Here is a 72,089-nt window from a genome sequence, read left to right on the forward strand (position 1 = left end):
AGGAGATTTAGGTTTAAGTATCTTCTAAATCAGTAGATCTGACATCCAACTGATTATATTCAGGTCAGTACATCAATATATCTAACCAGCCTAATCGGTATGGGTGAACTCGAGTCAACAAGTAACCTAGTATGAAACTGAATCTCCCAAGATGGCTAGATAAGTTAAGATTTGTGGGGATCCCTCTATTGTTTTCCTTAGACATCAATCAAAATTAATCAGATTAGATAATGAAACTAATTAAATAATCACCATCTAAATACTTGCCTTAGACACCAAATTGATTAATTAGAATCAATCAGGTTAACCTATTGAAATGAATCCGAACCACTGAGTCAAATTTGATCTTGAGTCAATCAAGTCACATCAAAATATGAATCGATGCAACCAACTATAATTAAACTTGACTTTGAACCTCTTTGATCTAATCCTAATCAACCATTGATTGGTTCAATCAACTGCTCAAAATCGACAATGGGTTCTAGTCTGATCTAATCAATTTGACCCTAATTGTAATTTGATCATTAGACCTAATTTGTTCAATCCATACCCACATGCAACAACATAATTTCAGTTTCAAAAATAATTTTTAGATTATGTTTCATTACATGCATTAATCGCTTATAATCTTGAAACTATTTCAGATCTAAACCTAATGTCATATATCAAATATATGTAGTTTCAGATCTAAATTAAAATATGTATCACATATACATCAAATTTCAGATCTAAAATTAAAATTACACATATCAAATATATGTAAAATCAGATCTAAAATAATGATTAAAATATTTTAAAAATAATTTTTTAAAAATCGATTTGCATCAAACTAGGATAATCTTTTCAATATAGGGGGTAAACCCTATACCAGGACAACTTTATACCAGTTTGATGTAAACTTTTAATCATTCTAATTTCAGATCTAAACTTAAATAAGATATATCATATATGTAAATTTTTAGATTTAAAAAATTAATTTAATTACTTTGAAAATAATTTTCAAAATCGATCAATCTTATGCTAGGACAATTTTTACAATATAGGGGGTAAATCCTATACTAGGATAATCTTATACCAGCATATGATCAATTTTAAATTACTAAAACTTTCAGATCTAAGATAAAAATTAGATCATATATGTCTTTAAAAATCTAGCTCTGATACCACTGTTAGAAAGTCAGATAAGCAGCATACGTAGATTTCAAAAATCTTTATAACTGTAGTGAAAAAATGATCTGATGAAATCTTTTAACCCCACATGCATCAAATCATATTTAATCCTACCCAAGTCCAGGAGAAAAGATATACATATAATTTGAAAATAAAAGTAAGTATGAGATCAAATCTCAATATCTTAGTGCGGATAGAAATTCATCCCAATCGATGATCACAGATTCGTAGGTTCTCGAGCCGCATACGTGTTCCACCTCTACAGATATCCACCGAGATCAATCTCGAATCGATCTTCTCATAATAGATCATTCTTCTTCAAATAGGATCTCAGCCTTTAGAATCTTAATCAATATTTTGATCTAGACTGTGAAATCAACTCCTTGATCTGCAGTCTTTTCTCTTCGTTCCTTGCTTTGGATGAAGACTCTTCAACTCTTGGCATGTAGAAAGGTGGGAGCCCAACCTTTGGGCATGGAAAAAAGAAGAAGGAGAAGGGGAGGCATGGAGAAGGAGAGAGGATGTTTTGGTTTCACAAAATTCTACTAACTCCAAATCCTAAGAGACCTTCTCTTTAAAAAGACTCTATCTTGACCCAAAATAGAAATTCAATTAATTTAAAAAAGTACATTCTTATCTCATAAGAAACTTTATCTTTTTAATCTAATTTTTTTCAATAAAATCAAACTTAATTGATATGTTATCATCCTCTTTTGGCAAGTACATGGGGCACCCCAGTCAGATAAGGTAATTTGAGTGGGCGCCTTATGTCATAAAGGGCAGGTAGATGGGGCGCCAAGTGGGGTTTCTTGGCACATAAGAGGGGGTGTGGCCTTTTTCTCTCTCTCCTCCATGCTATGCTATAAGAGGGGGTGGGCTCCTCTTGCATTATTCATGGGATTGGCACCCCATGATCTTGCTAAAAAGGGAGGTAGGCACCACTCTTCTTTCCATCTATTCTACATACCACTTAGAAATAATTAGGAGTAATGTAGAGATAATGAGGAGATAATTTATACCAACTCATTGACATAATCTAATCTTCTTGGGCTCACAATTAGGAGCCCAATTAAACTCAAATAGATTTAGGTTAGGTTCAAGGCTATAGACTTGATCCAATCAAAGTTTCGAGAAGAATTAGGTTTAACCATATGCTAGTATGGTTCTATTAAACCCAATAGGATTTCAATAAATCCTAACCTAATTAAAACTTTATAAGCTTAATTAGCAAATTCAATATTAAATCTCTTAATATGTGATCCCATAGGTTCTATTCTATTTAGTAGTATATTGTGATCTCTATCACAATATCATCAAAACTCTTTTGGATGAATTTAAATATTTTCAATTCTATTCTTCAAGGGTCATCGATCATCAAGACGACGCCCAATGAGTCTCACAATCTACCAGTGACACCTAGCAGTATGTAGTGGCAACATAGTAGAATGAAAGTATGAATCTCTAGGTGCAGTTATCGTATAATTCAGTCCTTCTATTATGAGTTTCGACTTGACTGAGGTCATAGAGAACTCGTCATACCTCATTGTCAGTCATATGCTAGATTGGCTCGATTCGAGTTCATTTGTGAATCTCGTAAAAATTTTTTTAGTATGCACACTTGCTTTAGCCAAAAATTTTCTGAACTCAGTCTCGCAAATCGTATAGAACTTCTCTTTTTCTACCAAGATCGATAGATTTCTTTTAGGTGTATCCTACTCCAAACAGCGAATCTGAACCTACTGAAGCCAGCATACACAAGTAAGGATCCGAATTGTTAGGAACTAAAAAAATATACAGTCAAACTCAGTAGTATCGATGTGAATAGCCAATGACACTGCAGGTCAAAGGACTACTCACACCACTACAGCATTGAGAAGACCACTGACGAGTGAGTAGACATCTATGTGGTTCTCATGTTGGTCATGCTCAGTGTAAGTTGTTCTCTAACAACCATCCGCATCCTCATTCCAGTATCCCTACACTACAGATCTAAGACTCATCTGCCCATAAAGGAGGTAAACCGTGCACTGATCTCGAATGGATTGATCTCTATCCTCTGTGACGATCTTTTGTTCGGGAGTATTTAAAAATTAATCACTAATTAATGTATATCTCAAATTCTCAACACTTTGAGAATATACAAAAATCATCTTTGTTAATTCGTAGGACAAATCATGGACACATAAAAATGATTGGAATAAAAAAACTCTTTATTGATAATAAAAATATTACAAGTACAAATTTAAATCTTGAAATTACATAATGTATCAGTCAACAATTAATTTTTAGGGCATAAATCTAATAGAAAGAAGATAAAATGAAAAGAAAAAGAAGTGAAAAGAAAACAAAAAAAAATCAATCTACGTAGAAAAAGGTCTAATCTTTCTATTTTTTCTATTTTTTCTTAGTTTTTTTGAACTTTTCCTTTGTGTTCTCCTGATTTCTCCTTTGTTTTTTTCGTCCTCAGGTATCTCAATCGGCTAGGAGGCTCGGAAGCTAAGAAACCCCTCCCATCTCCCTCAAGTACCCTCCGTTTCTATGGATCTCCAAAAAAAAAGAATGAAATGAAAAAAAAAATAAAAAAGAAAAGAAAAAAATTGATCAATCCACATTAGGAAAAGATCTTACCTTTTGATTTTTTTTTCAGCTTTTGCTTTATTTTCATTGATTTTTCTTTGTTTTTCCCCTAATTTTCCCTATGGTTTTCCATCCTCAAGAGTCCCAATCGGATGGGAGGTTTGGAGCAGCTGATATAAAAGTTTTGACTTTGGGTTAGGGTTTTATGTTTTATATATAAATGGATTTGGGTTGCGGGTATCCGAGGGTTAAATTTCAAATCCATCCCAAACTCAAATGAATTTTAATTTTAAATCTCAAATCCATCCCAAATCCTATTAGAGTATACTAAACAGATCCTATTAAAGTTTGGGATGGGTCAGGTACTCGAAAAAATCCATCTGACCGTCATCTCTATGTCATCCTATTATTATGATACCATATTTTTTTCTATAACATCCTGTTGATTATTATGATGTTCTGTTTATTATCTATGATATCCTGATCAAACACGAACAAAATGGAGTAAAAGGAGGAATAGAGTATTTCGATCCAAAAAAAATTGAATTCAATCGAATGAAGCAACTCATCATCTGGCATTTATGTTGATATCCCATCCATTAGTTTCCTAGATTGGGAGATAAGCGACAATCTTGGTTTTCGTCATAGCACCGTGTCCAAACTCGTTGAGAGAGAGAAAGACCCACAGTATATGGCATTTTGATGGAGGACCATCGAACCTGGGGTTACTCATGCTTGCCTTGCCATCTTTGCAGAGATTTGACAGAGGCTTCGAATTGAATATTCTCCCATGGGAATTGGGGCATTATAGTCACGTCCAGAGAAGATAGATACGCCAAATCACTCCTCTCCAACTCCAATCTTGTTTTAGAAAAAAAAAAAAAAAAAGGAAGAAGCTAGAGTAAGCAATTTTAGTAATTATCACGCTTCCGACCCGAAATTGTGAATCGAGGGTCATGACAACCGCCGCATACTCATAGAAAACTTTTTCCATAAGCATGCAAGGTATCTTATCAAACTATTCTAAAACAACAGCGAAATAATTAGACAATAATTCAAAATTCAAAGCATAACGATCTAAATTTCTTCTTTAATATCTTAATAAATTCAACAATGATTCATAGGTCTTATACCAAATTCAATAAGACTTTCAACCTAAAATAAAAGTATAAGGATTCTGCTTCTGATCACTCTTCTATTCATATCTTGTATCATCTTAATTCCTCAACATTTGTAAAAACAGTAAAATAGAAGGTAATGAACTAGACAGCCTAATAAGCAATGATCACTTCTCAACAGATTTCATCAGGCATTTAAATAAATAATCATTTATAGAAAATAAGCATATAGAGTTCATCAATTCGAAATCAATTTTCAATTATGCAATATAATTCATGTCAAATTTATTTTTTTTTCGAAAAATCAAGTTTCTTTCGAGATTTCAATTTCTTTCGTTCTTAAATTCTTTTCGTCAACCATGAGCTATGACCATATTTTTCCTGTGGCAGGGTCATAATCCCGCGTATCTGCTTGCGGTAGGCTGTGAATCATCTGGCAGTCATGTCCTTTGGAACCGCTGGTCTCTCTGGCGGTTTGTCGCTGGTCTCTCTGGCGACATGTCGCTGGTCTCGCTGGCAACATAAACCCTCAAGACAATCAATTGCCAATATATATGCCCCCATTGGCAGGGTCCTTTACATAGTCAGGTTGTCAATTCATCATGTTTCTTATATCATAATTCTTCATAAATCATATTTTATATTCTAATTTCGATAATAAAACATATAATCATGTAGTATCGAAATCAAATAATATAATGCATCATGAAATCAATATGTTCAAACATGCTTCATCATAACATTTCAAATAAGATATTTTCATAACAAAATACCATTCATCCAATTCATGCATCATTTCACAAATCATGTCAGAAAAATACATTATAATTTGCCGATAAATCTAGAAAAAGTGAAACATTACTGACCTCGAACGCATTCCAATAAATTCACATAATTCTATAAATTTTCTTTCAAAAATTCTGTTCGTAGATCATATCGCGATATCCCATGATCAAACATCCACAATCCTATACAGAATCAATTTCAATAATTAGAAAGAATACGAATACCATATTTCAACAGTTTAGATTGGGTCCGATCATCTAATTTCATCTAATCAAAATCTAATTAGGACCTAAACGATCCAAAGTTTGACTATCAGATCAAATCAGATTCGAAGTGATAGGACCGAAGTTTCTTCATCGATTTCATAAAATCAAGTAGAGAGAAAAAATTAGAGGAGAGAGAATTCATGAGGTACAATTTGAATTGATCAGGTGACACAATCCAACATTACGATTGATCCAATATCTCGATTGGTGAAATCAACGTGATCAAATCAAGTCATGGTTAGATCGGAATCATGGATGATCAAATCTAAAGATTCATGGTCTGATCAAGATGGGTGCCAGTACACTGTCTGACAACCATGGATCAGGGTTCTTCATTAGAATCAGATCAAGACTATTAAAAGAAATTTCTTCATTCACTAACCTTTTTAGAGAGAGAATCAATCAAGAGAGAGAATATTTTAGAGAGAGAAAATTCTAGAGATAGAAAATTTTAGAGAGAGAAAACTCATCTTGAATTCTTCAGACAATATGATTCAACAAATTCGATCAATCGGATCAAATCATGCTGAAATTATCATGTGGACAATTCAATAAAATCATAAGAAATAAAATCTAAAAATACTTAATCTGATCAAAGTGGATGTCGGTGTACCGTCCGACGATCACAGATCAAAAATCCATCACGATGATCATTTAAATTCATCATCATTCTTCTCAAAATTCTAAAAATCTTAGGAGAGAGAAATAATCTAGAGGAAAGATTCTAGAGAGAGAAAGTAGAGAGAGAAAGTCCAATTCTAGAGAGAGAAAATACTAGTTGAGGCTGAAGGGAGAGAGGAAAGAGAGAGAAACTCTTTTTCTCATATTTTATTATTTATCTCATTATTTTTTAATTAATTTTATTTTTCTCTTTCTTCTTTTCTTTCTTTCTCTCTTTTCTTTTTTCTTTTTCTTCACGGAAGAGAGAGGAGAGAAAATCCTATTTATTATTATTATATTATTATTATTTTATTTTTCTTCTTCTCTTTCTTTTTTTTTTCTTTTTCTTTTTTCTTTTTTTTTTTCTTTTTCTTTTCTTTTTCTTTTCTTTTCCTTCTTCTTCTTTCTTCTTTCCCGTGGGTTTCTTTTGGGCTGAAACAGGAGACCTTGAGGTCCCCTTGTTGGCTGGCCGGCCGGTGGCGCAGCCGGCGTGGGGCGGCCGTCGGTAGGAGGAGGGTGACTCGCCGATAAGAAGAGGGCCAAATCGGTGGTCGGCGGTGACCACCGGCACCGGTAATCCAAGAAAAATGGTAAAAAAATGAAGGTTACTTCCGCAACAAAATCCGGCAACTCCGGTCGCCGGCGAGTGTGTACATCGGCACGAGAAGGAAGAGGGAGAAGAGAGGAAGGGGAGGAGGCTTACCTCCATCGCCGGCGAAGCTTTTCCGATGAGAAATTGGACGACACAGGGACGGTTTTCCGTGAAATTTTTCCGGCGATTGCCGTCGTTTGAGCTTAGGATTTTCGGTGGAAAGGAGAGAGGAGGGATCTCCTCCTTAAATAGGACCGGAGGGAACTTGTTTCCGACTCCGATTAGGAGCTGGTGAACGGAGGAAGAAGACTCCCTTTAGGAGTTCTTCTCCTCTGTTTTTCTTTTTTTTTTTTGTTTTGTTTTGGGCTTTGGCTGATTGTTGCATGGGCCAGGCCAGGCCATGACATTCTTTCCTTCTAAAAGAAATTTCATCCTCAAAATTTTTCTTGCTTGAGTCTTCATAGTTTCTTACTTGAATCTCATCCACAAATATTTTAATATTCTAATTCTTGATATAAATTCATTCTTAAATTATTCCATAAGGAAAAAGTAAATACATCAAATATTGATCTAAAATGGAACCATCCATTTTCTTATTTATCAAGATCAATATCTCAAAGATTTTCAATATTTCAAGATTTCGAAATTATGATCTCATTTTCTGTAAAAATTAATATTCAATATCTCATGACTCAAATTAAAATCAAATCTATCTCTTGTAGGTAGAAGAAAATCAATGTCTCTATTTTTGCATAAGAACTTCATTCATCATCATTCATTTATTTATTTCAAAATATTAGTCACTTTTAATTTCAACCCATCATAAGATAGGAAAAATATACTTTTTATGAATCATATGATGACATCCTAATCAATCAAAATTCAAAAATATTTTTTCTTATTCGTACTTTCAAAGGTTAAAGATTTATCATTTCAATCTCATTCTCGAACTTTTGATATTTTATTTCTTGATGCAACTTCATCATTAAGTCATTTTATAAAGATTGAATCAATATCACTATTTCTAGTCATCGAAATTTTCTTACTCAAATCCTCAAACTCTTAAATATTCTAATTCTTGAAGTAAATTTTATCATTAAGTCATTCCATAATAAAATCAATAACTCAAAAATTGATCTAAATCAAAACTATATTTTTCTTATAATCAAAATCAATGTCTCTATTCTAAGTAAGTATATCAATTTTCTTTATCTAAACATTAACAACTCTTAATTAATCAATTCATTATCAAATTAAATTATAAATAACTCCAATCCATCTTTTGTAGAACAATCGTCAATATCAATAGATAACCTCAATCTTTTCCATTTAGTCAGAGAAATAATAATGATCAAAAGAGTTCTAACTTCAAATTTTATTATACCCTGGAGATAAATATTTGAGTATAATAATCTAAGATCGAAATCATCATTCGATAAACAATCTCAAATTCTTCCTAGTAATTAGAGAATTATAAAATTTAATTCTAGGATAGAAAAAATTTATCTCTAAATATTTTAAATCTAAAATCAAAAATCAAAGGTCCACTCATCCTAGAATTAGGATGCTAATTATTTTTATAGCATAGTAGGTGGAAGCTCTACTTTTGAAAATCATATTAGATATATCCAAAAATAATTTAAAATTTTAAAATATTATTCTTTCTAATATCAATAAATTTTTTGTATCAAACCACATCATCTATCATTATTCTTTAACTCAAAGGGTCAACATTCTTGACTTACTCAAAGTAGTTCAGATTACCATGCTTCCGCTGTGCATTCTGATCTAACAATCAAAATTTTTTAGGTTCATCAAAAAAAATTTGATCAAATTATTTCTTTATCCTAAAATTTTAAATTTCAATTGAAATCAAATATTAACTTTCGATTCTCATTCATACCTTTACTGGTGTACAATAATCTTGATTAACCCTTGAGTCCAATATCATATTTAAACCATCATATAGATTTACTATAATCAATATTAATCAAATTTCAATTCTCATATCAATTCAATTTGATAATTTTCAAATCAAAAATTCTTATAAGTCAAATTAACGAGAAAATCCTTCGATACTCCACCAAATTTGGACATAATCAGAATATATAAGAATTTTAAATTATTATTTTTTATTTTTTTTTCTAAAATTTCTATCATCAGGATCTTCAATATCTATTAAATATCCTTTCATAACAATCATACAAGCTTCAAAAAAAATCAAATATCCATTTAACAGTAGATTCAATTAGGGACCTCGTTAACAAAAGCAAAGGAAACTCCATATCAATTCTTAAATCCAAAATTTCTAAATTGTAAATTCACATGGGTCCCTTAATCTGAAATAAATATAAATCAGATCTTTTGTCTTAATCTAAAGATATCAATTTTTCATTAACAACCTCAACAATAATATTAGAAAATTTCTTAATCAACTTAGATACGAAATCTTTAAATTAAAATTTCACACACATCATGTAGTCTCCAAGAGACATAATAAGATCCATTATTTAGATCTAAGGATGATGATTAAAGCTTTCAATACAATGAATATTCTACAACCTCATAATCAATTTCATCAATAAGAAATAGGTTTCTTTGCAATATCCTTAAATATGCATTCATCCTAATATGCCACTTTATATATAATCCACATACCAAATTCAATTTCGATAAATATTCCATTCAAGCATCATAAAAAAAAACATTCTTAGCCCATTTTGGAATAACATTTTATTATCAAATCTTTATCTTGCCAATAATAGTCAACTTCTCAACTAGAAGTAATATCATAGTATTATTCTCACATCGAATTTGAACTTACGATTCACTTGAATAACCATAATGCACAATAAAATTTTATGTCAATCCTTTTGTGATTACTTTCGATCAAGATCTAACTAATCATATCATGATCTACAGATTATCCATCATATTTCAAACTCCATATGTCATAATCTCTTACGATCCTTTTATACATAATCTCAATGTTTAACCAAAATTTTTAAATATTTCTCTCACTACAATCATCAAAGATCTACACTATAATGTCCCTGGTGTCTATCCACTAACACCCATTCTATATCTGATTTTATGTTTCATAATTCATCCACTTATGCCTTGATACCACTTTAATTGTCATGCCTCCGACCCGAGATTGTGAATCGAGGGTCATGGCAACCACCGCATACTCATAGAAAACTTTTTCCATAAGCATGCAAGGCATCTTATCAAACTATTCTAAAACAACAGCAAAATAATTAGACAATAATTCAAAATCCAAAGCATAACGATCTAAATTTCTTCTTTAATATCTTAATAAATTCAACAATGATTCATAGGTCTTACACCAAATTCAATAAGACTTTCAACCTAAAATAAAAGTATAAGGATTCTGCTTCTGATCACTCTTCCATTCATATCTTGTATCATCTTAATTCCTCAACATCTGTAAAAACAGTAAAATAGAAGGTAATGAGCTAGACAGCCCAGTAAGCAATGATCACTTCTCAACAGATTTCATCAGGCATTTAAGTAAATAATTATTTATAGAAAATAAGTATATAGAGTTCATCAATTCGAAATCAATTTTCAATTATGCAATATAATTCATGCCAAATTCATTTCTTTTTCGAAAAATCAAGTTTCTTTCGAGATTTCAATTTCTTTCGTTCTTAAATTCTTTTCGTCAACCATGAGCTATGACCACATTTTTCCTGTGGCAGGGTCATAATCTCGCGTATCTGCTTGCGGTAGGCTGCGAATCATCTGGCAGCCATGTCCTTTGGAACCGCTGGTCTCTCTGACGGTTTGTCGCTGGTCTCTCTGGCGACATGTCGCTGGTCTCGCTGGCGACATAAACCCTCAAGACAATCAATTGCCAATGTATATGCCCCCATTGGCAGGGTCCTTTACATAGTCAGGTTGTCAATTCATCATATTTCTTATATCATAATTCTTCATAAATCATATTTCATATTCTAATTTCGATAATAAAACATATAATCATGTAGTATCGAAATCAAGTAATATAATGCATCATGAAATCAATATGTTCAAACATGCTTCATCATAACATTTCAAATAAGATATTTTCATAACAAAATACCATTCATCCAATTCATGCATCGTTTCACAAATCATGTCAGAAAAATACATTATAATTTATCGATAAATCAAGAAAAAGTGAAACATTACTGACCTCGAATGCATTCCAATAAATCCACATAATTCTATAAATTTTCTTCCAAAAATTCTGTTCGTAGATCATATCGCGATATCCCATGATCAAACATCCACAATCCTATACAGAATCAATTTCAATAATTAGAAAGAATGCGAATACTATATTTCAACGGTTTAGATTGGGTCTGATCATCTAATTTCATCTAATCAAAATCTAATTAGGACCTAAACGATCCAAAGTTTGACTATCAGATCAAATCGGATTCGAAGTGATAGGACCGAGGTTTCTTCATCGATTTCATAAAATCAAGTAGAGAGAGAAAATCAGAGGAGAGAGAATTCATGAGGTACAATTCGAATTGATCAGGTGACACAATCCAACATTACGATTGATCCAATATCTCGATTGGTGAAATCAACGTGATCAAATCAAGTCATGGCTAGATCGAAATCATGGATGATCAAATCTAAAGATTCATGGTCTGATCAAGATGGGTGCCAGTACACTGTCTGACAACCATGGATCAGGATTCTTCATTAGAATCAGATCAAGACTATTAAAAAAAATTTCTTCATTCACTAATCTTTTTAGAGAGAGAATCAATCAAGAGAGAAAATATTTTAGAGAGAGAAAATTCTAGAGAGAGAAAACTCATTTTGAATTCTTCAGACAATATAATTCAACAAATTCGATCAATCGGATCAAATCATGCTGAAATTATCATGTGGACAATTCAATAAAATCATAGAAATAAAATCTAAAAATATCTGATCTGATCAAAGTGGATGTCGGTGTACGGTCCGACGATCACAGATCAAAAATCCATCACGATGATCATTTAAATTCATCATCATTCTTCTCAAAATTCTAAAAATCTTAGGAGAGAGAAATAATCTAGAGGAAGGATTCTAGAGAGAGAAAGTAGAGAGAGAAAGTCTAATTCTAGAGAGAGAAAATACTAGTTGAGGTTAAAGGGAGAGAGGGAAGAGAGAGAAACTCTATTTCTCATATTTTATTATTTATCTCATTATTTATTAATTAATTTTATTTTTCTCTTTCTTCTTTTCTTTCTTTCTCTCTTTTTTTTTTCTTTTTCTTCACGGAAGAGAGAGGAGAGAAAATCCTATTTATTATTATTATATTATTATTATTTTATTTTTCTTCTTATTTTTTTTTCTTTTTTTTTCTTTTTCTTTTTTCTTTTCTTTTTCTTTTTCTTTTCTTTTCCTTCTTTTTCTTTTCTTTTTCTTTTCTTTTCTTTCTTCTTCTTCTTTCTTCTTTCCCGTGGGTTTCTTTTGGGCTGAAATAGGAGACCTTGAGGTCCCATCGTTGGCTGGCCGGCCGACGGCGCAGCCGGCATGGGACGGCCGTCGGCAGGAGGGGGGTGACTCGCTGATAAGAAGAGGGCCAACCGGTGGTCGGCGGTGACCACCGGCACCGGTAATCCAAGAAAAACGGTAAAAAAATGAAGGTTACTTCCGCAACAAAATCTGGCGACTCCGGTCACCGGCGAACGTGCACATCGGCACGGAAAGGAAGAGGGAGAAGAGAGGAAGGGGAGGAGGCTTACCTCCGTCGCCGGTGAAGCTTTTCCGGCGAGAAATTGGACGGCACAGGGACGGTCTTCCGCGGGATTTTTTTGGCAATTGCCACCGTTTGAGCTTAGAATTTTCGGTGGAAAGGAGAGAGGAGGGATCTCCTCCTTAAATAGGGTCGGAGGGAACTTGTTTCCGACTCCGATTAGGAGCCGGTGAACGGAGAAAGAAGACTCCTTTCGGGAGTTCTTCTCCTCTATTTTTTTTTTTTTTATTTTATTTTGAGCTTTGGCTGATTGTTGCATGGATCAGACCAAGCCATGGCAGTAATACGAGAGAAAAGAATATTTCTCATATGAATATGTGAGTATATTAAATCAGTCTTTCGCATTTGGACACACCATATTACTCTTTCCTCCCGTTGTCCTAAATAGAAACGCCCGTTGAACTTCATAAAGCGGACCATAAATAGGAAAGACAAGGCATGGTGGCAATGTTTATGATTATGGTACTTCACTTCCAGGGCTGGCAAGCTTTTTGGCAAAAGTTTGTAGTTAGAGATCATGTCAGTCTCGCAGTGAGTGATGATATATAACTCTTAATGGCCATTTAAAGAGGACGCACCGTAAAATCGCGAGACCTGGAACTCCAATTATATGGTACGAATGTTTTATCTAATTAATTTTTTAAAAAAATTATTTATAAAAATAATTTAATTTTTAATTTATTTATTAAAATAATATAAATAATATAAAATATCATTCAAAATGATGTTTTATGATGGTCACGTCATCATCCTATTCTATCCATTTTTCATATGGATGGACAAAAAAAAAATTAAAATCGTCAAACCAAATGGCATTTTTTAAAACATCATTTGAAATGGCGTTTTCGAAAATGCCATTGCAAATGCAAATGACGTAATGCAAATGACGTTTTCGAAAATACCATTTGATTTGGTATTTTAAAAAATACTATTTAATTTAGTGATTTTAATTTTTTTTTAAAAAAAATAAAAAAATAAAAATTATAATTTTAAATTTTTTAAAAAATAAAAATTATAATTTTGATTAAAATAAAAATCATCATTTCAAATTAGTATCCCCATTTCAAATTATCTTTTTAAAAAAATATCTAAAAAATAATATAAAAAAATTAAAAATATCATAAAAAAATTAAAAAAAATAAAAATTATAATTTTAAATTTAAAAAAAATAAAAATTTTAATTTTAATTCAAATAAAAATCATCATTTCAAATTACAATCCCCTTTTCAAATTAAATTTTTTAAAAAAATATCATAAAAAAGAAAAAAATGAGAAAAAAATAAAAAAATAAAAATTATAATTTTAAATTTAAAAAAATAAATATTTTAATTTTAATTCAAATAAAAAATATCATTTTAAATTATTTTCCTCATTTAAAATTAATTTTTTTATAAAAATATCCCAAAAAAATCATTAAAAATTAAAAAAATAAAAAATATCATAAAAAAGAAAAAATGAGAAAGAAATGAGAAAAAAATAAAAATTATAATTTTGAATTTAAAAAAATAAAATTCTAATTTTAATTCAAATAAAAAATATCATTTCAAATTACTAAATTGATTTAAAATTAATTTTTTTAAAAATATTCCAAATAAAAGAAAAAATACCTAAAAAAATTCCAAAAAGGGTAAAAATAGGAAAAAATTATAATTATAATTTTAAATTATAAAAAAAATTAAAATTTTAATTTGAATTTCAAAAAAAATAAAAAAATAAAAAATACCATAAAAAAAGTAAATAAAAGGGAAAAAATAGAAAAAAAATAAAAATTATAATTATAAATTAAAAAAAATTAACTTTAATTCAAATAAAAATTATCATTTCAAATTACTATCCTCATTTTAAATTAATTTTTTTTATTAAAAAATCACATAAAAATAACTAAAAAAATTAAAAATATCATAAAAAATAAAAAATTGAAATAAAAATGTCAAAGAGAATGGTATTTTTGAAATTGCCATTCCTTTTGGCATTTTTGTAGGTTGAGACCCAAAAAAAAAAACCCTCCCTCTTCTCCGCGTCTTCCTTCTCCTCTCTGACGGCACGGCGGTGAGCTCCTGACGGCGGTCAGCTCCCTCTTCTCTCTTTCCTCTTCCTCTCTCTCTCCCTCTTCCTCTCTCTCTCCCTCTTTTTCCTTGGCCCACCGACGACAGACGGCCGGCGGCGAGCTCGCACGCCCCCCCATGTGGTTGGTCCGTCGGTGGGCCGGCGGTGGCCAGCCCACCCCTCCCCTTCCCTTGGCCGCCCACCCTGTTTCTTTCCTCTTCCTCTCTCTCTCTCTCCCTCTTCCTTTCCTCTTCCTCTCTCTCTCCCTCTTTTTCCTTGGCCCGCCGGCGACAGACGACCGACGGTGGGCCCACGCGCCCCCCCATGTGGTTGGTCCGTCGGTGGGCCGGCGGCGGCCACCCTGCCCCTCCCCTTCCCTTGGCTGACCACCCTCTCTCTTTCCTCTTCCTCTCTCTCTCTCCCTCTTCCTTCCCTCTTCCTCTCTCTCTCTCCATCTTTTTCCTTGGCCCATCGGTGACAGCCGGCCGACGGCAGTCCCGCGCGCCCCCCCCTCCCCTTCCCTTGGCCGGCCACCCCGCCCCATCCCCACCCGCGGCGGCCCCTCCCCAACGGTGGCCCCACGGCGGCGGCCCCGCGGCGCCCGTCTATTTCGATTTTTTTATTTTTTATTTTTATCTCATTATTTTTTTATCTCATTAAATTCGAATTTATTTTAAAATTCAATTCAATCTTAATTTAAAAATTTTAAAATATATTACATTTCATGAAAACGTAGATCTGTTAGTTGACCAATGTAGGATATTCTACGATATCCGTATAAAATTTATATTTTATTATATATTTTTGTACGGATACCATAAAATATATGCATTGGTCAATTGATTGTCCAGTTTGGACAGTTTGAGAATTGTATTTAATTCTATAGGTAATTATATTATTCGAACGATATGCAGAGGGTTCGAGAGAAATTTCGGATAGTATTTTCCTTTAGTTCTCCTCACACATTTTTAATCGTGTGGAGAGAACTAAGGAAAAATACTGTCGAAATTTTTTTCGGTCTCTGTTGTGTATCATTTGATTAATGTAATTAACCTATAGAATTAATACAATTCCCGAATGGGATAGGATCTATCTGTGCCTATTTGTTGATGATATGATGCATTTATCATGTAAATCTTTTGAAACGATAAAATAACTAGTAATACTAAATTTTTTGATTTTGATTTTGTCATAGATTTCTATGAGAAAATGGTCAGTACTCGAGTTCGTGTACTATTTTATTATGATGGCATGATACAGAATGACGAAATTGATGTGCAGTACAGTCATCCTGCAAACCAGATAATTAGAGTATCTTTATCATTATCACGTCAAGAATTATTAGACCATTTATACAGCAGTATTCTTGTAGACAAAGAAAAATATGAAATAAAATTAAAATGAAAATCTCCTAATCTGTCGGGATAGTTAATGCAGAGTAAGTATATCTTAGTTTCAATTGATGACGATGAAGATATCGAAGAAATGCTGATCTTTCTTTTGAAATATTCAGAATATCGATTTTTAAAATTATATATTGAAAAGGAAGATGTACCGAGCTTTGGATACTATAGTCGGCTTTTGACTCAAGCGGACAATATTGTTGGGCCTTCCTCACCTTTCGTAACTCTTATGATGCAAACCGATAGTGTTGAGGCCATATTTGCAGAACAATATTCTACTACTGTCGGCCCTAGTTGTCCAATTATTCAGAGTCCTATGGTGACTTCTCCTGTGTCTTCTGCTATGGTGACTTCTCCTTTGCTAGAAGTAGTGGTAAGTGCGAGAGACGACACTCATATAGGGAATGATGACTGGGTAGTCGGTGGAATAAATTCTGATAATCTAGGCTTTGAGTCAGATGAAAGCGAAGATGAAGACTATTGGATGGATGAGGACAGTAGCAGTAATGATGATGATGGTGAAGAGGAGAATGATAATGAAGATGTTCAGCCTAATATTAATGTGGGAGAACCTCAACCTCATTTGCACGAACCCCCACAATATAGATACACATACTCTAATGTGTCTTAGAACATTAGGAAAGAAAAAGTTATGCTAAAAGGGCTATAGAAATTATAACGTAAATAATAATAATATATCAGATAATTTAATTATATTTTTTAAAATATCTAAAAATAAGCTAAATCGGACAAGTCGGTGGGGAGCCATCAAAGTTCAAATCGATTTTTCGATATAGGAGATGAATCAGACCTGTTGGGTATAAAATAACCCCAGCCGAAGTCCGTAAGAGGCCGACCCTCCCAGGACCCTTCCGGCTTCCGATCTTATGCGGTGTCTTTCTGAACTCCCCTGACCGTCTGAGCTTCCACAGTACCATTCGGACTCCCCCAAGCAGTCTACCTTCCACAGTATCCTCCAGATTCTTCCAACGGACGAACTCCTATCGTGCCATCCGGACTTCTCCAATAATGAGCTCCTTCATTCATCTATCGGACCACTCCAAATGCTCTCTGGGCTTCACTATCAGCCAATTTTCTACAGTGATCGACTGCTTTTTGAATCTCTTTCAGACTTCCTCCTGTCACGATCGACTATACTCCGAGCTTCTTTCGGACTTCGTCAATGTCCGAGCTTCTCCAGCAGCAGGACTTCTACAGTAGTCCGACCCCATCCAAATTTCTGCGGTGGTCGACCGCTTTTCGAATTTCATCCAAGCTCCTACAAGAATCGGACTCCATCCGAACTTCTACAGCGGTTGGATTCCAGACAAACTTCTACAACGGACGGACTCCAGCAGCCGGATTTCTACTCCGAACTCCTATTGGAAGCAGACACCATCCGAGCTTCTACAATAAGCGGTCTCCATCCGGATGTCTATGGCAACTGGTCTCCATCCGAACTTCTATAGTAAGCGACTTTCTTCCGGACTCCGTTCGAACTTCTATAGCGGTTGGATTTCGGACGAACTTCTACAACAGATGGGCTCCAGCAACCAGATTTCTACAGTGACCGACTGTCTCCGGTGTCTTCCATACCTCTCCAGCCATCAACCTTCAACAGCGCCAGTCGATCTTCCACGGTGTCCTCCAGACTCCTCCAGCGGATGACTTCCGTCTACAGCATCGACGTCTAAGGTACCCAACAATAGTTAACCCGCCAGCAACCTCAGAAACATCCGAGCTTCTCTTAGATTGCTGAGACAGAGAGCTATTCCGCTCCACCATGCATCCCAATCGAGCTTCAGCCGTCCGGCCCGAACTCTCTGGCAAGTCGCGACAACGGACACCACTCTACTCTCAGTAACAAACTCCACGTGGCCCCATCACTCTCTAGCAAGTCGCGACAATGGACACCACTCCACTCACGGTAACAAACTCCACGTGGCCCCATCACTCTCTGGCAAGTCGCGACAACGGACACCACTACTCTCTGTAATAAACTCCACGTGGCCTTGAACGGCCCACTATCAGGTAGTTACGGACGTCGCTGTCAATCGGTTACGCTCTCCCGTCTATAAAAGAGACCCCCAGATACGTTCTTCTCTAAGCTCAAAACTCTATCTCGAAACTCTGCTAAAATTTCATTTGAGTACTCTATTTCTGTTGAAGCAGAGTACTGACTTGAGCGTCGGAGGGTTTTGCCGGAGCACCTCCAACTCCGGTTTAGACTTTCCTTGCAGGTCCTGATGGTGGTTTTTATTTTTTTTAATTTTTTGAATTCAAATTAAAATTTTAATTTCTTTTAAAATTTAAATTTTTAATTTTAATTTTATATCATTTTCACCATTTTTTTTTGTTTTTATGGTATTTTTTTAGGTAGTTTTTTCTTTTGTTTGGAATATTTTTTAAAAAAATTAATTTGAAATGAGGAAAGTAATTTGAAATGATGTTTTTTATATGAATTAAAATTTAAAATTTTATTTTTTTAAATTTTAAATTTTTATTTTTATTATTTTTCTATTTTCTTTATTTTTTATTTTTTATGATATTTTTTTATTTCTTTAATTTTTTTAAGATATATTTTTTTGAGATATTTTTTTAAAAAAATTAATTAATTTGAAATGAAGAAAGTAATTTGAAATGATATTTTTTATTTGAATTAAAATTAAAATTTTTATTTTTTTTAATTTAAAATTATAATTTTTATTTTTTCTCATTTCTTTCTTATTTTTTCTTTTTTATGGTATTTTTTATTTTTTTAATTTTTTAAGATTTTTTGAGATATTTTTTTTAAAAATTTAATTTTAAATGGAGAAAATAATTTGAAATGATGTTTTTATTTGAATTAAAATTAAATTTTTACTTTTTAAAATTTAAAATTTAAAATTATAATTTTTATTTTTTTCTCATTTTTTTTCTTCTTTTATGATATTTTTTTTAAAAAAATAATTTGAAAAAGAGATTGTAATTTGAAATGATGATTTTTATTTGAATTAAAATTAAAATTTTTATTTTTTTTAAATTTATAATTATATTTTTTATTTTTTTTAATTTTTTATGATATTTTTTATTTACATGAATTTTTTTTAGATATTTTTTTAAAAAGATAATTTGAAATAGGGATACTAATTTGAAATAATGATTTTTATTTTAATCAAAATTATAATTTTTATTTTTTAAAAAATTTAAAATTATAATTTTTATTTTTTTATTTTGTTTACTATTTTTTTTGAAAAAAAATTAAAATCATCAAATTAAATAATATTTTTGAAAATGTCATTTGAAATGTTTTCAATAACATCATTTCAAATGGTATTTTAAAAAATATCATTTGATTTAATAATTTTATTTTATTTTTTTTCGTCTATCTGAAAAATAGATAGAATAGGATGATAATGTGGCCATTATAAAACGTAATTTTGAATGACGTATTATACTGTTTGTATTATTTTAATAAATAAATTTAAAATTAAATTATTTTTATAAATAATTATTTTTTAAATTAATTAGGTAAAGTACTGGAGTATTTCGTCGAACAGAATACGTGCTTCGTAATTCAACCATGTTTCGCATCCCACTCTGCATAAATATTTTATATGGGATTTCGCGTTACTCCAAGTACGTGGAACTCAAGTTATGCCGTTCACGTAACTCATGGATTGCTATGCGGTTTTCCTTCCGCATATATACTTTATGCGGCACAACAATCTGCATAGATATTTTATGCGGCAACCATCAGCATGCTGCATTAGGATATTTTACACAAACAACAATCCCATAGATATTTTATGCTGCATTTCATCGGCGTAAATATTTTTGTGTGTGATATGTCTGCATATTTGTTTTATGCGGTAAGTCTGATCCGCATAGATGATGTTCTTTATGGTGTTCGTCCGCATGGATATTTTATGCCATCATTGCCCTGCATAGAGTTTTTATGAAGACACTGTGCGTATAGAATTTTTTATGTGTGCTTTTGTATGCATAAATGTTTTATGCGAGTTTTCATCTCATTAATTTTTATGTGGTTTGACGTCCACATAGCTGTGTTATGTATTTTCTTCTCGATAAATATGCATGTTATCCCTATAAAAATTTTATGTGGATAAAATATTTAAGAAAATTACAAAAATATCTCTTGAAGTTTGCCTATTTATACTTCTCTAAGAAATGAAAAAAATGTCCAGAAGGATCAAAACTTCAAAATTTTTAGAATGTGATCCAACCATCTATCTCCGTTAAAAAATATTATCATGTAAGGTTTATCTCACAACAAAACTTTTATAAAACCCAAGAATTGCTATTCCATTTTTATGAGGTATTCTTCTTTTGGAACAAATTGAATGGAACAAGAAAGAGAATCATGTGAATAAAGTGCTTTGAGATCTATACAAGCAGATGAATGAGAAAGGATGAAGCACTTTGAGATCTGTATGGATGGCAAATGACAAAGGATGGAGTGCTTTAAAATATTTGGAAGCAGATGAACAATAAAGGATGACACGCTTTGAGATCTATATAAGTTGATGGATGATGAAGGAGTATTTTATGATTTGTGCAGGTGGATTGATGATATAGGATAGAGAGCTTTGACATTTGTGTAAATGGATGATAGAAAATGGAGTGCTTTAAGATCTATAAAAATATGGTAGAAGATGGAGTGCTTTGAGATCTGTGCAGATTGATGAATAATAGAGGACAAAGTACTTTAAGATTTGCATAGATGAATGAATGATAGAGAATAGAATATTTTAAGATCTGTGAAAGTAGATGGATGATAAAAAATGGAGCACATTGAGATCTGTTATAGTGTAGGAAAGATATCTTTAGTCTCATATCGGTTATGAGTCAAAAGAAAATATGGTTTATATGGATTGAAATCTTCTCTCCCACATGAGGTACTTTTTAAAAGACAAAATCGTGAGATCCCATGTGATAGCATCAGAGGCCAAAGTAGATAATACTTCATATATGCGAGTGCAGAAGCATAAGCCAACCATCCGAGCTATCCGATCTTTTGATCCATGACTGCAATATGGGCGTCGTCTATGAGAATACCTCCTATCCACACATGCTTCCTCTTGACTGGGGGGCTGTGTTGTGGTGTGGGTAGGACATTTTTAGTCCCACATTGATTATGAGTTAAGAGGTAGTATGGCTTATATAGATTGAAACATTCTCTCCTACGTGAGACATCTTTTAAAGTAAAAAATTATGAGACCCTGTGCGACAGCGTCAGAGACCAAAGCGGACAATACCTTGCGTATGTGAGTGCAGAAAAATAAGCCAACTATGCAAGCTATCTGACCTCTAGACCCATAACCATAATATTGGCATCGTCTGTGGGAGTACACCTCTTGTCCACACATACTTCCTCTTGACTGGAAGGCTGTGTTGTGGTATGGAAAGGACATCTTTAGTTCCATATCGGTTATGAGTCAAGAGTATAATTTATATGGATTTGAACCTTCTCTCCCACGTGAGATGCCTTTTAAAGGACAAAATCATGAGGTCCCGTGCAATAGCGCCAGAGGCTAAAGTAGATAACACCTCACGTATGCAAGTGCAGAGGCATAAGCCAACCATTCGAGCTATCCGACCGCTTGACCTATGACCGCAACAAGATCTATACAAACAATGGATGGTAGACGATAAGTATTTTGAAAGCTTTGTAAACATATGGATGATAGAGAATTGAGTGCTTTGAGATTTGTGCAGTTGGATAGATAACAGAGGAGTACTTTGAGATCAGTGAAGGTTAATGAACGATAAAAAATAGAGTATTTTAAGATCTATGTAAGTAGATAAATGATAAAGAATGGAACAAAGGTCGCATTAAGATCACAATTTACTATGCTCGGATGAGGAGGGCAAGGGGTAAAAGGCAAAATCAATCTTGCTTGCACAACGAAAAGAGTCATTGATTTATCTTTCCATCGAATTATATTAGCTAAAGATGTGTGATCATGAGCTCATGATAAAGCTTCAATCAATTCCTACTAATATCCACTTCAAGAAATTAAGAACATAAATCCATTAGGAAATGGAATGAGGGGTTTGTATGATCACTTCGACGGACTGATGAGGATTTGTACAGCAACTTGTCCATCTATCTATTCGCTTTGGGAGGAGCACTATGTTGACTATTACTTTAGGTTGATTCTAAATCGAATGTTGATTCTCCGGGGAAATAGTATCTTATCTAAATTTCGTACCAGCTAATCAACATTTGCCATATATACCTAGGAGAAAAGAAAGTTGCATGAAGTAACATATATAAATGTAACCGTAGAAACATCTAAACTAAAAAAAAAAAAAAGGTTGCAATAATCAACAAAATTTAGATAAGTTGGTACGAAATTTAAAATTCGCCTCGTTCTTGGGTAAACAAAAATTTAATATATTAGGATGGTTGACCCACTTATTAAGGAACTACTTCAAGTGTCTAGAAAAAAATAAAAATAAACTTAACTCAGATTTTATATATATGATATATAAAATCTGACGTGCCAAGTTTACGAGTCCTGTCCGTTACGAGTCCACCAGAGACACCTTATCCTTCCGCTCCGGGGAGGCGCCTTGGAACTTAACGTTCTGTTCGACGAAATGCCACATTCCGTAACATTAAAAGAGCACTCGATCCGACTCCGCAAACTGCCTTACTTGGCCTCTACGCTTCCATTTCCACCCTCCTTCTGACGCGGACAGCAAACCCCCCTCTCATCCTAAGCGTGATGGACATCTCATACGGCGGCGCCACCACCTCCCCACCTCCACTCCCCGCCACCGCCTCCACCTCGAACCTCCTCAACACCGCCGCTGCCACCGTCTTCATCTGCATGTAAGCCATCTCCCTGCCAAGGCACGTCCTCGGCCCCGCATGGAACACCGGGAACCTCGCCATCTCCACCCCCACAAACTCCCCCTTCCCATCCAACCACCGCTCCGGCACAAACTCGCAACAGTCCTTCCCCCACACTCTCTCATCCCTCGCCATCGCATACGCCGAGTAGTCCGCAAACCACCCGGCCTTCACTCTCGTCCCATCCGGTAGCACGTCATCGGCCGCCGCCACCCTCGAGTCGATCGGCACTGGTGGGTACAGTCTGAGAGCCTCCGTGATCGCTGCATGGAGGTAGTGCATTCCCTTGATCTCATCATACCCCAATTCATCTCCTTCCTCTCCATCCACCAGCTGAGATATCTCCTCATAAATTCTTTTCTCACATCGTGGATTCACAGCTAGCAGCCAGAAGAACCAGGTCAGCCCTGCCGACGTGGAGTCTTTGCCGGCGAGAACAAAGCTAATCACTATATCCCTCAGAAACCTCCTCTTCTCCTTTTTGTCTTTAAACATCGTGCTCAGTTCGCTATCATCTTCTTCGATGGCCGACATGAACCTCGAGAGCAAATCTTGCTTCTCGACTTCTTGTTCCTCTTTCAAGGCAGTGATCTTCATGGCGTAGTCATCTATTAATTTGATGGCATCACGGAGCCTCCTTTCAGAGCCGATATTGAGGAATTTCTTCAGCTTCCAGACCCACGGCACGGGGGAGAGGAGTCGTGCCGACGAGATCTCGACGGCTTCATCGAAAGCCAGGAAGAATGAGTCGTGGTGATGAGGTCGATGCCGAGAGTTATCGTGGTGGAGGGAGGAAGGATCGGTTCCAAAAGCGACGGTGCAGAGGTTGTCGAAGGAGAAGCGGCGAAGCGCATCCTGGAGGTCGAGAGGCTCGCCGGTGTCTGCGGCGGCGGAGAGGAGGGGGAGGAGGCGGCTGCGAAGCTGGGAGCGAACCACGTGGGTGATGAAGGACTTGAGAGAGCGAGAAGTGAACTCGCGGCTGGCGGTCTTGCGCTGGGGAGCCCAGAGGTGGCCTTCGGCGTTGAAGATGCCGTCGCCGAGGAGGTCGAAGAGGGCGGTGCGGGTGCGGTCGCCTTTGATGTAATTGGAGAAGTTGGAGCGGAGGAGGTGGTCGACGACGAGGGGGTTGGCGGTGCCGACACCGCGAGAGAGGCCGAGCGGGCCGCGGACCTCGACGGTGGCGGTGGGGGAGGTGGAGAGGAGGTCGGAGACCCAGTCGAGGAAGCGGTGGCGGTTGCGGAGGAAGGGGACGAGGTTGCCGAGGAGGGGGTGGGGGAAGGGGCAGTGGTTGGGGGATTTGGTGGGTGGGCGGAGGAGGAGGTAAAGGATGAAGGTGGTGAGGATGGAGATGGAGAGAGTTAGGTAGGTGAGAGTGGTGGCTTCCATGAATCCTTTGCTTCCAACTCTTTTTTCTTTCTTCGTTTTTTCTATTATGAATGGTGGTAATCACATGGAGAAAGATCGCTCTAGCGATAACCACTTATTTATGTTTGAGAAGGATTGCTTACGTTGTTGACGTCAACTGCGACTGCCATGTCCAACGATTTTTTTTTTTTTCCTTCAATTTTCTTCTGTCATCTCCTTTCATTTGATCCGTTTAGACGCGATCGCTGCATGTGGGAAAGAATAAACGACTGGGATTCGTCGCCAAACTAAAAGTTATATTCTATTTGGGACGTTTCTCTTGTGTTGCTTTTGATAAATACGTTCCATCTACTTAATTCTTAGACTTGGAGGAATATAATACCACTCATTATTTCTGAAAGGCTTCTCTTGTTTTAACAAAGTTTCATTATAGTTATTTAAAAAGAATAATGGCATGATTTCAGCTAAATAGTTCTAACCTCGACCTGAAAGGAGTCATTATTTAACTGGCATTGTTTTTTTTTTTCCCTCTGAATTAATGGTTTAGGTTATACGAACAGAAGAAGCCTTGCAGCAAAAATTCGTTTGAGGTGATGAAATGGTGTTAGCTGTAATACAGTGAGAGTGGTAGGGTTAATGGATGTGTTTCCAGTTACTCAAATTTATAGTTAAAATAAAAAATGATCTGAAAAATGAAGCTAGGTTAAAGGCTCTGAAAACTCTGAAGTTAAACCATATTTATGGACCAAATATATTATGCCCATGCTGGGACCAAACTTGAGTTTAAACATCCGGCGGAAGCTGGCCCTCACTTGAAGCTAGCCGAGGTTACTAAATCTCGAGAGACTATCCGACGTAAGCAGGGCAACAATTTGAGATGAGCATATAATAAATGGGGTTTATAATAGAAACAAGATGAGGTGATTGGCATTGTACATCCTCATGTGGTGCACATGATGTAGACTATTCTTCCTCCCAAATTTAAGCTTCACAGAACTTTGGATAGTTTTTCCTACCACTATTCATCTTTATCAGATTTCCAAGCTCGATTTTGCCTTGATGACTAGTTTTTTTCTTTTTTTTTTGAATTCGAGGCTTCAAACCAGCTTAAGCTCCAGGATCGAAAAACTTAGACGAAGAATTTTTTTTTTTTTTTCAGGATCACTCGTACCCACTTGGCCCACTAACAAATCTTAACTAGGCAAAAGTGGAGATCTTGCTTTGTTTAATCTTATATATTTCAGAATATGTATTTTTTTTTTTTGACGGGGTGTTGCGGCCAATCGCCTCGTCGTCCGATCATCGGAGAACGTACATCTGCAAAAACGAGAAGTCCACACTGACCGAAGGCGGCTCCGACGGGGACCCTCCGACGGTCAAGTCAGAGAGGTGACTGGGCAACAGTGAAATGAAGACAGAGAGCTCAATCGAGGGAGAGAGGGAGAGAGGATCGAGCCTGTGATTTTGGAGTCGAGAAGTGGGGGGAGCGGATCCCTTGCACTGTTGCCTTCCCCGATTTATATAATGGAGCACGGTATGGCGCCGTCATTAATGGCGCAGACAAGTGAGGAATTGTCAACTCACTGTAGACTGTCGAGTCGCCATGAAAGTGTCACGTCGCCGTGGGGCTGTCAAATCACTAGGGTTGACAATGCCCTTGGCGGGACAATGTCCCTAGATGGCCGTGCCGCATGCGGCTGTCAGGACTGACAAGCTCTGGTGGCTGTACGGCGATCGGAGGAGTCGACCGATCCTAGGTCGGTGGCCAGCTGAGTGGCGTCGGGCCCCTCCGTTAGTCGGCGAGCCTTACGTGAGTCGGCCATCAGACCTCGGGTTCAGTCGGTGAGGAGAGGTACGCCCGACATACCCTCAGTCGGTGATGGGCCGTTAACTGGCCGATGATGGCGTCCGTCAGTCGGTCGCTTCCGGCTGTCGGTCGGTAGGTCGGTCCCTCCGACCATCAGTCGGTCGGTCGGACGGTCGGTCCGGCCGTCAGTCGGTCGGTCCCCCCGGCCATTGGTCGGTCGGTGGGTATTCCCCAACAGTTGCCCCCCTCCACTCCTGAGTCGGACGGTGAGCTGACCGATGCTTTTATTTGGGCAGCAACCCTGGGCGAACAGGAGTGGATTCGTCGTATGCCAGATTCCGACCGTACCGCGGGTTGATCCAATGTCAGGCGTCTCATGAATGCCAAGCGATTCGCTGGCGTCAGACGTCTAGTCGGTGTCAGATGTCACATCGGTGTCAGAGGTCGGGTGCCGGACGATACGGTGTCAGACGACCGGATATCCGGCGCCGATTCTGGGAGCGCGGGGCGCTGTCAGGTGTCCCATCGGGAACGCGAATCGGCGCGGGCGCATTAATGCGGAACCGCGGCCCCGTTTGCCGCGTGTCGAAGGTGGTTGGCCGGCGCCCCTCGCATTTAATATGGGCGGTGCGGCCGTCCTGGGATGGGGCGCGCCGAATCCTCAGGCCACCCGGAAGCCGCCACGTGTCGCCCATCCGTGAAGCTTCGGTCGGCGTGGAGACATCTCGGCCGTCGGACGGCCCTATATATATAGGACCATCCGGATCCAAGACCTCACTATCGCCATTTTGCTGCCGAAACTCTGTCCGGGCGATTTCTCAGTCGTCGCGGGCAGAGCTTTCCTGCTTCCAGAAGAGTTTCTTCCGGTTCGTGGTCTTCCTTTCCTCCTCTTCTTCTTCTTCTTCGCCTCTTCTTCTTTCTCTTCGCTTCTTCTTCTTCTTGTTCGGTTCCGGTGTAATGGCCGGAAATCCGACTCGGGGAGCTCGGTCGGGAAATCCGACTGACGACTCCCGATCGACTCCGGAAGTTGAGGTTTCCTCGCTTTCGGGGCCGAATGTTGATCGGCTTCGGGAGCAGTATTGCATCCCGGAGCAGTTTCAACTCTCCGCCCCAGGGGCCGGCGGTCGGGTTAACAGCACTCCGCCCGGCCATCTGGCGTTGTATGTCGAAGACCTTCGCGCGGGCCTTCGGCTCCCGATTCCGGAGTTCGTCCGGAATTTGTTGAATTATTACGGACTCTGTCCGGCGCAACTAGCGCCGAACTCCGTCCGTCTCATAATTAGCTTTGCGCTGTTGTGTCAGCTTTTGCCGACCAACCCTCGCATTTCGCTCTTCCGGGCCTTCTTGTGCTCCGACCCCACCCTAAAGCCCGAGGGTGGTGGCTCTTCAACCCCCGGAAGGGCCTTTCCTTCATCACTGGTCTTCCCTCGTCCATCCACAGATGGAAGAACCAGTTTTTCTTTGTATCATCTTCATCTTCTTGGGGCTTTCCCTCCCACTGGGGCGTGCCCCGAACTGAAGCCAATGACAACAGCCGGGTGGAGGCGGACGACCGGGAGGACTTCCACCGACTCAAAGACATGTCGGTCCCGAAGCAGAGGGAGCTTGTTACCGAACAAGCTCTCTATGACGTCGGTCTGAGCTTGGTCCCCCGACTAGGTATCGCCCGATCCCCCGGTCTCCTTTTCATTCGGCCCTTGGTCCGGTTCTTTGATTAACACTTTGTCGGTATCGCAGGGACACCTCTAAGAATGCGGCCGACTGACGCTGAGATTCGGCAATTTGCGACAAGGAAGAGGCCAGCATCAGGGGCCGGACCTTCGCATCCTCCGAAGAAGCCTGCTCCAGCGGCGCCGACCGTCGAAGCGTCGGTGACCGACCAATCGGAGCCCGTCATAGCGCTCGCGGCTCCGGCAGTGCGTGCGGAGGAGAGGCCGGTGGAAGAAGCGGTCGAAGGAACGTCGGCGGCCTCACCGGAGGCGGTGGAGCCGGATGACATTCGGGAAACCGAACATCATCCGGCGGCGTCTGTGGCCGCAACGAGGGGCGCTGGTTCTACTTCGAGCATCCCCTCGCTGCCAGTTCCGTCGGTCGGGGCGGTCGATCGAGGGAAAGCCCCGATGGACCCCGTGGACGAAATAAGGTCGGGGAGCCGGTCTGTGCCGCCCAGCGCACAGTTCCCCGAAGGTGCGTCGGCGTTGGCCGACCACAACCTGGCGAGGAGGTTATGCCAGGGGATCCTCCTCCCGGCCGACGTGGAGTCGTTGAGGTCTCGGCAAGTGATCGAGATGCTGTCCAAGTTCTACCCGACCATGGTCGAGGTAAGCTTTGTATCGCCTTCTTTCTCCTTAGAATTTTTCTCACCATGTGTTCCTGACGAAGCGCTTGCATCGGCAGCTGATCTACACAATGTCGGAGCTCGAAGCTGGATATCGGAGGTTCGGGAACGTCCGGGCGGCTTGGAAGGAGAGGTCGACGGCGGTCGAAGTCGAGAAAGCAATGTTGGTCGACCACCTACAGCAGTCGGCTGACCGGGAGGCCAAGTTGGTAGATGAAGTCTCCCGGCTCGGGTCCGAGCTAAGGTCGGCCAAGAAGGAGGCCAGACACAAAGGCCGGGCCGTGCGTCGTCTGCGGCACGAGCGAGATGGCGTGGCCGCCGAACTCCAAGGCGAGCGCGAGCAGCTTCGGGTCAGCCTGGAGAAGCTTGCCAAAGCTGAGGAGGACCTGTCGATCGCCCAGGCCGATGCCGACATAGCGAAGGCGGAGGCAGAGTCGGCAAGGGACTCGCTCGGCCGGGCGAAAGATGAGGCAAGATCGGCGAAGGAGTCGGCCAGTCGGGCGGTGGAAGACTTCCGGGTCTCCAACCAGTATCGGGAGGAGATGCTCGAGTCGGGCTTCGCCTCGTACCGAGTGGGGTATGAGGACGGTCAGGATGCGGTCCGAGCCTTGTACCCGAAGCTGGACCTCAGCAGCATCGTCCCACCGGGGGCCGAGGGGGAATCCACCGAGGAGATGGCCGACCAACCGTCGAGAGGCGTCGTCGTGGCGGAAGAAGGCGGCCCGGAGCAAGCGGCGCCGACTGCCAGCCCCCCACCGACCGAAGGTCCTGTTTCAGCTGTCGACCCAACGCTGATCGTGGCCGACACGCCGGTCATCCCCGATCCTCCGTCGGTCGAGGAGATCGAATCAGAAGGGTGATCGGGCCTTGCCGACTTTTGTCTTTCCTATTTTTCTGGAATACTTGTAATCGGGCTTCGACCCGACTTTGTAAATCTTACTTTTAACTTTGAATGAAAACTTTTTTTTTTTTCACTTCTTCCTTTGCCCGTTTCTTTGAATGAAAACTTTGAATGTCTTCGTGAGTCGCTAACTTATGTAAGTCGCTAACTCACATAAGTCGGTTAGGACGTTCGGCAACTCGTGCCGCCACGAAGATAGGGTAAGTCCCGACTTTGGATCGGCCTTTGATAGTCGAGGTCGTTAGTCGAGCGCGTCTGATGAGTCGGGAGCCGACCGACCGTAGTAAAGGTTCGGTAGTCGAGTCCCCTCTGACGCGTTCAATCAAATATCGTCCGACGCATTCAGTTGGGGAAACGACGATAAGTCGGATCCCGAGGCCCTTGTGTTGGGTATTCATGCCGCGCCTCTTGATATACGGTGGTAAGCCGAATATCGTCCGACCGGCCGTAGCTCGGTCGGTAAGTCATGAATGCGACTAAGGTCGCATTGTGCGATAGACGGTGGCAAACCGAATATCCCTCGACCGGCCGTAGCTCGGTCGGGAGTCACGACGTCGGTCGCGTAGGCATTTCGCCTTTCTTTGGTCGGGGCCCGATCGGTATGTTAGCCGACGGTCTGGCCCGAAAGTTCGACCGTAGAAGGAGTGTCAACTCCCATCAATGTAGATGCATCGGTCCTCGCAAGAGTCCGATGTGTCGTCGAAGGTCGGAGGAGTGTAACTCCCGTCCATATGGGTGCATCGATCCTTGTAGGGGTCCGATGTATCGTCGACCGTCGAAGGAGTGTCAACTCCCATCCATAGGGGTTCATCGGTCCTTGTAAGGGTCCGATGTATCGTCGACCGTCGAAGGAGTGTCAACTCCCATCCATCTGGATGCATCGGTCCTTGTAAGGGTCCGACGCGTTACCGTCGATAAGGTCGTCGGTTCCAGGTGGACACTAAGTCCACGTTGGTATGTCGGGGCTTGACCTTGGTGAGCACCGATCATTAGTCGAAGAGTTAAAACTCCGAGATTTCAAATCGAATTTGTATTCCGACTAGACAATTACAAAGTTCACGGGTAATACAACTTCAAGTTGTCGGCGTTTCAAGTTCGGAGAATGGGTTTCCCTTCAAGGGTCTCCAGTCGGTAGGCTCTCGGACCATAAGTGTCTGCTACCTTGTAGGGCCCTTCCCAATTTGGAGCCAACTTCCCTTGGTCCAGGGGCTTCGAGACCTCTGCCTTCCTCAGGACTAAGTCACCAGGCCTGAGAAGCTTTGGTCTGACCTTGGCGTTGTAATACCGAGCGACCTTCTGTCGGTACGAAGCCATGCGAATTTGAGCCTCGTCTCGTAGTTCGGGGAGGAGGTCTAGGTCAGCCCTCCGATATTCGGAGTTGTCTGGCTCTTGATACCGCTCGACTCTTAAAGATGGCAGTCCAATCTCGAGCGGGATCATGGCCTCCGTTCCATAGGCCAAGCTGAAAGGCGACTCCCCGGTCGGAACGCGGGGGGTCGTTCGGTAAGCCCACAGAACGGAGCCTAGCTCGTCGACCCAGAGGCCTTTGGCTTCGTTTAGTCGGGTCTTGAGTCCGTGGAGTAAGGTCCGGTTGGTCACCTCGACCTCACCGTTGGACTGTGGGTGCCCGACTGAAGTCAGTCGGTGGTTGATGTGGAACCTGGCGCAGAAGTCTCTGAAGTCCTGGTTGTCGAATTACCGTCCATTGTCGGTGATGATCGTATGCGGCAACCCGAACCTGAAGATGATAGACTTCCGGATAAAGTCCTCCATCTTCCGCTCGGTAATTTGCGCCAGGGGCTCAGCCTCCACCCATTTGGTGAAGTAGTCGATGGCGATGACTATGAACTTCCTCTGACCCGACGCTGGTGGAAAAGGACCGAGAATATCGACCCCCCACTGGGCGAAGGGCCATGGAGCGACAATAGGAGCAATTTGGCTGGCCGGCTGGTGTTGAATGTTGGCGTACCTTTGACAAGGTTCGCACCTCCGGACCAACTCGACCGCGTCCTTCCTCATAGTAGGCCAGTAGAAGCCCTGTCGCAGGACTTTGTAGGCCAGGGACTTGCCCCCCAAGTGATTCCCGCAAATTCCTTCGTGAACCTCTCAGAGAGCGTAGTCGGCGTCGGTCGGTCCCAGGCACCTAAGCAAGGGGAGGGAGAACGACCTCTTGTAGAGTCGGCCCTCCATGATTACATATTAGGAGGCCGACCATCGGAGCCTCTTGGCCTCCGCGGGATCCTCGGGGCCGATCCCGTCGGTCAGATACCGAATGATCAGGTCCATCCAGCTTGGTTCGGTGGTTAGCTGCTGTACTTCTTCGACCCGATCGATGCTCGGCTGCTCGAGGTTCTCCACGAATGTCCGACCCAAAGAGTCGAAGGCCGATGTCGCCAATCTGGAGAGTGCGTCGGCACGGGCATTTTCCGACCTAGGGATGTGGAAAATTTCAAAATACCTGAGACGTGCCACGAGGTCCTTCACTTTCTGAAGGTATTTGACCATGGTCGGATCCCGCGCCTCGAATTCGCCCTTGACCTGCCCCACGATCAGCTGAGAGTCGGAGAATGCCCGAAGGCTGTCGACGCCCAGTTCCCTCGCCATCCTCAAGCCAGCGAGGAGTGCCTCGTACTCGGCTTGGTTGTTGGAGGCCTTGAAGTCGAACCGGAGGGCGTACTCGGTGACCACCCCATCCGAATTCATGAGCAGGAGCCAGGCCCCGCTTCCCTGAGCATTTGAAGCTCCGTCGATGTGGAGTACCCAGGTGGAGACCGGGTCTGGCTTGGAGACCACGTCTCGTCCTGGGTCTTCAGCTCCCGACCCTTGGTCGGTTGTCGGGCACTCGGCGATGAAGTCGGCCAAGACCTGAGCCTTCAAGACAGGCCTTGGTCGGTACTGAATGTCGAACTCGCTGAGCTTCATTGCCCACTTCGCGAGTCGTCCAGATGTGTCCGGTCGGCGCAGTATCGCCCTCAGGGGCTGGTTGGTGAGCACCACTATGGCATGAGCCTGGAAGTATGGACGGAGTCGTTGCACGGAGACGGTCAGGGTGAAGATCATCTTTTCCGTCTCCGAATATCTGGCTTCGGCACCGTGGAGCACCTTGCTGGTGTAGTAGATAGGTTGATGGGTTCGACACTCATTTTCTCGGACGAGCACCGAACTGATCGCCTCAGAAGATGTGGCCAAGTAGAGATACAAGGTCTCCCCAACCTGCGGCTTTACGAGCAGCGGCGGGGAAGCCAAGTACTTCTTCAGGTCTTCGAAGGCCTGTTGGCACTCATCCGACCAAGAAAAACCGTTTGCGTGGCGCAAAGTTTTGAAAAACGGGAGGCACCTTTCAGCTGATCGAGAAATAAATCGGCTAAGAGTGATGATTTTTTCATTCAGCTGTTGGACCTCCTTCTTGGTGTTCGGATGACGCATGTCGAGGATCGCCTTTATTTTCTCAGGGTTGGCCTCAATCCCTCTCTGAGAAACGAGGAATCCGAGGAACTTCCCTGAGGTCACCCCGAAAGCGCACTTGGTCGGGTTGAGCTTCATTCGGTGTCGTCGAAGGGTGCGGAAGGTCTCCTCGAGATCCTGAACATGATCCGAGATCTGCGCGCTCTTCACCAGCATGTCGTCCACGTATACCTCCATGTTACGCCCGATCTGGTCTTTAAAGACCTTATTGACAAGTCGCTGGTAGGTGGCGCCGGCGTTCTTCAGTCCGAAGGGCATCACCCGATAACAGTAGAGGCCCTTGGGAGTCACGAAGGCGGTATGCTCCTCATCTTCAGGCACCATCCGGATCTGGTTGTATCCGACGAAGGCGTCCATGAAGCTGAGCAGTCAGAATCCGGACGTCGCGTCCACCAGCTGGTCGATCTTGGGAAGTGGGAAGCTATCTTTTGGGCAGGCTCGGTTGAGGTCGGTGTAGTCGATGCAGATCCTCCACTTCTCGTTGGCTTTTTTGACCATGACAACATTGGCGAGCCAATCGGGATACGTGGATTCTCGGATGAAGTCCGCTTCGAGTAGCTTGTCCACTTCTTCATCGATAGCCCTCTGCCTCTCTGGAGCGAAGGACCTTTTCTTCTGCCTCACCGACCTCATCGTCGGGTCGATGTTGAGTCGGTGGGTTATTATTTCTGGGGGGATGCCTGACATATCTGCTGCCGACCAAGCAAATATGTCGGCATTGGCCGTCAGCAGCTCCGTCAATCGTCGTCGTTCGGGGTCGGGCAGTTGAGACCCGACCCAAACCTTCCGATCCGGATTTTTCGCTATCGGGACCGCCTCGAGCTGCTCGGCCGGCGAACCTCGTTCTTCCTCCTCCCGCTGGTCCAGCTTGTCGATTGTCAGGGAGCCCCTCGACTCGTCGCTTTGAGCGGAGATCTGGAAGCATCGTCGGGCGAGCTGTTGATCCCCGCGCATCTCCCTGACCCTATTTTTGGTCGGGAACCGAACGAGGAGATGGTACGTCGAGACGATCGCTTTGAGGGCGTTCAATCCGGGTCGTCCAAGGATGGCGTTGTAGGCCGAAGGAACTTGGACGACCGCAAAAGTTAGGTGGACCGTGCTTTGCCGTGGTTCGGTGCCGACCGTCACGGGCAGGATAATTTCTCCCTCTGTCGTGACAGCGTCTCCGGCAAAGCCGATCAAGGGCATGGAGACCCTCTTAAGTCGGTCGGTTGACAGTTGCATCCGGAAGAAGGTCGAGTAAAACAAAACATTTGTCGAACTTCCATTATCAACAAAAATTCATTTTACATCATAATTTGCTATTGTCGCTGACACAACAACAGCATCATCGTGGGGAGTTTGGATGCCCCGAACGTCTTCCTCCGTGAAGGTGATTATGTCGTCCGGGCACGGCTTTTTCGTCGGCTCCCCTCCCGCAGACGTCCCCGGGCCCAGCCGCTTGGAGATCATGTTGATGACTCCGGCCGTCGGCTGATTGGTCGTCGCTTCTTCAGTCGGCTGGGGTCGTCGATCGGCAACCGGTTGGGTCGGCGGACCCTTCCGAAATTTACCGAGATACCCCCGACGGATGAGAGCTTCGATCTCATCCTTCAGCTGGAGGCACTGCTCGGTGTTGTGGCCATGGCCTCGGTGAAATCGACAGTACTTTCGACGGTCGAAGCCTTTTGCCTTCAGAGGCGGAGGCCGTCGCAGGTATTCTTCTCTCTCGATCTCCATTAGAATCTGTACACGAGGAGCGGAGAGAGGAGTGTAGGAGTCATACCTGGGGCGTACCGGCCTCGGAGTCTGTTGCCAGGGTGACTTTTGGATTCGTCGGGTTGGCGAGATCCGACTATCGGTCGGGGGCCTGCTGGGTTCGGCGGGTTCCCGACCTTTTCTCCGCTTCTCCTTCGGGCCTCTGGGCTCGGCCAAGCGTCGGTCAGATGCTCCTTCGTCCGCGCGCATGTACTTGTATGCGCGCTCCAATAGCTCGGCGTACGTCCGGGGGAGGGTCTTGTCCAGAGAGTAGGTGAATCGGGACGCCCTCAGCCCCCGTTTCATGGCTGAGATAGCCATGTCTTCGTTGAGGTCCCGGACCTCAAGCGTGGCCGTGTTGAATCACGCCACGAAGTGTCGGAGCGTCTCATTTTCCCCCTGTTTGAGGGAGAAAAGGCTGTCCGACGTTCGCGGCGGCTTTCGGCTGGTGCTGAAGTGGGCCACGAATGAGTGCTCGAGCTGTCCGAAGGAGTGGATACTTTTCGATCGAAGATCGGAGTACCAGGCCCTGGCAGTCTTGCGGAGTGTGGCGGGGAAGCCGATGCAAAAAAGAGCGTCGGTTGCCCCTTGAATCGTCATGAGAGCTTTATAGCTCTCGAGGTGGTCGACTGGGTCGGTGGAGCCGTCGTATGGCTCCACGTATGGCATCTTGAACCGACTGAGAATCGATTCGTCGAGGACTAGTCGAGAGAGAGGTTGGGCGGTCTGGAAGTCGACATCGTTCGAAGACTTCTGGCCGTCCACCTGCAACTGCGCGAGCCGGCGGTCGATTTCCTCGAACCGGCGCTCGTAGTTGTCCGCTCGTCGATGTTGGGAGACCCCGGGAGTGGAGTCTCCGGAAGATTCCGAGAGGGAGGCCGACGGCGTGCGCGGTCGTTTCTCCTTCCTTGCCCGTTCCTGCAGGGAAGGAGAGGGCCGCTGGGACCGTCGGTCGTCGCGCCATGGCCGTCTCTCCTCCTCTCCGTGGGAGCGCTGTTGGGGGCGCTCACGCGGAGGCGACGGAGACTGGCGCGGTCGTCGGCGGCTGCTCCTGGAGGGCATCGGACGGGCCGCCGGTTGTTGCTGGAGGCTCTTGACTGCGTCCGTCAGCACGGTCATCTGCCGTACGATGGGCGCGATCTGCGCCTCCGTGGTCACCGCGGGGTGTGGAGAGCTGGGCTCCACCGCCGGTGGTGACGGGGAGGCCTCTTCCCGACGGGAAGAGCGTCTCGCCGACCCTGTGATCCTCGATCGTTGGGCTCTTGTCTTCGTCATCGTGCCCCCCTACCTAGCGCGCCAATCTGTTACGGCCAATCGCCTCGTCGTCCGATCGCCGGGGAACGTACACCTGCAAAAACGAGAAGTCCACACTGACCGGAGGCGGCTCCGACGGGGACCCTCCGACGGTCAAGTCAGAGAGGTGACTGGGCAACAGTGAAATGAAGACAGAGAGCTCAATCGAGGGAGAGAAGGAGAGAGGATCGAGCCTGTGATTTTGGAGTCGAGAAGTGGGGGGAGCGGATCCCTTGCACCGTTGCCTTCCCCGATTTATATAATGGAGTACGGTATGGCGCCGTCATTAATGGCGCAGATAAGTGAGGAATTGTCAACTCACTGTAGACTGTCAGAGTCGCCGTGAAAGTATCACGTCGCCGTGGGGCTGTCAAATCACTAGGGTTGACAATGCCCTTGGCGGGACAATGTCCCTAGATGGCCGTGCCGCATGCGGCTGTCAGGACTGACAAGCTCTGGTGGCTGTACGGCGATCGGAGGAGTCGACCGACCCTAGGTCGGTGGCCAGCTGAGTGGCGTCGGGCCCCTCCGTTAGTCGGCGAGCCTTACGTGAGTTGGCCATCAGACCTCGGGTTCAGTCGGTGAGGAGAGGTACGCCCGACATATCCTCAGTCGGTGATGGGCCGTTAACTGGCCGGTGATGGCGTCCGTCAGTCGGTCGCTTCCGACTGTCGGTCGGTAGGTCGGTCCCTTCGGCCATCAGTCGGTCGGTCGGGCCGTCAGTCGGTCGGTCGGTCGATCCCTCCGGCCATTGGTCGGTCGGTGGGTATTCCCCAACACAGGGGATATTTTATAATAAGTAAATCGATCCATAATGTGAAGGGTCATAGCTAGCTATTTTGATCTATTGCCCATAACCAAATTGTGCAATACACTTGAGTGAAGGCCTGCATGAGTCAATCCTATCATATGCATATAAATAATTATCTTGATATATCGCAAGAGAGCATTGGTGCAACTCAAGAATTTGTTGCCAAATATTTTATGGAGTTGCCAAGTCAATGATTGTAGGCTCAACAAATTTTTTATATTTCCATAAGTATATTTACCCTCAGCATGTCTCATCTCTCTTTGGGGCTGGGCTTGAGTCAGACTGATTTTGGATCGGACTTCGAACTCGATCCGAAATCATTCGGATCAAATTCGAACTAAAAAATAAGATCCTTTTACTTTCGGATCGGATTTAGACTTTTGATCCGGTGTCCGAGTCCGAATCCGAATATCAATCCAAAGTTTAGTCCAAAATTTAGATTTTTTGGGACAAATCCTACGGTGCATAGCACACCATGTATAACACGCTATCCACTATTCATATGCTTCCGAATTCGGCCTACTCGATGACCGTCCCCAAGCCCCAACTCCCCGGACCGCCTCCTCCAAGCCCCCATCTCTTGATCAGGCTAATCTGCTCCAACCTCCGCCGCTTGACCACCGCCTTCTCCCTTACCACGCTGCTCGGCCACCTCCTTCTCCCTCATCAGTGGCCTCTGCGAGGCCCTTGTTTTGGATTCTGGTGTGGTCGCTCGGCCACCTCCTTCTCCCTCATCACCATGCCGCTCGGCCAGCTCCTTCTCTCTTGTCGCGGCCTCTGTGAGGTCCTCATTCTGGATTCCGACGTGGTCGCTCGGCCACCTCCTGCTCCCTCACCACGTCGCTCGGCCACCTCCTTCCCCTCCTCCGACGATGACGCCGCCTTTAACCAGGCTCCCTTACTCTCATCCTCATCATGCTACAGCTGCTGCCGGCTTCCCCGTCGGCTCCGGTCTTCGGCTCCGACAGTGCTCCACTGGCGGCCAGGTCCGCCATCGGGGACAGAACGATCCAGAAACCAATAGACCTGAACGAAGACCTGGTGGTGGCCGATGGCGGTCGTCGTCGTCGCCGAAGACCCAATAGGTACGAGCGACCTCGTCCATCATCCATCGGAGAGGAGCACCGGAGAAGGGGCTAGGGATTGGACGAAGGGCTTAGAAGGTTTTAAAAAAAAAATAAAAACAGGGAAGAAGCTAGCGTGGGCCATGGCTAAAAAACGGGCCGGCCCAATTGGATTCGGACCGGGATTGGGCTTGGGCTCAGATCCGGATAAAAATTTTCGAACGTAAGCCTGGCTCGGAGCTCGAACAAATATTTTGAATTAGACTCGGACAGGCTCAGCCCGGCCCACTTCCAATCCTACCTCCCCTCCCAAAAAAATCTATATCATATAAAAAGCAATAGTTTTGATAAATATTCCATTACATTTACCCATCTTTTTTTTTTTTTGTTCCACAAATACCTTCCACATCCCTTACAACACAAAATTAATTCCTATATAAAAAGTTGATTGTTTTAAAAATTAAATAATTAAATTCTATCTTTTAGAAAGAAAACAAAAGCATAAGTTTGGATTCTAATCATTTTTTTAAAGGATGATAACACTCAAAAAAATGAAAAAAAATAAATTAGTCTCTTTACAAATATCTATAATATAATCAAAATTTTATATTCATTTTTTTTCTCAAACATACATTGTCCGGATGATGTAGCTATTGGAGTCATTCTAAAAAGGAAAAAAATAGCACCGCTCGATGGAATAGGTTCTTTTAGAATCAATTTCAAACAATCTACTAGAGGTTGTAACAACCCAAATGATACTGCTATAATTTTTTTGAACTTTTTTAATAGAAGATCGAATATTGTTGCTGCTCCACTCTGACTGGATGATGTGGTGGAGTAGTTAGATCAGACAGCTCGAATCGAGTGCCACACTGGAGTCGGCAGGCACCAAGTCGGAATCCCGGTCACCTGCAAAGAAAGTCCGCACGTCGGAGAAGAAGGTAGGGGGTTCTCCGACAGAGAACCATTCGATGCTCAAGTCAGTGACAGTCAAAGAGAGAGAACAGTAGAAGAAGGTGGTCAAAGCAAGAGTCTTAAGTTTTTTAAGAGAAAAAAGAAATCCCTTCTATTTTTCTCCTCACCTCTTTTTTTTGCAGGAGAGGGAGTCTGTTAGGCGGTTAGCGTCCGTCGGAGTTGGAGTAGTGGCTATCAGAGCCAGGATAGTGAATATCAATGATTTATCCTAGGACTAGTCATCCACATTTTGAGGAGCAATGGGCCTACATAGCGGAGTGCTACCCTAATAAGATCTGTGCGACAAGTGCCCTAGAGCCATCTGATCTGAAGGAAGGCTCGTAAAGAGCCGAGTCGGAAGGGAGATGACATCGGTTGGGGATCGATGATGCTGGGTTCATTGAACTGCCGACCTCTCATCATCGACTCTTAGCCGATGACATTGATGCTGCACAAATTTCATGTCCTGAGTAGCTACATCACGAAATCAGGTGTTTGCCATGTACTAAGAATTCAGACACATCAACAGGTGGATTGAATATGGTCCAATATTTATCCCTTACTTTTCGGTTCGAAGTATTTCATACTGAAAAGTAGATTATCGAACAAACTTCGGGGTCACACATCAGAGCGAACTTCTCTGTCGGTGTAAGGCTTCATCAATACAGCTGAAGTGGTTGGACGCTTCTTCGAATTCGGACCAATGCAGAAGCAACGCAGTGGAGCTCGGGGATATCGATGACTTGCACTAGGTAGTTGTTGAAATGGTTTTGATGATGACAGCAAAGCTTGTCGCAGCTAGGTCTCCCTCAGTACCGAGCTGGTGTCTAGTGAGTCAGCCATTGTATGAAATCCTGCCGTTAAATCGATGATGGTGGGAGTTCGAACTGCTCGAGCATTCGCCAATGTCGAGGTGTAGTTTGATGAATTCTGCTTTTCTCATCCTCGGGTTGTGACTCTAAGGTTGGTGGATGTCCTTCTGGGTCCTAGGTCATTGGTGGCCTGAAAAAGTGACCAGATGGATGTCGATGTGGTTCCACGGAGTTGAAGAAAATTTAGATGATTCACATGCAAAATTCATCTCATGAACATGGCACAATGAAAGGTAAATATTAAAATAATTTTAATATTAAAATCATGCTTCGATTAACATGCATGAATAAATTTCATAAATAGATCTAAAATTAGAAGGAAAAATAATTATACCTGAATCGCTATCCTTCTCCTTTCTTGGATCGGATCCTGCGGATGCCTGGGATTTCTGATGTAGATACAGAAGCATTCGACCTCTACTGGTATCCACATGGAGATGATTTGATCAGAGCACCGAAGCTATTAGAGTACTAGCACCTTACAGGCCTCACTCTTTAGCTTGGATCTGGATCTTTTTCTTCTAGATCTCGAAGAATAAAAATCTGCAGCACGAACTCTTTGTGCTAATCAGATGGGATCTGAACAAAACCACCAAAAAGAGAAGAAAAATTATTTTTCTTTCCATCCACTCTCTCTAACCTCTCTCTTTCAGATTATATCTAGAGGATGTGGCATGGAGATGGAGTGAAGAAGGGAGGAGGGTGATGGAAAGAGCAACGGGTGGCAAGGCAGAATCTCACGAAAAAACCCCATACCACCGCACGCTACTTTCTCCAATATATTTGTCGCACAAATATTAGCCTCAATGCCCTACCTAATTAGATTTGATACTCTTCCTTGTTTGAGTCAAATTCAAATAGAAAGAATGGATCAAAAAGGGAGAGTTAGATCAACCGAGGAGGGGCGCCAACAGGGGCGGAGCCACCTTTTGGCTTGGGGGTTTAATTGAACCCCTAAGTTTTGGTGCAATACGCTTAGGGTATGGAAATATTATCTAAAAAATTTTATATATATATATTTTTGAACCCTTATAAAATGAAAAATCTTAGTTAGTTTAGTGGTTTGAATGCCCACCCTCCATCCCCCACATCCCAGGTTCGAATTCTTTCTCTCATTTTTTTTCCTCTTTTCTTTCTCTCTCACTTTCAATTAATATAATATTATTAAATTTATTTTTTTTATTTATTTATTTTAATTTATATATTGAATCTCCAAGATGAAAATCCTGACTATGCCACTAGGCACCAACTATTGGTCCCCTTTTCCTTTCACGCACGTAAGATGCGCGCCCTCCCTTCTCTTCTTAAATTTTTGTTGCACAAGAATTAAGCCTCCCTCATGCCTCCAATCAGATAAGGATAAACTGAACAAATTTAGATTTAATTTGAAATTTAAATTAAATTCAATGCTTATCTGGAAAGAGGCCCAAAGCAGAAGGGGAGGTGCCAACTAGTGCCTCCTCTTCTCTTCGCATGATTTCTCACACCCAAACAGAAGAGCTGGTGATTTCTCATGCCCCTACTCCCCTCTTTCTATGTGAAAGATGAGAGAGAAGTCTAGAGAGCTTGGGCTCAGATGGTCTTCTTCACGTGGGTCCAATTTGGATTCAAACTGAATCCAATTCGAGTCCGATTTGAATTAAATTTGAAAAGACTGTCAATCCTGATCTAATCAGGATTGTAATCCAAGCCCTACTTGGATAATTAAACCCAATCAGTCTTAAATTAAGTTAAGATCAATTAAATTAAATTTGATTTAAATTAATTAAAACTTAAATCATAATTTAATCAGATTTAATTAAATTACAACACTTGTAATTAAGTTTCTTATACTAACAATTAGTAGTTTTCAAATTTGTAATTCTTACAAATTGATCCAAATCATCAATCCAATTGATAATTTGATCATGATCCAAGCTATTGATCAGGACGAGCTTTTTTTATGTATGACCCCTCAGGTTCTATTCTATCTGATAATGAGATATACCGTGATCTCCATTACAGTATCATCGAAACTCCTTTCGATGGGCTGGAACAATTCTAACTCATCCTAACAAGGATCGTTAATCCAAAAATGATCTTACTGAGTTCTCATAATTTACTAATGACGTCTAGCAACATGTAGTGATAATCCAGCAGAATAGAAAGACAAACCCTTAGGTGAAGTTACTGTGTGATCAAGTTCTTCTATCGAGAGTCCCGATAGGATGCAGGTCATAAAATCTTATCAAATCCTAAGCATCCATCATATGTCAGACTTAATTAGCTCGAGTCCAATCATGAATCTCATGGAAACTTCTTTCTATAATCACGTTATTGTGGCTATAGATTTATGGACTCAGCCTCTTAGGTTGCGTAGGACTATTCCTCAACTACTAAGATTGATAGATCCCATTTTGATGCAATTCAATTCTTACAATGAATATATTATAGCCAATATATACCTTAAGGCTCCATATGACTAGAAGACTGAGTTATGGTATAGTCAAACTATATCACCCTCAAGGCGAACAATCGATGCACCGCAGATCAAAGAACTACTCACATAACTATAGCATCAAGAAGTCACTAATGAGTGAGTAGGCATTCATGTGACTTCTCGTTCTTCATCATGCTTAGTATTATTATTCTCTAACAACCATCTACACTCTCGCTCCAGTATCGCTATACTATAGACTCAAGATTCGTCTATCCAAAGGAAGCGATCCATGCACCAGTCTAGTCGGATCAATCACCATCCCTATGATGATCATCGATTGGAAGTAGTTTAGAAATTAATTTATAATGATATATATCTTAAATTCTCAACTTTTAAGAATATGTATCATTGTCCATTAACTTTCTGGACGATTCTAGGACACATTACTCTAGAATAAAAATAATTATCTATAATTTTAATTTTAATAAATTAAGTATAAATTTATATCCTTAAAAATTATAATTTATCAGTCAATAATTGACTTTTCAGTTCACACATCTAACAATCTTCCACTTGATCTAAAGTCAATTTATCGTAAATCTAAATCCCATCTTTTCAAGATGGATTTCAGTCTTTAGCAGGTTAAATGGCTTAGTCAGTGGGTCAACCATATTTTCATGAGTTTACTCTCTTCACCTTGACATCTTCCATGTCAAGGTAGTCGCATATTATTAAAAGTCCTCTTTTCCATATGCTAGATATTCTGGTGAGACCGGGGCTCTATTAGCTAAGAGCTATGAGCCAGTATTATCATTATGATGACATCTCATGATATCAATTATAACAAACATACTTGGACCAGAAGATATTACCTATCACTTTTGAAAATGGTGACTAACTCAGCTTCTTGCAATGATTGATTATTTAGAACTCTTCCAATCTACCAAATTTCATATTGCATACATCTTGATGTAAACTCTCTATCATCAGTGTCAGATACAAAATCTGAGCATATGTACCCATAAATTTCGCAACTCAAAAATTTTTCTTCAAAAAATCAAGAATAAATCTTTAGTGCTTCTCAAGTACTTAAGAAAGTTCTTAATAGCTATCCAGTATCGTACATCTAGATTCGACTGATTTCTGTTTGTGACGCTCATAGCAAGATCAAATCAAGTACATTGCATGGCATTCATGAGGCTCCCTATAGTCGAAATATAAGAAATCTAGCTCATGAGCTAAATCTCCTCAGATGTGTTTAGACACATCTTTTTGGAGAAATATATGCCTTGCCTAAGGGGTAGAAGTTCTCTTTTAAAGTTTTCATGCTGAACCTCTTCAGCACCTCCTTTATATACTTTACCTATTAAAAGCCTAGCATCTTATCAGATCTGTCTCCATAAATTTTCAATCCAAGATAATTTTTTTTGATCTTTTTGGAGGACTTTTTTTGGTAACCAACTCTTGACCGTAGTCAGCATGGGAATAACCTTCTCAATCAGGAGAATCTCATCCTCTCATCGATCTTTTTGAAAACTCAAGGTTCCTCTTTGTTTTTGATGAAATCAAACTATTTGATTGCATCAATCCAACTCTAAGATGCTTGTATTAATCCAAAAATGGATCCATACAGCTTGCAGATCTTGTGATCTCTATCACCAGAAGTAAAACCCATCAGGCTGCTGCTCCATATAGATATCTATCCAAGATATACATTAAGAAAATAATTTTCACATCCATCTGCATCTAATTTTTTTTATAGATCTATTTATACTCAATGGGTACAATACCCTCTGGTGGATCTACTAAGATTAGATTTGGCTGGAATGTATCAACTCAATCGTTGACTTTATTGCTTTCATCTATTTTTCAGAATTGATGTTGTATATCATCTCATCATAGGTCTTAGGATCAACTTCTTGTCTCTATCTTCCATAAAGGAACACTTCCTCTACATCCTCTGAAAGCATATCTAAATATCTTTCATGAGGATGGGAAACCTTACTAGATCTACGAGGTGGTGGAGGTCCTACACTAACTGACTCAGAATGAATAGGCACAATCAAATCTCCAACTTGTTGCTCTTTAGAGACTCTCTTCAAGCTCAATTTCCTCCCACTACCACCATCTTAGGTAAATTATTTTTTTAAAATATAGTATGATGGATCACAATCACATTGTGATCTACTAAAAAGTATAATTAGTATCCTATTCAACAGATTAAAGTATGTCCCTAAAGAAGTAAGGGTTAGTGAGTGAACCTCCTGATGGACCAGTCCATATCCAATAGGATCCTAATCCTCTCTTTCGATACCTCATTGAGCTGAGGCGAATCAGGAGGAATCCACTGTGAGACTATACCATTTTTATGAGATAATTCTAAAATTTTTACTAAGGTATACACCTCCTCGATCTAATCGAAGAACACCTAAGGATTTCCCATCAAATGGGTTTGTATGTAGTGGTCCTCTCGCCATATCCCACAAGAGATGGTTTGATCAATTTTTTTTGAAGACAGGATCCACAAAATTAGAATTTATGTGTCAAGAAGATGTTCCCTTTCCAAGTTTGTATATCCTGTCCTCTTCAAAATGATCTTATTTGAGGTACCACATAGATTTATCTCATCCATAAATCTCTCAGATCCTACGGCATACTCACTGTCCGAATACATCAACATGCAAACAGATCTGATAGACCTTCACAAAGTGTGTCATCCTTCTTCTTTAGGTTATCTAGGTAGGAGGATAATTTCTATCTGAGTGGCCATCAGTACTGCAGCGAAAATATTTTTCTTTGACTGGCGTCTTCTCTTTAAGAAGATCCTTTTTTGGTTCATTCTCCCAAAGACCTTTTATTCTAAGAGACTCTCTCTTAGAACTAGATTTTTCATAATAAGAATGCAGCCCCTTGAACTTTTCAAGATCTCTTTAGTGATTACCAATATGTTTAGCAATTTCGGTAATGCACTATCATTCTCGTTCATATAGCAGTTTATTATAAACTGATCAAATAAACCATTAAGGGACTGCTGGATCTAATCCACTTAGTTTCTCATGCATGGTCATCTTGAGCTCATAAGGTTCTTAACCATTGTTAAACAATGATCATGAACAAACTACTCAACATGCAGTCGAACTCATGCTCACCACATAACTATTGTAGGTGAGTTATCATAGCCTTAATTCTTGATATCCTCATGCTGGCACTAAGGTCAAGATATAGCGTCTAACCTAATTAATGTTATCCATTCGTTTCTTAAGTGCTGAACATTTCAACGGTTGGATGGTTTGGTAATACAAGAAAATCTTGATGTAAAACATACCCTAATCTTTTCCAGAGTTCAAAACCATTCTGACATCCTAAGTCAGTTCTTCTCGATCAATTGATTGTATCTTGGACTTGGTCGATCAAATTGAGTTTGGGTTTTAAAATAAGTCAAATACTTATTAAGTCCAATCCTATTAGACTAATGAAATCCAGTTTGAGTCAAACTCAAACTTGAAGTTAATCAAATTAAATCTGATTTAACTTGATCAGGATCCAATCCCATTATTTGATCAAATCAAATAATTTAGCAACTATTATAATTTGAGAGAGTCCCAATCCAATATAACTCTTAGAGATCCGGTCCAGAGGGACTCTATTCGGGCTATAGAATTTGAAGCTGAGCTATGAACTGAAAAGAAAAGAAGATTCTAATTAGATATTTGTACTAGATTTTAAAATTTATTCTAGATACTTTAAGAAATAAATTAGACTCCCACTATTTTTTCGGATCCCAATACTCCTCGAGTTGGAAAGTGAAAACTCCTACGCTATTAGGGTTCCTAGTGGGTACTGCGGTCCTACTGTTTTTGTATGCACCTCACCTAATAGTTATTGATGGCATATTAAATCAATAGGTGGATAACTCATGTCCAATGCATCTCATGCATGTTGTAGCGATTCGATTTCTAAGTCATGTGGGCTCACCTAATAGTTATTGACCATACTTCTTAGTTAAGTCAAATCCATCGCTCACCAACAGGTATAAAGTTATCGTTAGATCCCTCACCTAATAGTTATTAGGCCTAACCCCATTTTTACCTGGAGCATCTCATACTATAGAGTGGTTGCATCTTTCACTACAAGAATCTGATAGTTTAGAGACAGACATTTAGCAACATCCAAGATCGATTGGTATATCGTCGTTAATAGTGATAGAATTGTGACAACATAGTGACAAACTATAAAAGTTATCGCTGAAACACTCGCGGGTGCATTAGTGACTAATTCATGATGGATTTGTAACAGTTATAAAATTTACAATAGCAATAGAATATGGACAGAAAAATATCCGTCGCTATAATTGGCGTGTAATTTTCACATATTTTTAGTAATGGTGTAGCGATAAAATAGCGACATTTTTCTGATAAAGGAGAGACGGAACAGCGACCATATAGTGACAACACTCAAACATTGTCGTTGTGGCACTCGCAGGTGATCTAGAGACAAATTTGTGACAGAATAATGACCGCTATATGATTCATAATAGCGACAGAATGGTGACGGATATGCTTCAGCCGTTAAAGTTATCGTGTAATTGCCACGTAATATTAGTAATGACGTAGCGATATAATAGTGACACTTTCCTAATAAAAGAGAGAAGGAACAGCGACAACATAGTGACAACACTCAAACATTGTCACTATAGAACTTGCTGGTGATCTAGTGATAGATTTGTGATGGAATAATGATTTCTACATGATTTATAATAGTGACGAAATTGTGATGAATATGCATCAATCGCCAAAATTGGTATACAATTATCACGTAATATTATCACAGAACAGTGATAACAAAGTGACAACATCCAAACGTTGTCGCTATAGCGCTCGCAGGTGATCCAGCGACAGATTTGTGACGGAATAATGACCGCTATATAGTAATAAAATTATGACGGATATGTATCAGTCACTAAAATTGGTGCATAATTCTCACGCAATATTAGCAGCGGCATATCGACAGAATAGCAACAATGATGTGAAAAAAGAGAGATGGAATAGGAATTAGATAGAGACAGATGTTGTTCTCAACATAATACCTTTTAGAGATAGTATAAAGAGTGATCATGGACAAATCTGTGATACATGTAACGATGATATTGTGACAGATTAGTGACATATTATATGTCCTGAATAGTTTTCCTTTAGTGACTGAATAGCGATCAATTATCAATGGATATATATTCTCAAACAAAATATTAAAGGGAGACTAGCGATAAATTTGCAACTGTATTTTGAGAACAATAGTTGTGTAGCGATGACTGAGTGACAGCAGAGAGACGGATCTTTATTTTTTATCTGCAACAGGGGTGGAATAGAAATAGAATCGAGATCGAAATTTAAATTTTGATAATTATTTTTAGATTTATTTTTTTTAAAACTATTCTTTATTGTACTTTGAGATATCTATTAATTATGTAATTAATGCATTAAAAATTTCAAAAAAAATAAGTTAGTACCATCAAATTTAATTATGTCAAATTTTTAAATTGATTTATTTAAATTAAATTATTTTTTATTACATGTTAATTTGCTTGTCTATTATGTGATTTATGTATTAAAATTTTTAAGATAAATCAATTAATGTCATAAAATTTAATCCTAATCAATTGTTTTGAGATTGATTTATCTAAAATTATTAATCATTTATTGTACTTTTACCACACATACATTAAATACTTTAAAGTTACTCTAAAAATAATTTAAAACTATCTTTAGTTTACTTTAAATTAAGTTAATTAAATTAATCATTTTAAATTTTAAACTGTTCAATCAGTACAGAGCATACCACAAGTTTCACTCATTCTAATTTGAAATACTTCTCGATGATGAGCTAGCCGATGGCCCTATTGATCTTGGTAGATAGTAGCCACTTCAGCTCCTGCAATATCTACCGAATTCAAGATGACATGCTCCATAATATTGATAAGTCAATGATCTAATGGAGTTGGACTTCTCCAGTTTACGAGCCAACAGCTTAAATAAGTCCAACGATCCTCCTAGATTATTAATCCATAGTGGCCAAAATGATTCACATTAAATCTGATGGTCCTCCTAGATCATTAATTTACTTGAAATGTGCTTAATCTATTTCTGTTGTATTTAAGCCAACCCGCTTAATATGTTTAAATCCATTAAATCTAAATTGATTTAACATGTTAAATCTATGTATATATCTTAATTTGATCTATTTAATAAATAGATTACATGGATCAGATCAAATCACCTATCTAATGATCAAATTGGATTCAAATTAAAATTTTTATTTTACTAATATAAATAGATTGAATTAGAATTGACAAATTTTTGATCTAATTTATATCTAATTTAACTCGATCTGATTGTCAATTCTACCTTAACAATGGTTCAAAATAAATTAGATATGACTTTCAAATGTAAAATTTTGCTTGGCACCTGGCAACTCGCGCTCAAGCCTCCCACTCGATTGAGACTTCCAAAAACAAGTGAGGAAATACCCAATGCAAACCCTAGCTAGCCATCCTCCCACTTGATTGAAACTTTTGAAAATAAAAACAGAAAGGAAATACCCAACGCAAAACCCCAGCACCCGTCGTCCAATCCTATTCGGCCGCCCCAAGCCTCCCACCCGATTGGAACTCCTGAGGATGAAAAAAGGGAGGGGAAAATAGGATGAAAACAGAGGATAAAACCACGAAAATAGAGGAAAGACAGAAAAATTTAAGGTAAGACCTTTTCCCTGATCATTTTTTTTTCACTTCTTTTTCTATTCGTTTCATTTTTTTTTGGGGGTAAGGAGAGCACTTAAGAGAGATGGTGGGGTTTCTCAGGTTCCATTTTGGGCTTTTGTCTGAAATATATAGGATTCCAGTCATTTTTGGCGGTGTGAGTTGGTTCTTGAGATGAAAACAAAGAAAAAATCATCGAAAAGATGAAAGAAATCAAAAGTCCTTCATTTCCCCACATAGATTGATATATTTGTTTTCCTTTCCCTTTTTTTCTTTTCGTTTCATTTTCTTTTTTAGATATCTGTGGGGAAGGAGGACTTTGTATAGGTATGGAACTGATATGCATTAGAACTGATATACATTCTATAAGCATGAAACTGTAAACTCTTGAAGTTAGCTGTTTATATGTTAAGAACTTTTTATTTTAATAAGTTTGGGGTTTTGAACTCTCTTGATTTTTTTTTTAATTTTTGCATACTATTTTTGAGTATATATTTGCTTAAATTTTGTTATTTATCACTTGATAGAATAAGCAGAGATGACGAATCGAAGTTGGATGCATCGTAGGATTTATAAGGGAATGGTGACAGATGAATTTAAGAATGGAGTTACTAAGTTTATTGACATTGCAATTTCTAATCCATCATACATGAAACATGGAAAAATTCTTTGCCCTTGTCTTAAGTGTAAGAATAAAAAATTTTTGATACCTGATGAAGTGACGGTTTATCTCTACAAGAAAGACTTTGTTGATGGCTATCGGACCTGGACACTGCATGAAAAATCTTATTCTAGATCTGAAGAGTCTGGTCTTAAAACTATTAATAGAGGAGTGGCAGGTGGTATGAACTCTTATGTGGATATGGTTATAGATGCCACAAGGATGCCTGAATTGAATAATGATGCTAGGGAGGATTTTGATGAAGTTCCAAATCCAACAGCTGCTAAGTTCTATGAATTGCTTAAAGATGCTGACGAGTCACTATGGGAGGTTGCAGTAAGCATATTAGGTTATCAGCGGTCACTCAGTTGTTGAATTTGAAATCAGAGTTTAGTATGAGTGAGGTATGTTACAATCAAATACTTTTAATAATTAAAAGTATGTTGCTTGAGGATGAGAAGTTGTCTGAAGATGTCTATCAATCAAAAAAAATTGTGAAGGAATTGGGATTGAGCTATCAAAAGATAGATATTTATCTAAATTTTTGTATGTTGTACTACATGAATGATAGTCAGAAAATAGACTGTTCTATAGTGGCCATCCTCGATTCAAGTCCAATGAGGAGGTGGGCAAAAAAAAAAATAATGTACCACATATGGTATTGTGATATTTTCCTCTTGCTTCTAGACTCCAACGATTATATATATCAAGCAAGACTGCAATGCATATGAGATGGCATAAAGAAGGGGTTCGGTGTGATTCTGCTGTAATTTCGCATCCGACAGATGGGGAAGCATGGAAGCAATTTGATTTGATGCATCCAGAGTTTTCAAGTGATTGTCGGAATATTAGATTAGGCCTTTGTACTGATGGGCTCAATCCATTCACATCAAGCTCAACACCTTATTCATGCTGGCCTATTTTTTTGACTCTGTATAATCTACCTCCTGGAATGTGCATGGATAGACGTAATTTGTTCCTAATATTGGTTATTTCTAGTCCGAAGTCACCTAGTAAAAGCATAGAAGTTTGCTTAAGGTCATTAATCGATAAACTACAGATGTTGTGGAATAAGGGTGTTTGCACTTTTGATGCACATTGAAAATAAAATTTTAACATGAAGGCTGCACTAATGTGGACAATTAGTGATTTTTCTGCTTATGGGATGTTGTCAGGATGGAGCACACACGGCAGACTTGCATATCCTTACTGTATGAGAGATACCAAATCTTTCATACTAAAGGGTGGCAGTAAGAAGTCATGTTGGTTTGACTGTCATCGATAATTTCTTCCCTCCAATCATACGTTTTGAAAATAAAAGGATGCATTTACTAAATCCACCGTGGAGAAAAAAGGTCCAATACTTCGATTGACCGAAAGGGAAGTGAAAGCTAGAGTAGAACAGTTTGATCAAATCATTTTTGGTACTAAGAGTGATCCATAAAAACTCAATGAATTTAGGATGGAGCATAATTGGCTTAAAATAAGTATATTTTGGGAGTTGCCTTATTGGTCCACGAACCTCATTTGTCACAACTTGGATGTTATGTATGTTGAGAAGAATGTATTTGATAATATTTTTAACATTGTCATGGATATTAAAGACTAGACAAAAGATACTTTGCAAGCCCGTTGTGATTTAAAACAATTCTGCAAATGATCGAAGCTTGAGTTAAAAGAAGTTGGAGGCAAATTGGTTAAACCCAAGGCATCCTTTGTCTTAGCCCAAAACCAAATTAAGGATGTGTGCGAGTGGGTTAAACAATTGAGGTTTCCAGATGGATATGTTTCTAATATAGCTCGACGTGTAAATGTGGGTGAGGGCAAAATACACGGTATGAAAAGTTATGATTGTCATGTATTCATGCAGAGGTTGATACCTTTAGCATTTCATGATCTACTACCAAAGTCAATATGGGGGGCATTGACTGAGCTTAGTCAATTCTTCAGATATTTATGTATTCCTGAATTTCAAGTCAGATGGAATTGCTTGAGAAAAGTATAGTAGAGATAATTTGTAAGCTAGAAAAAATATTTTCTCTTGCATTTTTTGATTCAATGGAGTACCTAACCATACATTTGCCATATGAGGCAAAGGTGGGAGGGCCTGTGCAATATAAATAGATATACCCTTTTGAGAGGTAAATCTTTCCATCATTATGTTTTTTATTTCATGCATGTCGTAATAAGTATGAATTAATTTAATCTTTATGCTTATTGTTTTAGGTGCATGCATGAATTAAAGAAAAAAATTCGTAACAAAGCTAAGGTTGAAGGTTCGATTAGCAAAGCGTATATAGTTGAAGAAATTTTTAATTTTTGCTCGCTTTATTTCGAACCTTATATTCAAACTCGACCTGAAATGATGATGGTGGATTTGTTGATGTTCAAGATCGCCTATCTATATTCACATATTCGGATCGTCTATTAGGGAGAAGTTGGAAACAGTATTTGTCGGATGAAGAGATATGAGCCGCTGAGTTATACATTCTCCTAAATTGCATTGAGGTTGAAATTTATATTGAGTAAGTTTTCAGTCCATCTTATATTTACTCATTCTAATCATATAGCTATTTATTTGTACTGGTTTATGAATGCTAATGAGGTTGTCCTCACATAAAATGTTAGAAAATTTGATAATGAACTACGATAAAATAATCCTTCCATTACTGATGCTGAGGTTGAAAAAATGCGTGAACTGCATTTTTCATAGTGGATAAAAGAGCTTGTAAGTTTTAATTACATAATTTAATTTATTCAAATAAAATGATACAATATGATCCTGAAGCTTGTTATACTATTGTTTCTATTTTAGGCTAACAGAAATGAAATTCAAGATCCAAAAGTTTGAAAGTTTATCTATGGTCCTTCTAAAGAAGTGCGATGTTACGATGGTTATATAGTGAATGGTTATCGATTTCACACTCGTGCTTATGGGCAAAATAAGAGGACAAATAATAGTGGTGTTTGTGTTCGGGGGAACAATTATAATGAAAATGAATTAGATTACTATGGCATTTTGGAAGAGGGGTTGGAATTGGATTACATTGGACATGGTAATCATGTAGTTATTTTCAAATGTCATTGGTTTGACCCTTCACAAGGAGTTAGGATTGATAAAAAATACAACATTGTTGATGTTAATCATAAGTCAAAATTGAGTATGTATGAGCCATTCATATTAGCAAGCCAGTCGCAATAAGTGTACTACACCAAGTATCCGAATTCAAAGAATAAAGAAAGAAATGATTGGTGGGCTGTTTGTAAAGTGAAAGCCAAATTGTTTCCCAATGAGATATATGAAAATGAGTCAATGAAAGAGAGATCAAAAGATGATGATTGTTACCAAGATAACGAAGTAGGACCATCTCACATTTATTCTACCATGGATGATAATCTTAATGAAGCCATAATACTTAATGATGAAGATCCAGTAGAAGAAATTGATCCAAGAGAGGTGTTAAGATATATTGATGATATTGATGATGGAGACAAGGTTGAGGATTATATAAGAAGAGGAAGAAGAGCTCCAACATGATCGTGATGATGGTGAGACGAGGGACAATATTGAGTTGGAACCAGATGCACCTAGTGATGATAATATTAATTTTGTTTAATGTCTAGGTATATAATATTGTGTTTTTTTTTAAAAAAATATTTTCTTTAATTTTTATGTACTTATATGAGTTTTCATTATGTTTTTTTATATATTAAATACTAATATTTATTTATGATAATTTATCTTATATGTGATGTTTGTTTCAAAAAATAATATGAGGCGTTTGAAGAGTTTGAAGAATTCTAAAGAAGGAAAGTTGGCTCCAAAATGGGGGATCACAAAATATTGTGCGCAAACGCCGAAAGGGGGTGATCAACATCAATCTGGAGATGGATCTCTATGATGATCTCCATCTAACCACACAACTTATGAGTTGCATTTGGCATGCATGTTATTTTTCATATTCTACTGATAATAAATACGGTATGGTATTTATTAAATTAAAAATTGCTTTTAGAAATAATTGAAGCATGTAATCAAGATATTACATAACTACCAAAAGAATCAAGATACTATGGAAATTTGAGCACTTAACTATAGTTAAAAGAACTGATCTTTACATTGGTGATGCATAAAACTCTAGCAGTATATCTAAGTACAATACACTAATAAGCCTCTAGCAGATGAATTAAGAGATCTCCTTATATACGGTTCAGAACTTGAAATAATAATAGACATGGGAAGAGGACTTCATACCTTATGGTAAGATACTATTTGTTAACTCTTTTTGTAGAACCATTTGTCATAACATGAATGCATAATGACATAAATACCTGTATTTTGGATAAAAATACAGCTCAAGAGACTACATCTTCGGACTTAACGGCATCTACAACTATAGTCAATGCACTTCAAGACACAACACCATTGGGGATAGTCCAAGACAATGCACCTTCAAACACAGAATATTTAGAGACAATCCAAGATAATGCTACTCGAGACACAGCGTCACCACCAGAGGTAACCCGAGACACAGCACCACCTACAGCATCTACAAATATAGCACCAGGAGAACCAGAATCGGTCTCCGAAGATGATGAAGAGCCTGTCTTGGTTGGGATTGAGTTGACTGTCATTCCTACACATGCACCATAAATAAAAATAAAAGTAGGCTTTGTGGTTATTCTATATTGTATAAATGTACATGTTGGTACTTAACTATGGTTCCTTTGTATTGTTTTTGTTTTAGGAAGAAATTCTATCCTGGTGATGCCGCGCGATACATCTCAAGGAAGGTTTTGGATAACCTTCCAAATGGTTGTATCAGATACTCCATGTATCCCATGGAGTTGAAGAACTTCTTGTTTGATGTGTTTCTTGTATACATGAAATAAACTTGTTTAGTAATTACATACTTGATTCTTATTTTTATTAATTTTAGGTTAATACTTTTTTCTGATTGATGTGATTCTATAACATTTACAAGATAGTTATAAATTTTCTCTTGGCCTTACTAAAGGTGTATTGAAAAAGATTTTCATGAAAGTTGCAGGAAGATGACTTAGTCAAAAATTAAACTATTTAAGAAAATGGATAATGCAAAATAATAATACAGAAGATTTGAGTGAAACAATTGGTAAAGGACTCTCTTTTATGACTGCTAAGAAATGGACTAGCTTGGTGGCAGAGTGGACAAAAGAAGAATGGCAGAAGAAGTCAAAGACTGCATCAAAGAACCATCAACAGTCTGACATGAGCATCCACACAGGTGGGTCTGCTACCATGTATGCTCATGATAGGCGTATGCTATGTACTTTTAGAGCTCTCTTTGACACTAATCTTATCCTGCAAGCACCTTGATTTTCGAATTTGGTTTTTGATTTTTTCAATATTTGGAGACGTGTTTAATTACACTATCATCCAACCTTCCACACCTTCTTCAGATCAATTTTTATTTTTTTGGTAAAAGATAGAATATTTATTTAAGCTATAACAAAAGATACATTGTAGCAACAAACCAAAATAGAGGATTTGAAAAGATAGAAAAGAATTAAAGCTGTATATATGAAACAGATCCGAAAACTAAGATGATATGGAGCTAGGCATGTATTAATTTAAAGCTGTTTTCTTTTTTCCTTTTTTCATTTTTTTTTACTATAATTGTTGATATTTGAGTTCAGATCAATATTTGGAGACATGTTTGAAGTACTTGTTGTTGCCTTTATGGTACTTTTTCATAAGCATTGAACATTAATTTAAAGTCTTTAAATTATTACAGAAAATGATGCTCGATAGACTGATATGTCATAAATAGTTGTTTGAACATATTCACAAGAGAAAAGATGGTATCTTTACATCTAAAAAATCAAAGATAGTGAGTGTAAGTATTTTTTTTTTTTTTGTTCTTTTTTATTTTGCATATTTACTGTCGTAAGGCATGTTGTCATATTAATTGTTTATATACTGAATTTTTTTTTGATTTTAAAAAATTGCAGAAGAAATATGATACTATCATGCGACAAAAATATGGTGAGGACCTATCTTCCCATCCTTCTTTGGATGAGGAGGCTTGGCTGGCTGCTGCAGGACCGTCCAAAAAGGATAGAGTATTTGAGTTAGGTTATACCTTAGTTCTTCCATCTAAATTCAATAATACATCATCTCAAAATAGCATCATTGGATGTGGTCTGCAGCCACATTCAAATGATAAGGTGACGAAGGAGATGCATCTTATATGGAAGAATATGGATAAGTTAAATCAGAATATTCAAGTACAATAAAATTCAATAGGTCAGATTTTTCTTGTATAACAGCAATCTATAGACCGGATTCTTCATGGTTTGTCTCAATTGATACATCCACAACCACCACTAACATCATCTAGATCGACTACTGAGCATTCTCTTAGATCTTTGGATACGACTCCGACTATAGCTCCATGATGTTGGTCATCTACTTGGTGGGCTGCTCCTCTTGGATGGATGCCACCACACCCATACACTCCATCGACATTTTCTTCGATGGTTCAAACTTCAACTCGACCTCAAGTAGTTGAAGAAATATAACTTTTATATCTTTCTTCATTTTTTGTGCTATATCATACTTATACGTGGATATATGATGTTTAGGGCTCTACTTCGAAGCAGCATGCTTCAGAGAAAGATAGAAGTGGATATAGCTATGGTAGAGGGGATACACATCTAGGCACTTCATAGTTTGTTTTGTGTCACTTGTCTTGTTTTAGATACTTTATTGTTTGGGTATTTTATGTGTTTTAGATATATATGATTGACATTATATGTATTCTATGTGCATCTGCATATACTTATGGTGTTGTGAACATTATAATTCATTGGTTTTGGATAAAATATTATAGATTCCATGATTGAGTGTATGTTGTGAAATGGAGGAATTGATATAACCTGATGCAGGAAATAGGAGATTGGATATTGCTCTTATGGATGTTATTAGTTATATAGGTATTAATTTTAGGTATTGAAAAAAATATAAAAATTAAAAATTTTATTGACAAAATAGAAACGGACTGTTGATGGAATCTAATCTTAAAAACAAAATTAATGACGAAATTGTGATAGATTAAAGACTAACAAAGATGTTAGATAAATAGTGTAGCGACAGAATAGTGACATAATAGCAACAATATATATTTATATTTAACGACACACTAGCAATAAACTAGCGATTAATGAGACACTACATTAACGACCACATACTGACAACATAACGATAGAAAATATTTAGTTTTAATGATAGATTAGTGACAAAGTAGCGATGAATAATATATTATATTAGCAATTGAATATTATCAGAATAGTGATAGACGATAAGTTTTTGTAATTATATTAAAGACTGCATAACAATGGATTAGTGATATTTTAATTTTTTTTAATTTTTTTAGTGATGGAATTGTGACACATTAGAGATAAATCATTGCATCTTATTAGGATTGTGCCTTGATTTTAGCAACGATCGAAATGGCATCGTTAATCTGTCACTAAATAAATTTAGTGATGGATTATCGACAGCAAAAACATCCATCACTAGTTTAGTGACGAAGCTTTTTGCTACAGTCTTAATTTCGTTGCTAATCAATCGCTAGGCGGTCTCTATCCGATTTAGCAACAGAATAGAGATGGAGTAAAGACGGATTTTATCCGTCGGTAATTAACAATTTTTTTGATCTCTATCCGATTTAGCGACGGAATAGAGATGGAGTAAAGACGGATTTTATCTATCGGTAATTAACAGTTTTCTTGTAGTATTTCTTGATGCAACTAAACCACTATAACTAGTTAAGAACAATCAACATCTGGAAGGGTCTGCACATATATAGCGGTAGAAGACCGCTAGACTTAATATTTATCGAGGAGGTTTGATTTAGGTCTCTTCTACATAGTCACATACATCTCATATAAATGATTGATCTGGTTCAGATCAGCATATCTCATATCTGACTAATCTAGTTTAGGTCAATATATCTCATGTCTGATCCAACTTAGTCAGCATGGGTAAACTCAAATGACCAAGCAATCTTATTCAAGACTTAACCAACTAAGTTGATCAGGTAAGTGAAATCGGTGGAAGGATCCATCGATGCTTGTCTTAGACACCAATGAATTGATCAGGTAAGTATGCTCCCAATTAAAAATTAACGATCAAAACTGTTAAGCTTATCTTAGACACCAATTGGTCAATCAAACTCGAATAGATCAATCTAGCTACTCGAACTCGATCCACTGAGCCAAATTTGATCTTGAGTTAATCAGCTAACATCAAATGTGAATCAATATGACTAACTACAACTAAAATCAATTTTGAGTCCCTTTGATCTAATCCTAATCAGCTATTAATCAGGTTCGATCAACTGCTTAAATCAACAAGGATTCTAAATTGATCTAATCAAAAAACTTAATTGTAGTCAATCACTAGACCTAATTTGTTCAACTCACACCCAAAACCCTATATTTTATGTAATAAATTTTAGATCTTAAATTTTTAATTTTAGATCTTTTAAATTCAGATCTTAATTCTCAATTAAGTACATTATGAACATGAATTTAGTTTAGATGTCGAAATAATTTTAGATTTAAATAATTTTATATTTTATATCTTATATAAAATTTTTTATCCATAGAAATGAGTCGACTCACTCTAGACTCGAGTCGATTCATAATAGTGGGTCGATTCAACTCTGAGATTGAGTTGACTCATCTATGATGAATAGAAATCCTGTTAGCCTCAGCTTGTACAACTGAGTCGGCTCACTTGCAAACTGAGCTGACTCACCAGGATCTTGAGTCGACTCAAACAAAAATTGAGTCGACTCGACAGACATGCCAGCCATAGATTTCAATTTTTCAGATCATATATACACTATTAAAAGTTCTAATTTAGATGTGAAAATAATTTTCAAATCTACACAACTTAAAAATGCATCATATACAAAAGATCCTAGGGTTTTGCTTTTGGATCTAGGGTTTTGCTTTTGGATCTAAGATTTTGCAGAAAATTAAGTTCTTTTCTTTTCACGGTTCTTCTACATGAGACATCACAAGCGGCACTCCTACACACCATAAGAGAATCTGTTGATTGGACAAGAGAAAAATTTTAATCCCTGCTTCCTCTTATGATCAGACAGATATGGTGATGTATCCATTCCAAGTATTAGGCTACTAAGACAACAAACTAATCTAGATCTATATCATGCATCACATATATTAAAAAATTAGATCTACAATATGTATCATATACATAAAAATTCAGATCTGTCACATGTATCCTATACATAAAAATTTAGATCTACCACATATATCACATACATAAAAATTTAGATCTACCACATGTATCACATACATAAAAATTTAGATCTACCACATGTATCACATGCACGATTATTTAGATCTACCACATATATCACATACCTAAAAATTTAGATCTACCATATGTATCACATGCACGAAAATTTAGATATACCACATATATCACATACACGATCATAGATTTTAGATCTAAAATTGATTCCATGCATGTTAAAAATTGATGTGGCTTTGATACCACATGAAGAAAATCTAGGTGATTTGCATGCAAAATTCATCTCATGAATATGACGCAATGAAAGATAAATATTAAAATATGTTAATATTAAAATCATGCTTTGATCTAATCAAGAAATCATCTAAGGATCGATTAACATGCATGAATAAATTTCATAAATAGATATGAAATCAGAAGAAAAAATAATTATACCTGAACCGCTATCCTTTTTCTTTCTTGGATCGGATCCTGCGGATGCTTAGGATCTCTGACATAGCCGCGCAAGCACCCAACCTCTATTGGTATCCACATGGAGATGATCTGATCGAAGCACCGAAGTCATCGAAGTGCTAACACTTTGCAGACCTTGCTTCTTAGCTTGGATCTGGATCTCCTTCTTCTAGATCTCGAAGAATAAAAATCTGTAGTACGAACTCTTCATGCTAATCAGATGGAATTTGAATAAGACCACCAAGAAGAGAAAAAAAAATATTTTTTTTCTCATCCACTCTTTCTAACCTCTCTCTCTCAGATCATATCTAGAGGATGTGGCGTGGAGATGAAAGGAAGAAGGGAGGAGGGCGATGGAAACAGCAATTGGCGACAAGGCAGAATCTCACAAAAAAATCCCATACCACCACATTATACTTTCTCCAATATATTTGTCGCACAAATATCAGCCCCAATGCCCTACCTAATCAGATTTGATCCTCTTCCTTATTTGAATCAAATTCAAATAGGAAGAAGGACCAAAAAGGGAGAGTTGGACTAAGAGAGAAGAGGCGCCAACTATTGGTCCCCTTTTCCTTTCACGCATGTAAGATACAGGCCCCCCCCCTTCTCTTCTTAAATTTTTGTCACACAAAAATTTAGCCTCCCTCATGCCTCCAACCAGATAAGGAAAAATTAAATAAATTTAAATTTAATTTAAAATTTAAATTAATTTTAATACTTATCTAGAAAGAGGCTCAAAGCAGAAGGGGAGGTGCCAACTAGCGCCTCCTCTTCTCTTCATGTGCACAAGAGAAGAGCTGGAGAATTCTTATGCCCCCACTGTTGGGAATAGTGTCCCAAAGTCAATCGTCAGCCTGTTGACGATTGTGCTCTTTTTTGTATTAGTACATGAATTATAAATAAATAAAAATTATTTTGATATTTTTTTATCACAAATGTTTCATCTTCTAATGAATTTCTGTGTTGTGGTGAAGTCCTTAGGACTATTTAGACTCGACAAAGGAGGATTTGTCGCTTAGTCCTTAAACATGTTCGCGACCAAATGATACGTTGTTACCAAGGACGACAATGTTTATCGAGCATAGGTCGTTGTGTGCCATATGGGTTGGTTGTCCTCATAACCAAAGAGTGTAGAGACACTGGTATGGCATACAGGTGAGATGTAATGATACATCTGCACTGAACGTGACCAACTCCGGAGCTATTTCTGCTGTCAAGATTTGCTCCGATGGGATATGGGTATAAATGTCCCTCCAACCTGAGACCGCCACGGTGACTTGCAAGCAACTCACTGTACTTAGGCACTGGACTATCTGAATTTCTAATTCAGTGACGGAAGGTTGCTGGGTGTAGTCAAGTACTTGACTTGTCGGTGCGTGTGTCAAGATGGGATTGACCACTCCAGTTTAGGAGCTGTGTACAGTCGTGTTTCAATTTAGCAAAACCTTGGCCAGGGTAGTCCTAGTGAGGAGTCACAGGACTAATTGAGTTGAGCACGATTCGAATGATATCATCAGGGTTGACAGTTTAACCCTGAGTCGTCCTAAACACAGGGGTCAAAAAGGATGAATTATACGGTAACCATATTCACGTAGGTTCTGAATGTTGCGATTGCGATTATTCGACCTATCCGATCATCGGGTACCATTGCTAGATGGTCACTTCGATTAGTACAGAAATTGATTCCTGTGCTGCCGGCTTAGGTTCGAACCTGTGGGGTCACACACATTAGAGGTTCCTTTCTGATCTGATGGCTGATTATGAGTCTTATCTATCTGAGACTCTATGATTGAGAATTAGGATTCTCTAATCATGAGTTCCACATATTTTGGGTACCGGGGTCAAAATTTTGAATTTCAAATTTTGAATTTGAAATTTGAACTCTTTGATCAGGGTTTCATATCGATGGTCTCTGATGCCGATTGCTCATCGGATTTGGACTCAATATTTATGAGAGGTTTAATTAGTGATTTAATCATTAATTAACTCAATTTGATTGAGTAATTATTTTTGGATCAAGTCCAATTAAATTGGATTCAGTTTGGATTGACCCGATTAGGTTAAATGTTGACCTAATCGCTAAGGTGGTTTAGTCTCTGATTTGATCAGAGGTTAGATTTAGTTAATTTCTGATTTGATTAGGATTTTATTGAGCCTAATTAAGCCTAATTATGTTGGGTTTAATCTGGTCTAATTGTGCTTAACCTATTTTAAACTAGGTTGGCTCAATTTGAATCAAACCACCTTGTTTTAAATTTCCTGCGACACCCAACTTCCTTGCACCCATTTGAATTCACGAGAAGAAACTTCTCATGAAATTTTTCTCACGCAAAACCCTTCCCCACACCCTCATTTGTGCGCCATATGGATGGATAAAATAATTAGTTAGCCATTCAAATTCAAAGCATGTTTGAATTTGAATGGATAACTTATCACTTGCCCTTTCATCCTTATCCATTTTGTGTGCCACATTACTTACACGAGAAAAGATTTCTCGTGAAATATTTTTCACGCACAAAGAGCCACGCCCCTTCTCTTCTCACGCCCAAAAGAATAGGGATAAGTTGGTTTTCGTTTGAATTCAAATTTGATTTGAATTCAAATTTGATTTGACCCATCAGCCCAAGTACTTAATTAATAGAATTAAGTGTTGTCTAGTAGGTCTAGAATTATGAATTAAGACCTAAGACAATTGCATAAACTTGTGGGTCAATGGGTTAGATGAATTAGGTCCATAATTGGGTTAGACCTAAGGTTAGTTTAAAAAATAGACTAAATGGAGTAATTGGTCAAATCTAATCAAAAGTTGAATTAGATTAGGTCAAGGATACTTTAGACTCAACTTCAATAGTTATAGTTGAATGGGTCCATGTCTTTAACTAGATCAAGATGGACTTAATTCATGGCTACGCGGTGGAGCCCTATTTACTAAGTTGATCAAAATTAAAACTAATGAACCGGTTGGTGTCTAAGGTAAGTTCGGCAGTTTTGACCAGTGGTTCTTAAGCGGGAGCTACTCGCATTGATTCGATCATTGACGAGTTAATGGCAAATCTCCACCACTGATCTCACTTACCTGGCCAATCTGATAAGTTAGATTTTGATTAAATCACTTGGTGATTAGAGCTCACCCATGTCATTAGGTAAATCAGTGTGACTGATTTAGGTGCTCCTAATGCCAGCTTTAATTAAATCCTTTTTTAATCTGACTTGGTGAAGTCAGTGGGAGGATTGAAATTGGCTGGATGATTTTTTTTCTACTATTCTTTAATAAAATCCTTAAAATTATTAGGTCCCTAAAATGATTAAATTATAATGATAACTAAGTCATAGCCTCCCATTAAGTGAGTGATAATGAGTCCATTAGTTCAATGATCATTGGAGGCCCAAAGGCCTGGTGCTCATTGGCTAATGAAATTATTATTCATAATATGATAATTTGATTGAGTCTTTCTGATGGTGGTTAGGTTGGCCGGCCAAAGTCGGGCCTGATCATTTATTGGTCCGGTTCACTAAATTAAGTTATGTTAATGGTTGGACCTAACCAGATCTTTTCAGTGGAGGCCAAAGCCAACTGATTAGGTTCTGGGGCAAAATCAATTACTAGAAGTTGTTTAGAAAAACAACTGGTTAAGAACCTACCCATAGATGCACATGGGTTGACCAACCAAAGTTGGGCTCGTATGTAGTCTGTGTGGATTCTAGTATCCATTAAGAAATTAAAGTAATTCCTCGAATTGGAGGGTGAGGCTACCAGATCGTAAAAATATTGGAAAAAATTTTAGACTAAAATCCAAGTCTTTAGTATTAATTTATGTACTAATAGAGGTCTAGTTTTCTTTTAAGCAGCTATGGCCACTACCCTGTCGCTCCGGTCATTATTAGATAATGACAAGCTCATGGGACCCAATTTCGATAGCTGGTATCAAAAATTAAAAATCGTCCTTGAGCATGAGCGGATCCTTTATGTAGTAACGGATCCAGCACCTGAGGAGCCAGCTCCGAACGCTAGTAAGACGATCCGAGATACTTACTTGAAGTGGCTAAATGACCGCACCACCGTTCGATGTATTATACTGGCAGCAATGAATGACGAGTTCAGCCGAAGGTTTGAGAACGCCCAGCCACAGGAGATGCTTCAAATGTTGAATGACTCCTTTGGCACGCCTGACGATGTTGAAAGGCACAAAATTAGTTGTGCCATTTTCAATGCTCGAATGAGGGATGGGGCCTCAGTCACTGATCATGTACTGTACATGATCGAGATGATTGAGCGCCTAAGCAAATTGGGCTTTCCTCTGCACGAGCAGCTCGGTAAGGATGCGATCCTTAATTCCTTGCCCAAGTCCTTCCTCCCATTCCTTACTCATTTTCGAATGACAAAGCCTGCAGTAAACTGCCACGGATTGTTGGGGTTACTGCAGAACTTTGAGAAGGATCACCAACTCCATAAGGAGTCGGTGAATGTAGTGGGAGGGTGTTCTTCTCGTCGTCAACCCTTTGGGAAGGGGAAGAAGAACAAGAAGAAGAAAAATAAGAAGGTGCAATCTCATGCTGGGACAGTAGCACGGGGTCAGACCAAGAAGCGCAAGCACGACCAGAGCCAGGCGGAGTGCTTCTTTTGCAAGAAGCACAGGCATTGGAAGAGGAACTGTCCTCAATACATTGCCTCCCTAGACCCGAACAGGCCAAAGAAGAAGCAAGGTAATTATATGATAACTCCTTGCAATTTTTCGATTTGTGATACTACTGCCTGGGTATTGGATACCGGAAGCCCTTATCATATTTGTAATTCGATGCAGGGTCTGCAGGTCAGTAGGAGATTTGATGAAGGCGAGAGGTTCCTGAATGTTGGAGATGGAAGCAAAGTTTCAGTTCTAGCTTTAGGAATCATGAGTCTTGTAATCAATTCTTGTAATGTAATTCTGAGTGAATGTCACTATTGTCCAAGTTTTTTATTAAATATTGTTTCTGTAGGCCTTTTGGCCATGTACGGTTATGATTTTTTAATAAAAAAAAATATTTACAATATCATTTTGAATGGTGTTACAATATTTGTTGGACAATTAAATAATAAAATTTACTTACTATCACAGCCTGTTAATGTGGTTCAAAAATTTGGTAAACACTCTAGAATAGATAATGTGTCAGAAGTCTACCTTTGACACTGTAGGCTAGGTCATATCAATAAGAATAGGATAAACAGGTTGGCTCAAGAAGGAATTCTTGAAGTTAGTGATTGTGAATCACTTCCAACCTGTGAGTCCTGTCTTCTTGGGAAGATGACCAAGTCACCTTTTACTGAAAAAGGTGAGCGAGCCAGTGAACTCTTAGGTCTGGTACATTCTGATGTATGTGGACCCATGAGCTCAAGTGCAAGAGGTGGATTTTTCTACTTCATAACCTTCACAGACGACCTATCTAGGTATGGGTATGTCTATTTAATGAAGCATAAGTCGGAATCATTTGAAATGTTCAAACTATTCCGAAATGAGGTAGAAAAACAAACTGGGAAGTGTATTAAAACTTTTCGATCTGATCGAGGAGGTGAATACCTTTCCAATGAGTTTCTGACGTATCTAGGGGAGAATGGGATTCTCTCTCAGTGGACTCCTCCTGGAACACCACAGCATAATGGTGTGTCTGAAAGGAGGAATCGGACCCTGTTAGACATGGTTCGATCCATGATGGGGTTTGCTGGTCTGCCGATCTCCCTCTGGGGATATGCGCTCGAATCGGCTTGTTACCTTCTAAATAGAGTTCCGAGTAAGTCTGTAGCCAAAACGCCATATGAGATATGGATAGGACGTAAGCCAGTACTCTCGCACCTTAGGATTTGGGGGTGTTTGGCTTATGTTAAACGTTTAATTACAGACAAGCTTGGACCTAGGTCTGACAAGTGTAATTTTATAGGGTACCCAAAAGAGACCAAAGGGTATTATTTCTACCTTGCTGATGAGCAAAAGGTGTTTGTCAGCCTTAAGGCAATCTTTTTAGAAAAAGAGTTCCTTAGTGAAGAAACTGTTGCCTCTAAAGTCGAACTTGACAAAGTTCGACAGGTGGAAAAATCGACACATGTTACTGAACCTGAATCGGATTTGATTAGATCAGATCCGGAGCTCATTGATTATGCACCCTTAAGGCGGTCTGGTAGAGTACCACATCAACCGGACAGATACTATGGTTTCTTGGTCCGGGATGGTGATCCTGTCGAACTTGATGAAAACGATGAGGATCCGATCACCTACATGGATGCAATGCAGAGACCTGACTCTGAGAAATGGCTAGAGGCCATGAAATCCGAAATGGAGTCCATGAAGGTCAACGATGTGTGGATATTGGTTGACCCACCCGAAGGAGTAAAACCCATAGGGTGTAAGTGGGTCTTCAAAAGGAAGAGGGGCGCAGACGGAAAGGTGGAGACCTATAAAGCCCGTCTGGTTGCCAAGAGATATCGTCAACGTTATGGTATAGACTATGACGAGATGTTTTCTCCTGTGGCAATGCTCAAATCCATTCGGATTATGCTTGCGATAGCTGCCCATCTGGACTATGAAATCTGGCAGATGGATGTGAAGACAGCTTTCCTAAACGGAGAGCTGGACGAAGAGGTGTATATGATACAACCTGAAGGGTTCACATCCACAGATGAGTCTAAGGTGTGCAAGCTACAGAGGTCCATTTATGGACTTAAGCAGGCATCTCGGAGTTGGAACATACGTTTTGATAGGACGATCAAAACGTATGGCTTCGTTAAGAACGGAGAAGAGCCCTGCATTTATAAGTGGGCTAATGGTCCAGTAGTAGTATTTTTTGTATTGTATGTGGATGACATTCTCTTAATCGGGAATGATGTCCCTGCATTACAGGGAATAAAGATTTGGCTATCGTCACAGTTCTCCATGAAGGATCTGGGAGAAGCTTCCTACATCCTAGGGATGAAAATCTATAGGGATAGATCCAAAAAGTTGCTTGGCTTATCCCAGTCCACGTACATTGATACTATGCTGAAAAGGTTCAGCATGAAAAATTTCAAGAAAAGCTATCTACCGATAGGCCATGGAATTTCTCTCTCGAAGAGGGATTGTCCGACAACACCTCAAGAGAGAGAGCGTATGGGTAGGATTCCATATGCTTCGGCAGTGGGATCTATCATGTACGCCATGACATGTACACGACCAGATGTGGCATACTCACTAGGGGTAGTGAGTAGATACCAATCTGATCCAGGAGAGAATCACTGGAAGGTTGTTAAAACCATCCTGAAGTATTTAAGAAATACTAAGGACCAGTGGCTTATATATGGTGAATCAGACTTGAGACTTATAGGGTTTACAGACTCTAGTTTCCAGTCTGATCGCGATGATAGCAAGAGTGTGTCAGGATTTATTTTTACCCTTAATGGTGGGGCTGTCTGCTGGAAGAGTTCCAAGCAGCACACTGTGGCTGATTCAGTATGCGAGGCGGAGTATATTGCTGCATCAGATGCTGCCAAAGAAGCGGTGTGGCTGAGGAAATTCATCACCGAGCTTGGAGTAGCACCCTCCCTTGTTGGTCCAGTTCTGCTCTACTGCGACAGCTCTGGAGCCATTGCTCAGGCGAAGGAACCAAAGGCACACCAGCGGATGAAGCATATTCTGCGCCGCTACCATCTCATCCGGGAGATCGTGGATCGAGGTGACGTCGACCTTCAGAAGATCGACGGGAAGGAGAACCTGGCCGACCCATTCACTAAAGCCATTGCGGTGAAGGAGTTCAACGACTACAAGTCGAAGATGGGTATTAGATACTGCACCGATAGGCTTTAGGCCAAGTGAAAGATTGTTGGGAATAGTGTCCCAAAGCCAATCGTCAGCCTGTTGACGGTTGTGCTCCTTTTTGTATTAGTACATGAATTATAAATAAAGAAAAGTTATTTTGATATTTTTTCATCACAAATATTTCATCTTCTAATGAACTCCTGTGTTGTGGTGAAGTCCTTAGGACTATTTAGACTCGACAAAGGAGGATTTGTCCCTGAGTCCTTAAACATGTTCGCGACCAAATGATACGTTGTTATCAAGGACGACAACGTTTATCGAGCATAGGTCGTTGTGTGCCATATGGGTTGGTTGTCCTCATAACCAAAGAGTGTGGAGACACTGGTATGGCATACAGGTGAGATGTAATGGTACATCTACACTGAACGTGACCAACTCCGGAGCTATTTCTGCTGTCAAGATTTGCTCCGATGGGATATGGATATAAATATCCCTCCGATCTGAGACCGCCACGGTGACTTGCAAGCAACTCACTGCACTTAGGCACTGGACTACCTGAATTTCTAATTCAGTGACGGAAGGTTGCTGGGTGTAGTCAAGTACTTGACTTGTCGGTGCGTGTGTCAAGATGGGATTGACCACTCTAGTTTAGGAGCTGTGTACAGTCGTGTTTCAATTTAGCAAAACTTTGGCCAGGGTAGTCCTAGTGAGGAGTCACAGGACTAATTGAGTTGAGCACGATTCAGATGATATCATCAGGGTTGACAGTTTAACCCTGAGTCATCCTAAACACAGGGGTCAAAAGGGATGAATTATACGGTAACCATATTCACGTAGGTTCTGAATATTGCGATTGCGATTATTCGACCTATCCGATCATCGGGTACCATTGCTAGATGGTCACTTCGATTAGTACAGAAATTGGTTCCTGTGCTGCCGACTTAGGTTCGAACCTGCGGGGTCACACACATTAGAGGTTCCTTTCTGATCTGATGGCTGATTATGAGTCTTATCTATCTGGGACTCTATGATTGAGAATTAGGATTCTCTAATCATGAGTTCCACACATTTTGGGTATCAGGGTCAAAATTTTGAATTTCAAATTTTGAATTTGAAATTTGAACTCTTTGATCAGGATTTCATATCGATGGTCTCTGATGCCTGATTGCCCATCGGATTTGGACTCAATATTTATGAGAGGTTTAATTAGTGATTTAATCACTAATTAACTCAATTTGATTGAGTAATTATTTTTGGATCAAGTCCAATTGAATTGGATTCAGTTTGGATTGACCTGATTAGGTTAAATGTTGACCTAATCGCTAAGGTGGTTTAGTCCCTGATTTGATCAGGGGTTAGGTTTAGTTAATTCCTGATTTGATTAAGATTTTACTGAGCCTAATTAAGCCTAATTATGTTGGGTTTAATCTGGTCTAATTGTGCTTAACTTATTTTAAACTAGGTTGGCTCAATTTGAATCAAACCACCTTGTTTTAAATTCCCTGCGACACCCAACTTCCTTGCACCCATTTGAATTCACGAGAAGAAACTTCTCATGAAATTTTTCTCAAAACCCTTCCCCACGCCCTCATTTGTGCGCCATATGGATGGATAAAATAATTAGTTAGCCATTCAAATTCAAAGCATGTTTGAATTTGAATAGATAACTTATCACTTGCCCTTTCATCCTTATCCATTTTGTGCACCACATTACTTACACGAGAAAAGGTTTCTCGTGAAACATTTTCCACGCACAAAGAGCCACGCCCCTTCTCTTCTCACACCCAAAAGGATAGGGATAAGTTGGTTTTCGTTTGAATTCAAATTTGATTTGAATTCAAATGTGTAACCTCTTGTCTTTATCCTCTCACGCGGATAAGACACGTTCAACGTTGTTTTAAAAAGAGAAGAAAGGTGGGACGTGCATAGAAATTTTAGGAGAGAAACTTTGGGGTGTGAGGAAGGCTTCTGCATAAGGTGAAGGTTCAAAACCTTCCGAGAGAAAAAGAAAGAAAAGAGAGAAAATTAGGCGCAGGGTTTTTGGTGTGTACCCTAGGGTTTCTACCTAGGGTTCGGGAAGTGAGATTGGTGTGCCACGAGTGTCGTGAGTCCACCAAATTTTAGGAAGAGATCCATCAGCCTCTCAAGCAACTGTGCAGATGATCCGGAGCATCCGAGAAGTCAGCACACATCGATCGAAGGAGTTCGATCAACATCTGCCATCAAAAGGGTGAAATCACGAACTAGCATTCGTGAGGAGCTGATCAGACGGAAGCTTCGTGTGGACGATCCGCAGAGGCCAGATATTTGCATGACTATGATGTGATGATCAGAGCCCCCCGATGATGATCAGATTGCGGTGATCGACTACCCGCAAAAGGTGATGTGTTCTGAACACAATACTGTAAAACGTTTACTGATTCAAATTTGAATTTCAAATTTAAATGCATGCTGTTGTATCATATTTAGATCCTAGTGTAGGGTTAATTAGTATTAATTAATGAGATTAATTAATAATTCTGCTGTAAAATAGTAATTTTGAAAAAGTTTTAAAATTACCATTTTGCCCCTGCACTAAATTTTTGCATCACCCACTCCCCTCTTTCTATGTGAAAGATGAGAGAGAAGCCCAGGGAGCCTGGGCTCAGGTGGTCTTCTTCACATGGATCCAATTTGGATTCAAGCCGAATCCAATTCGAGTCCAATTCGAATTAAATTCGAAAAGACTACCAATCCTGATCTAATCAGGATTGTAATCTAAGTCCTACTTGGATAATTAAACCTAATCAGTCTTAAATTAAGTTAAGATTAATTAAATTAAATTTGATTTAAATTAATTAATATTTAAACCATAATTTAATCAAGTCCAATTAAATTGTAATACTTACAATTAAGTCCCTTATGCTAACAATTAGCAGTTTTCAAATTTGTAACTCTTACAAATCAATCCAAATCATCAATCTAATTGATAATTTGATCATGATCCAAGCTATTAATCAGGACGAGCTTCTTTTATGTGTGACCTCTAAGATTTTATTCTGTCTGATAGTGAGACATAACTTGATCTCCATTACAGTATCATCGAGACTCCTTTCGATGGGCTGGAATAACTTCAACTCACTCCAATAAAGATCGTTAATCCAAAAATAATCCTAATGAGTTCTCACAATCCATCAATGATACCTAGCAGCATGTAGTGATAACCTAGCAGAAAAGAAAGATGAACCTCTAGGTGTAGTTACCGTGTAATCAAGTTCTTCTATCGAGAGTCCCGATAAGATGCAGGTCTTGAAATCTCATCAAATCTTAAGCATCTGTCATATGCCAGGCTTACTTAGCTCGAGTCTAATCATGAATTCCATAAAAATTTCTTTCTATAATCATACTACTATGGCCATAGATTTATAGACTCTGCCTCTTAGGCTGCATAAGACTACTCCTCAACTACTAAGATTGATAGATCCCATATTGATGTAATCCAATTCCTACAATGAACATATTATACCAACATATATCTCAAAGCTCCATATAGCTAGAAGACCTAATTATGATGTAGTCAAACTATAGCACTCTCAAAGTGAACGGCCGATGCACCGTAGGTCAAAAAATCACTCACACAACTATCATATCGAGAAGTCGTTAACGAGTGAGTAGGCATCTATGTGACTTCTCATTCTTGATCATGCTCAGTACTACTGTTCTCTAACAACCACCTGCATTCTCACTTGAGTATCTCCATACTGTAGACTCAAGATCTATCTATCTAAAGAAAAATGATCCGTGCACCAGTCTAGTTGGATCAATCACCATCTTCATGATGATCATCGACTGAAAGCAATTTAAGAGTTAATCTATAATGACACATATCTTAAATTCTCAATTCTTGAGAATATATATCATTGACCATTAACTTGTTGAACGATTTTAGGACATATTACTCAAAAATAAAAATAATTATCCATAATTTTTAATTTTAATAAATCAAATATAAATTTATGTCCTAAAAAATTATAATGTGTTAGTCAATAATTGATTTTTCAGATCACACATCTAATAGGAGTCTCTTTGGAATCCTGATGTCCTTGAGTTGTTGGCTCCAGAAGATCTTCTGATGCGGGTCGATGTCGTGGGCTTTTTGGGGTCAACAACATCGGTCAGGGTCTAGCTGATCCAAAGAATTTGGTCGAATCTTTGGAGGAGGTCCGAGATTTTTTTTGGATGCATTCGAAGGATCCAAGCAATTGATGTTGTCCCAACCAAGATCTTGAAGGAGATCGGTTTACTGATCGATTCATTGGGCCTCCTAGGTACTCATCCGCAAGATGCTTCGTAACTTCATTTGTTATTAATGCGGGAGAATCTTTTGAGGGAACAATCTAGAGAGTCATCCTAGGCCTACCCCATCCTATCGTATGACGGATTGAAGCAGGTCTCGAAGTGTTTCATGGACTGCTCCTCAAGATTTGGAATGAATAAAGGTACAATTAATGGTCATGGCATTTGGCATTTTGGATTTGGCTGTGTGGCATAACCTGATTATCGATTGGCCAAGCTTGCATCATTTAGGACCTGCATAAATAGATTGTTCCCTTGTGGTGGATGAAGCGAAAATTCAGTGCAGGGGCAAAATGATAATTTTAAAATTTTTTCAAAATTACTATTTTATAGCAGAATTATTAATTAATCTCATTAATTAATACTAATTAATCCTACACTAAGATCTAAATATGATACAACAGCATGCATTTAAATTTGAAATTCAAATTTGAAATAGTAAATTTTTTACTGTACTGTATTCAGAACACATCACCTTTTGCGGGTAGTCGATCACCGCAATCTGATTACCGTCAGAGG

The 72,089-nt window shown here is 39.4% G+C and overlaps 1 protein-coding gene and 1 pseudogene across 1 annotated transcript; one reads left to right on the plus strand and one right to left on the minus strand.

The window, feature by feature from the left end:
- Positions 1–22,706: 22,706 nt before the first annotated feature.
- Positions 22,707–24,679, minus strand: LOC105057734 (cytochrome P450 94A1). The gene has a single exon (XM_010940427.4). It carries the CDS (start codon positions 24,631–24,633, stop codon positions 23,056–23,058), a length of 1,578 nt encoding a protein of 525 aa, XP_010938729.1. The 5' UTR covers positions 24,634–24,679; the 3' UTR covers positions 22,707–23,055.
- A 26,989-nt stretch (positions 24,680–51,668) lies between these two features.
- Positions 51,669–52,217, plus strand: LOC140853692 (uncharacterized; annotated as a pseudogene).
- The last annotated feature ends 19,872 nt before the right edge of the window (positions 52,218–72,089 follow it).

The sequence above is a fragment of the Elaeis guineensis genome, chromosome 14 (assembly GCF_000442705.2).
Source record: "Elaeis guineensis isolate ETL-2024a chromosome 14, EG11, whole genome shotgun sequence".
NCBI classification, from domain to species: Eukaryota; Viridiplantae; Streptophyta; class Magnoliopsida; order Arecales; family Arecaceae; genus Elaeis; species Elaeis guineensis.

Excerpts from the sequence above, each read along its gene's own strand:
- LOC105057734 (XM_010940427.4), bottom strand. The coding sequence starts at position 24,633 with ATGGAAGCCACCACTCTCACCTACCTAACTCTCTCCATCTCCATCCTC.